Consider the following 72,089-nt stretch of genomic DNA (forward strand, 5'->3'; position numbering starts at 1 on the left):
GTGCTGAGGATTACAATCCCCACCTGCCTAATTGTACCTGGCTAGTCACAAAAATGGGGCGAAGCCTACGTCATTTGTTTTCTAATTATTTCATGAAATTCATGAAATAATAAAAAAAGGGCTTCCCTTTATTTTTGGTTCCCAGCCGGGTACAAATAGGCAACTGGGGGTTGGGGGCAGCCGTACCTGCCTGCTGTACCTGGCTAGCATACAAAAATATGGCGAAGCCCACATAATTTTTTCAGGGGGTAAAAAACTTCTGCATACAGTCCTGGATGGAGTATGCTGAGCCTTGTAGTTCTGCAGCTGCTGTGTGTCTGTATGGAGAAGAGCAGACAGCAGCTGCAGAACTACAAGGCTCAGCATACTCCATCCAAGACTGTATGCAGAAGTTTTTTGCCCACCAAAAAAATGACGTGGGCTTCGCCATATTTTTGTATGCTAGCCAGGTACAGCAGGCAGCCACGGGCTGCCTCCAACCCCCAGTTGCCTATTTGTACCCGGCTGGGAGCCAAAAATATAGGGAAGCCCGTTTTTTTTAATTATTTCACTTATTTCATGAAATAATTAAAAAACAAATGATGTGGGCTTCGCCCCATTTTTGTGTCCAGCCAGGTACAACTAGGCAGCTGGGGATTGGAATCCGCTGCACAGGTTAGCCCGAGGTTTCTGGGCGCCTCTGCTGCGAATTGCAGTCCGCAGCCGCCCCAGAAAATGGCGCTTTCATAGAAGCGTCATCATCTGGCGCTGTATCCAACTCTTCCAACAGCCCTGAAGCCGGGTGGCTTGTTGGGTAATAATAAGTTAATACTAGCTTTGTTTTACTAGCTAGTATTAAGCCAGAGATTCTTAATGTCAGGCACGTTTGACCCGGCCATTAAGAATCTCCAATAAAGGGTTAAAAAAAAGACACCACACAGAGAAAAAATACTTTAATAGAAATAAATACACAGACACATTAGAGACTCTATCTTTATTACCCCCTGTCAGCCCTCCGCGATCCATGGTCTTCTGTCTTTCTCGTTCAACAAATGCAGCTCTGCTCCATCACTGCTGCATGGGGGAAGACGCTGCTTCCCGTGCAGCCTTCACTCCGTGAAAGCTGCACGGGAAGCAGCGTGCAGCCTTCACTCCGTGAATGATCAGTGCTGCTGGCTGTCAGCGGTAACAGCGGTAACGCTGACAGACGTGTTACCATAGCAATGGTGCTCCCGGAGCCACGGTTAGCGGTGACGTCACCGCTAACTGCGTTGCTATGGCAACGGTGATCTCCGTTAATGACCGGCTGTGTCAGCCGGTCCCTAACGGAACTGGGAGTCGACCGTGTGCTAGAGCATGTCGCCGGTACACGGCGATACACAAATGTGCACCGTGTACCGGAGATTGCAATGACAGGTCCTACATGACACCTCATAGTCATGTGACCAGTCTGTAGCCAATGAGATAATAGCCACGTGACTGGTCACATGGCTATTTTGACGTCACGATAGGTCCTGCATCACTGCTGGTCACCGGGAGGATTCAGCGATCATCGGATGGAATAGCGGCAGGAGACAGAGTGCAGGAGGGATCGCGGGGACCGGTAAGTGTTATGGCAATGTTTATTAACTGTATGTGTACATTTATAATGCGTTTTTATGTGTTTGTGATTGCCTCCCATTATATCCTATTGGTTCGAGTTCGATTCGTCGAACGTTCGCCGAACTGAACTCGAACGAGACCTCCGTTCGACGAACCGAACTCGAGCCGAACCACGGCCGGTTCGCTCATCTCTACTGACAACACCATGCCCACATCTACGTCCCTGTCTCTTAACAACTGCATTTTTTTTATCATTTTGGGTTTTCTTACATATTTGCAGATGTTGATAGCCCAAGCCAGGCAAACTGTGATCCAAAAAATATTCTGGAGAACTTACAAGTGAGTACTTTGTACCAAGCAGCACAAAATAGTAGAGTCCTGCTTTGTATTTGCAAAGGCCACTAGCAACATATTAATGTCTCTTATGTGGACGCATGGCACAAGTCAGGATATGAAACCCTAAATATTGTAGAAACATGAATGGTGCTTTCCTGTATCATGCAGCAAAGATTGTTAAAGTACTGGTTTGTAATTATTTGCAAAAGCCACTAACCATATATTAATGTGGGTGATCTAGATGCCACAAAGCAGACTGTGAACCCCTAAATATTGTGTAAACAGGAATGGTGCCTTACTGTATCAGGCATCAGTAAATTCTAGAGTACTGCTTTGTAACTATTTGGAAAAGCCACTAGTAATGTATGAATGTAGTTGATGTGGACGGATAGCACAAGTCACAGGCTGTGAACCCCTAAATACTGTGGAAACAGGAATGGTGCTTTACTGTATCAGGCAGCACTGATTGCTAGAGTACTGCTTTGTAATTTTTTGCAAAAGCCACTAGCCACACAAGGCAGGCTGTGAACCCCTAAAAATTGTGGAAACAGGTCCCAATTCCCAACTTAATCCACAATCTCTCGCTTACTGCTGTGACTTTGTTCAGTGCTATCAGCTCTTAAAAGACTTATTGTATTCTTGTTTCTGGATGGTACTATGGAGGTAGTAACACACACTGCTTAAAACGCTCTCCCCACTGGGAGATATGTCCCTCTGAGCGCTACATTGACCTACATTGCAGGCAGCCCTGAAAAGGGCTTTTTGTGTTATTAAAAGGCTCCAGACACAATGTGTGGAGAATGGCGGCAGAAGGTCTTTTATAGACCCTATGATGCTGAGCGGCCAACCAATCACAGATGGCTGCAGCATTACTGTGATTGGTTAAGAAGCCTAGCATGTTTAGTGGCTACAAATCAGCTGCCAAACATGCTAAGGGGGGACATCCGAATATAGCGAGGCAAATATACCATTACTCGTAATATAATCAACAGCCCAAATACCGTACTGTTCTGCAAATAGCGAATAGCAATGAATACATTCTCTCATCACTAATTATAGCTTTAGCAAATACATGCAGAAAAATAAAAAAGAATCCTTTCCAGTTTAGAATATAGAAGAGAAAGGAGTAATGGGAAAGCAAGAAATTACACTAAGAAATAATGTTTGTCTTAAGAAATGAGCAAATCTGTTTGAAATTCACTGGGCAGTATGTTTCTCCAGGTTAGTACAAACCACCATCAGTATGTTAAAAAGGCACGTGAAGCACAATGAGTAAATATATTCAGCAGTACTGGCGCTCAAGCATTTTTTGAATGACGGATTATTTTTTTTATTTATTTGAAAATGGAGCAGTATCCTATTTAGGCATCATATTCACTTACAAAGTGACAGGAAATCCTAGCTATACAATAACAGTACCATCATCCGTACATGTGTATGTCACCAGAACTACCACAAATTCATGAATACATCACCAAGCTTAGAATAGCAATCAATTGTAATGTCAAGTCAATCCTTATACACTTGCATCTCAGGAACCTGAAACTTCCAGTAGGTCCTTAGCAATAGTAAGGAGATGCTGGCAGTTATGTTATCAGTAAGATCATGGACCATACAGGAACTACTGTACTGATGAGATATAGTCAGTATTAACAGGTAAACATTTTTATCCGGGTACCCTATAGATAGAGGACATCTCTCATTGAATTGTTTACTTCTTTTTGTCTCCATCTTGTCCATATATCATGATAACTTTCACATCCACAGCCTTCTATCCAGATTCCCTCTTCTCCAACCAGTCTTCTGCAGCACATCCCTACAAAGTGCCCTTAAAAATGAGTATTATTAAATTGCCCTCAGCATAACAATATCTGTCAATATTATGCCCTAAATAAGTCTCCTATGGTTTATGGCCTCCACTTTCTCTGCCTTAGTGATCTATATCCACTCTCCTGTCTGTCATTATATGATATTACCATTGCTGTCACCTTCCACTGTTTCCCTTTATACTCTCTATAGCTCTACAATGTCCCTTCACCAGGCTAACCTCTCTTCATAATATGCCTCAATTTTCCCACTGTCCCTTTCCATATCCATCCAGCCCCATTTATTTCACCATAGCCAGCCCATTGAATCTCACCACAACCATCCCAATGAATCTCACCATGGCCTGCCCCACATATGATCCCACAGCCTGCCCCATAGCCAGATTCTTGTATGTCCCACAGTCTGCCCCATATATGTCATTACAGCCAGAATCCTGTATTTCCCCTCAGCTAGCCCCTTTTATGTCCTCACAGCCAGCCCAATGTATGTCACCACACTGAGCATTATTTATTTTACTACAGACAACCTCACATATGTCACCCCAGCGAGGCCCACATATGAGACCACAGGCAGTCCCATGTACAGTGGAACCTTGGATTACGAGCATAATTTGTTCTGGGAGTGCGCTCCTAAACCAAGTTACTCTTATATCAAAGCAAATTTTCCCATAGGAATTAATTGAAACGCAGACAATTCGTTCCACAACCCAAAAATATTTACTGCATTTATACAAACGTATTACAGTAATACAAAATAATGTATTGTATTCATATAAAATTATTATAGTACACTAATACACAGTACTGTCCAGTAAAAAACATATAAGACAAATTAAACTGCGCCCTAGCTTATAATAGAATTGTGGTGTGCGGGAGGTACTATAGAGAGAAAAAATGATGTATAAATATGACAACCTTTATTCTAGTACAATACAGAAAAAACACCCCAAAAATCTATTGTCCCCAAAATATGGGCAATTGTGGGGTAGGAATACAGCACAGGCAATTATACTACAGTACAAGCAATGTGCTGCACTGGTTAGCAGAAAGAAAGTACGATAAGATATGATACGATACGATACACTTTATTGATCCCGTGGGAAATTATAGTATCACAGCAGCACAACTTAAATCATAACATGAATTACATAATTGACAAGAAAGTAGAGTTGACAGAAGAACGTTATACATTAGACTAGAAGGTGGCCCGATTCTACGCATCGGGTATTCTAGAATTTACGTATTGTGTAGTTAATGTATGATTTTTGTTATATATATATATATATATTGTAACGTTGCGCCCTGCAACGTGGGGGTTTCACTCGCTTGCAGCGGTGTGAGGTAGCTTCAGCAACACACGTACACAGTCTCTTCATAGAAATTCTGGCAGTTTATTAAAAACACTCAGCATAAACTGCCCTCAAACATAAACAATAAGTCCATAATGGAAGTTTAGCAACTTCCCCACTCTCTGGCTCCTGCCAGCGTACAACTCTAGCCAAGGTTCCTTCCAGCACCCAGGGCCCTCTGCAGACCCCTGTCTGTCTCTCCTCCTGGAGAGATTCAGCCCTACAGTCCTGGCCTGGCTGCACTCACCTCAGACTCAATATCAGAGCCTTGTGATCAGCCTCCATGCAGGCTGATACACCCAAAGCTCCTGGCTCTGCTCTCGCTTGTTTCCAGTCCACACACTGGACATCTAGAGCCAGTCTCTCTCTAGACTGCCCTAGACACACTTCTCCCAGGTTCAGAGACTGGATTGCTTTAACCCCTCGAGCCACACCCACAGGTGGAGGTCTGTGAATCTCAGCCCTGCAGAGCACCTTGGGATTATTAAAGGGAACCTGACCCTTATGTGTAGCAAGAAGCCTTTGTGGACTACAAGTCCCATAGCAACCTTTACCGTCTAGATATCGCAGATACCTTCTCCACTGTGACATATAGCGACCATTTACCACGTTGGTTGTCGCTACGTCACAATATATATATATAGATGTTGTTGTCTGTAGTTACCAAGTGTTTGTGTAGGGGCTGTACATGTTCTGGGTGTGGCGGAGGGTGAGAGCGGTGTTGTTTGTGTGTTGCGTTGTGTGTCGTTATTTGTGGAGCGCTGTGTGTCTGTATCGTTGTGTATGTGTGTTGCGCAGTTTGTTTGGGGTGTGTGTGTTTTGGGGGGAGGTATGTTTTGTGCAATGTGTGTGTGTTGCACGGTATGTGCGTATATTTGTGTGTGCCGCGGTGTTTGTGTGTTGGGTGTTGTGTGTGTGCGGCGTTGTCTGTGTGTGTGGGTGTCTGTGTAGGGCAGGGTTTGTGGTTCCCAGTGTGTGTGTGGTGTGTTGTGCAGTGTGTGTGTGGCAGTGTGTGTGTGTTTTGGCGGGAGGTGTGCACCCCCCATCGTGCTCCATCCCCCATGCTGCGCATCCCCCATCGTGCTCCATCCCCCATGCTGCGCACCCCCAATCATGCTCCATCCCCACTCCCCATTGTGCTCCATCCCCCATGCTGCGTACTCCCCCTCGTGCTCCATCCCCCATGCTGCGCACTCTCAAACGTGCTCCATCCCCCATGCTGCGCACTCCCCATCGTGCTCCATCCCCCATGCTGCGCACTCCCCATCGTGCTCTATCCCCCAAGCTGCGCACTCCCAAACGTGCTCCATCCCCCATACTGTGCACCCCCCATCGTGCTCCATCCCCCATGCTGCGCACCCCCCATCGTGCTCCATCCCCCATGCTGCGCACTCCCCATTGTGCTCCATCCCCCATGCTGCGCATTCCCCATTGTGCTCCATCCCCCATGCTGCGCACTCCCAAACGTGCTCCATCCCCTATGCTGCGCACTCCCCATCGTGCTCTATTACCCATGCTGCGCACTCCCAAACGTGCTCCCTCCCCCATGCTGCGCACCCCCCATCGTGCTTCATCCCCCAATCCGTGACGCCATGCGGCCAATCTGTGCAGGGGGGCGGGGCCATGGCGAATCCGTGAAGCCGAGCGGCCAATCCGTGCGGGGGGCGGGGCCATGGCGAGCCCAGCGGCCAATCCGCTGTTTGTCACCGTAAGGACATGGCCAATCCGTGTGGGGGGGCGGACCCGAGGCGAGCGGCCAATCCGTGCGGGGGGAGGAGCCGAGGCGAGGCGAGCGGCCAATCCGCTGTTTGTCACCATAATGACAGGTCACGGTAAGGACACAATTTTGGAGCAAGACAGACAGACAGACAGACAGACAGACAGAATAAGGCAATTATATATATAGATTAGGATATACACAGCGGGTGAACTGAAAGTAGAAGAAATAAAGTAGACATTCACCTTGATGATTTAACACTAATGTTATTGTTGTACATTCCCATAGCAGTTGGCACAAATGATTTCCTTTATTTTTCCTTCTTACACCTCAGAAGGATTAGCCGGTTACTGAAGGTGTTCTTCTGTCCCATAAATAGCTCATATAATGGATGTGCATTATTATTCATAATCATCATACAATTTTTCAGAGTTCTTCTCTCCATTACCTCTTAAAAAGAGTCCAGATTGCAACCAATAGCAGAGCTTGCCTTCTTGATAAACTTATTCAGCTGATTAGCATCAGAGACCCGCACACTACTACCCCAGCATATGAGTGCAAAAAAGATGTCACTTGCCACTACAGACTGGTAGAACATTTCTAACATTTTGCTGCACACATTAAAAGACCTCAGTTTCCTTAGGAAATACAATCTGCTCATCCCCTTCTTGTAGACCATCTCTGAGTGGCATCTCCAGTCCAGTTTGCTATCCAGGTGGACCCCCAAATATTTGTAACTCTCCACCTGCTCTACCTCCTGACCAGCAATAGTGATCGGTAAACATTCCATCTTTCTCCTGCTATAGTTGGCCACCAACTCCTTAGTTTTCTTAACATTTAGTTGTAGATAGTTACCATGGCTCCAATCCACAAAATTCAACACCACCCTTCCATATTCCTCATCCCCCTGGTCCCCCCTAATACATCCAACAACCACGGAGTCATCCGAGTATTTTTGAAGGTGACAAAAATCAGATTTATACTGAAAGTCTGATGTATACAGTGTGAATAGAAAGGGCGCTAGCACCATACCCTGAGGGCACCTACACTTCTCAATAATCTGCTAGACACAACTGCTCCCATCTGTACAAACTGTGGCCGATCTGATAGGTAGTAAGTTATCCAATTTCTCATCCCCTCCTCCACCTTCATATCAGTCATCTTTTTGTGTTGTAAAAGTGGCTGCAGGGTGTTAAATGCACTAGAGAAATCTAAGAACATCGCTCGCACAGTGGTTCCGTCATTCTCCAAAAATGAATGTACAGTATGTAACAAAGAAATGTGGCGCCCTGGCCTAGCCAGGTCCTCACAGATAACACACAAACACCCCCACTCCCATTAGACAGGGACAACAGCCAAACAAAAATCCTTGTTGCCTCCATCCAGTGTCTGATGTCCACACCAGGTGGGGTGGAGCCAAGTGGTTGGCCCCACCCACCGAGGAGTTCACAGGCCTGGAGGCGGAAAAAGTGACAGTTGAGTGTAGGAGTTTGAAGTGAGAGGAGCAAGCACTTGGGTGTCTGGGATTGTGGCCCAGGCACTGACAGCAAGGTTGGCAGACGGTGGTGGCCATCTGCAGGAGTGGTGGAGCAACGCGGAACCGTAGGACCAGGGTCGGGCGACGGCCCGCCGGTACCGACCAGGGAGCGAAGTGAAGCCAGCACACACAGGCAGGGCCATCGGACCCCGACCAGGCTTGTAGCCGCCGACAATAGTCAGATCCGAATGTGACTGGAACCCCAGGGGTTTCACAACAGCAAAAGTCCCAATTGAAGGCAACCGCCCACATCGTGAGGGTATACAGCTACTGCCTAAGGCTAGAGACCCAAGGGCCAGCACCTGCAGGCAAACGGGCTCCTCCGGTACCCTTACACCGGGGAGCGAGCTACCGTTGGGAATCCATAGTAGTCAGAAGGAGAACATCAAGGTGCAGGGAAAGACAGCCACCATCACCTGTCCGGGGAGAAACACTGCAGCCGGCTGCGGGACCCGTCCATCCAGCCGTTTGGTTTACCGAGGACTTTGTACCTTTCTTGCTGAGTGAGTACACCCGTGCCATCTGGCACCACGCCGCGCTGTCCCTGCAACCCTGCACCTCGCCAACCCTGCCTCCTCGTCACAACATCACTGGGATCACCCACTACTACCCATGGAGGGGGAAAACAACATCCCAGCTGCTCCTTACCATCGCTCCTGGGATCCCCGTCATCAGCAGCGGTGGTGCCTAGCTTCACCACGACCCGTGGGTGGCATCACGGACTAAATCCCCCAAACCAACCACCCCTTTCACTCATGTGCAAGGAGCGCCATTCAAGTCCTCGGATCCGGCCCACCGCTCGAGCCACCGAGCAGCAGCAGCAGCGCCGGATGCGAGCGTTAGCGAGAGCGCAGCAGCGACGGCGTCCTCCCTGCCGCGGCAACGTGGCGTCAGGGACTAAATCCCCCAAATCAACCACCCCTTTCACTCACGGGCAAGTTGTGTCGCTCGAGTCCCTAGATCCGGCCCACCGCTCGAGCCACCGAGCAGCAGCAGCAGCCGCAGCAGCGCCGGACCCGAGGGTTAGCGAGAGCGCAGCAGCGACAGCATCCTCCCCACCCGCGACAGAAAGAATAGCATCGTCCACCCCTAATCTTTGCCAGTAAGCAAACTGTAGGGGATCAATAAAAGCCCTCACACTCGGACTCAAGTGAGCAAGCACTAATCTTTCGAAGGCCTTCATAGCATGAGATGTTAAGGCTATAGGGCGATAGTTATTTAGGGTTGCAGGAGAAGTAGTCTTGGGTACCGGAACCAGACAGGAAGTTTTCCATAAGACTGGTACCCTCTGTGTTTGTAGACTTCCATTAACCCCTTCACGACCATGGACGGATATATCCGTCATGGAGCGTGTCACGTTAAGCCCCGCCCCCTCCCGCGGACAGGCGGCTGCGGTCGGCACACATATCAGCTGTTTTCAACAGCTGACATTTGTGCCTGCTAGCCGCGGGTGGAATCGCTTCCATTAACCCCTTAAATCTTGCTGCCAAAGTCTGGCAGCAAGATCTAAATGCGCGCGGCCATGTTTTTTACTTACCGCCGCCCCCACCGGAAGTCACGTGCGTGATCACATGACTATCGGTGGTTGCCATCGTAGCACAGGGTCATGTGATGACGCCTGCAGCTATGATGTTTCACGTTCGTTTTCCCTCAGCCAAGAGCAGAGGGAAAAAGAAAGTGACTGTATCTGCTGTTTATAGCTGTGATCAGCAGATAGATTATAGCGATCGGATTGCTGATCGCTATAGCCCCCTAGGGGGACTAGTAAAATAAAAAAAAAAGTGAAAAAAAAGTTTTAAAAAATAAAAAAAAAACAAAAAACCTAAAAGTTAAAATCACCCCCCTTTCCCCCCATTGAAAATTAAAGGGTTAAAAAATAAATAAATATACACATATTTGGTATCGCCGCGTTCAGAAATGCCCGATCTATCAAAATATAAAATCAATTAATCTGATTGGTAAACGGCGTATTGGCAAAAAAATTCCAAATGACAAAATTACATTTTTTGGTCGCCACAAGTTTTGCGCAAAATGCAATAACAGGCAATCAAAACGTACCATCTGCGCAAAAATGGTACCATTAGAAACATCAGCTTGAGACGCAAAAAATAAGCCATCACTGAGCCATAGATCCCAAAAAATAAGAACGCTATGTGTTTCGGAAAATGGCGCAAAACATGCGCCACTTTTATTGGACAAACTTGTGAATTTTTTTTAACCCCTTAGATACAAGTAAACCTATACATGTTTGGTGTTTCCAAACTCACACCGACCTCATACATCACAATAACACATCAGTTTTACCATATAGTGAACACCGTGAATAAAACATCCCAAAAACTATTGTGCCATCACACTTTTTGCAATTTTTCTGCATTTGGAATTTTTTTGCTGTTTTCCAGTACATCATATGGTAAAACTTATGGTTTCATTTAAAAGTAAAACTCTTTCCGCAAAAAACAAGCCCTCATATGGCAAGATTGACAGAAAAATAAAAACGTTACGGCTCTCGGAAGAAGGGGAGCAAAAAACAAAAACGCAAAAACGGAAAGTGCCACGGGGCTGAAGGGGTTAAATAGGTGTGTAAAGACCGTACACAGCTGGTCTGCACACACTTTAAGGACACGTGGACTGAGTCCATCTGGCCCTGTAGCTTTACCAATGTTAAGTGACTTAAACTGCCTCCTCACATCATTTTTGGAGAGTCTGAAATTAGTCTGCTCATCCTCCAATATCAATGTTGCAGAATTTGCACCAGAATCACATCCTCTGTCAGTTGGTGTTACACATGTATTGCTAAATCTATTGAAATACTCATTCATCTCATTAGCCTTGTCCAGTTTTCCTCCCCCATGCTCAGACTTCACCTTAAGCCCAGTCAGTAATTTCATTCCTGACCAAACCTCCCTGGAATTATTGTGGGATAGTTTCTTTTCAAGTTTAATTCTGAAGACTTCCTGGGCCTCCTTTATTTTATACTTCATTTCATGCTGTATCATTTTAATTTCCTCTTTGTCACCTAATTTAAATGCCTTTTTTTTCCTGTTGAGCAAATACTTCAATTCTTTTGTTATCCATGGCTTGTTATTTGCAAAACACCTAATTTTTTTTTAACAGGCACCAACATATCAATGCAGAAGTTAATGTAGTCAGTCACTCTACCAACCACTTCATTAACATTTGTATACTCGTCCATTGTGCCAAGCAACACATCCCAGTCTGTAAAGGCCCAGTCACACTAAACAACATCGCTAGCAACATCACTAGCAACATCGCTGCTAGCGAACAACTTTTGTGACGTAACAGCGATGTTGCTAGTGATGTTGCTGTGTGTGACATCCAGCAACAACCTGGCCTCTGCTGTGAGGTCGTTGGTTGTTGCTGAATGTCCTGGGCCATTTTTTAGTTGTTGCTCTCCCGCTGTGAAGCACAGATCGCTGTGTGTGACAGCGACAGAGCAACAAGTGAATGTGCAGGGAGCAGGAGCCGGCTACTGCGGACTCTGGTAACCACAGTAAACATCGGGTAACCAAGAAGCCCTTACCTTGGTTACCCGATATTTACCTTCGTTACCAGCATCCGCCGCTCTCACGCTGTCAGTGCCGACTCCTGCTCTGTGCACATGTAGCTGCAGTACACATCGGGTAATTAACCCCATGTGTACTGTAGCTAGGAGAGCAGGGAGCCAGCGCTAAGCAGTGTGTGCGGCTCCCTGCTCTCTGCACATGTAGCTGCAGTACACATGGGGGTAATTACCCCCATGTGTACTGTAGCTAGGAGAGCAGGGAGCCAGCGCTAAGCAGTGTGTGCGGCTCCCTGCTCTCTGCACATGTAGCTGCAGTACACATTGGGTAATTAACCCCATGTGTATTGTAGCTAGGAGAGCAGGGAGCCAGCGCTAAGCAGTGTACGCGGCTCCCTGCTCTCTGCACATGTAGCTGCAGTACACATTGGGTAATTAACCCCATGTGTACTGTAGCTAGGAGAGCAGGGAGCCAGCGCTAAGCGGTGTGCGCTGGTAACCAAGGTAAATATCGGGTTGGTTACCCGATATTTACCTTAGTTACCAAGCGCAGCATCGCTTCCACGCGGCGCTGCTGGCTGGGGGCTGGTCATTGGTTGCGGCTGAGCTCACCAGCAACTAGTGTAGCCACGCTCCAGTGATCCCTGCCAGGTCAGGTTGCTGGTGGGATCGCTGGAGCGTCGCAGTGTGACATATCACCAGCAACCTCCTAGCAACTTACCAGCAATCCCTATCAGGTTGGATCGTTGTTGGGATCGCTGGTAAGTTGTTTAGTGTGACTGGGCCTTAAGATGAAAGCAATCCTGTAAAACCTGTTCATTTGTTGGATTCCACATTCTAATTGTTTTAATTGTAGCAGGCTGTTTACTAACAACAGGTTAGTAGACTGGTGACAAAAGTATAAGATTGTGTCGGATTTCCCCAAGGGCGGCAGGGCAGACGATGAATAAGAATTCTTGACATAAGCATAAAGTAAATCCAAAATAATTTTGTCATGTGTTGTACATTTAACAAATTGATAGAATTTAGGTAAAGCAGTTGAAATTTTAGCCCAATTAAAATCCCCAGAGATTACAGAAAGCGAGTTGGGGTGTTTCATCTGGAGCCGAGCAATGACTCCTGACAGCACTTCTCCTGCAGCCTCATGGTTTGCTGATGGTGGTATGTACAACACTATTGCAGTTACAAGTGAGAATTCTCTAGGAATATAGTAAGGTCTGAGGCCAACGTCTAGCAGTTCAATGTTCGGACAACAATGGCGCTCCCTTACTGTCACATGCCCCTGATTGCACCATCCGTTATTTACGTAGAGTATAACTCCTCCACCCATTTTTTTGCCACTCTTCATAATGTCTCTATCAGCCTGGACCATTGGAAATCCTGGTACTGAATCACTTGAGTCAGGGATCTCTCCATGTAACCAAGTTTCAGTAAAACACATCAAACTGCATTCCTTGTACTCCCTCTGGGTCCGAATTAATGCCAGCAGTTCATCAGACTTATTTTCCAGTGATTGAACATTCCCCATGATGATGGACGGGACCACAGGTTTAAACCGTTTTCACCTTGCCTTAAGTTTTTTGCCCGCTCTGCAACCTCTGAAAGGTCTCCTTACCTCACATGGGACACGTGGTCTACCCACTGCAGGAGAAGACATTAGCCTGTGCAGCTCCAGAAGTCGCCCCCTTGAATAAACAACACGTTTAGGAACTGACTTTGAGACATCAATCAAATCAAATAACGTACTGTATTCACAAATGCAACTTGATAGACATGCTATATAGTATGTACTGTACAATGGTATACTGTATACAGTAAATATGTACAGAAAGTTACCTCCAGAGTGAGTCAGAGCGTGGTGAAAGGACAGAAACGGAAGTGTGCACTATGAGTATTTGCTCTTATTGCAAAGCATTGCTCTAAAACCAAGTTCCAAGCTACAAATTTGTAAAAAGCTTTGCTTGTCTTGCAAAATGCTCTCAAACCAAGTTACTCTTAATCCAAGGTTCCACTATATGTCCCCCCCAGCCAGCCCTTCTTATATCCCCACAGCCAGCTCCTAAAATGTCCTCATAGCCAGCTTCTTTTATGTCCCCATACCCTGCCCCATGTACGGTATATTCCAAATGTTCCCACAGCCACTCCCACATATGTACCTATACCCAGTTCCCCATGTGCCCACAGCCAGCCCTCAAAGCCAGCTCATAGTGTCTCCACAGCCAGCAAGGATGTCTCTCTCTCTTTCCTGTAGAGTGTAAACTCTTATGATCTGCAGGGTCCTCTCCCTCTTCTGTAGAGTGTAATATCTTATAATCAGGGGGATACGCTCTTTCTTTCTCGTGTAAATTGTAAGCTCTCATGGTTAGCAAGGTTGTCTCTATCTCTATTCTGTAGAGTGTAAGCTCTTATGATCAGCAGAGTCCTCTCTCTGTTCTGTAGAGAAGAGTGTAAGCTCTTATGCTCAGTGGGATCCTCTCTATCTCTCTTTTGTAGAGTGTAAATGCTTATGATCAGAAGAGGTATTTCTCTCCTGTAGAGTGTAAGCTCTTATGATCTTCAGAGTCCATGCTCTTTTCTGCAGAGTTGAGTGTAAGCACTTATAATGAGCAGGGTCCCCCTCTCTATGCCGTGGAGTGTACACGCTTATGGTCAGCAGGGTCCTTTATTTCGCTCTCCTGTAGAGTATAAGCTCTTATGGTAAGCAGGGTCCTCTCTCTCTATGCCGTGGAGTGTAAACTCTTATGGTCAGCAGGGTAATTTCTTTCTGTCTCCTGTAGAGTATAAGCTCTTAAGCGGGCATTACACACAGCGACATCGCTAGCGATGTTGCTGGTGAAAGCACCCGCCACCGTCGGTTGTGCATCACAGGAAAATCACTGCCCGTGGCGCACAACATTGCTTACACCCGTCACACGGACTTACCTGCTTAGCGTCGTCACTGTGGTCGGCAAATCGCCTCCTTTCTAAGGGGGCGGTTCGTTTGGCATCACAACAGTGTCACTAAGCGGCCGCCCAATAGACGCGGAGGGGCGAAGATGAGCGGGTGGAACATCCCACTCACCTCCTTTCTTCCTCATTGCGGGTGGCCGCAGGTACGGTGATGTTCCTCGTTCCTGCGGTGTCACACGTAGCAATGTGTGCTGCCACAGGAACGACGAACAGCCTGTGTCCTGCAACAGCAACGATAATTGGGATTACAACGACTGGTCAACGATCAACAATTAGGTGAGTAATTTTGATCGTTAACGGTCGTTTGTGCGTTTCACACGCAACGACGTCGCTAATGATGCCGGATGTGCGTCACGAATTTTGTGACCCAACGACATCTCATTAGCGACGTCATTGTGTGTAAAGCCCGCTTTATGGTCAGCAGGGTCATCTCTTTATTCTGTGCAATGTAAGCTCTTATGGTTAACGGGATCCTTGCTTTTTCCCTTTGTAGAGTGAAAGCTTGAATGGTCAGCAAGGTTGTCTCCTGTGGAATGTAAGCTCTTATGGTAAGCAGGGCCATTTCTCTCTTCTTGTAAATGTAAGCTATTATGATCAGCATGGTCATCACTCTCTAACTCTTGCAGAGTGTAAGATCTTATGATCAGCAGAGTCTTCTTGCACTCTCTTCTGTAGAATATAAGTTCTTATTGTCAGCAGGGTCCTTTCTTTCTCTCCCTATATAGTGTGTGAATTCTTATGGTCAGTAGGGTCCTTTCTTTCTTTTCCTATATAGTGTGCAAATTGTTATGGTCAGCAGGGTCTTTTCTCTCTTTCCTGTAAGCAAATTGTCTCTCCAGGAAAGGAGACAAACTCTAGCGCCACCTATTGGAAGTAGCAATCCTAAAAGTCAAAAGGAGTCTTTTAACAAGACTTTTCATATGACCTAGGATATATGCCAGATCAGAATCCCAATTTGCAGACACGGTGTTTCGGGTTGATTGCCCCTCGTCAGTGCAAAGTGTGGGTAACTGATCTGGCTTATGAGAAGCTATGTGGGGACCACGGGGGAAGACTATTCTCCTTTCGGAGACCTGACAAACCAGTCTTGCTGTCAGTGGTGAGGGGACTTATAGCTGCAATGCCCCTCTGGGAATTATTCAAATTGTCTCTCCAGGAAAGGAGACAAACTCTAACACCACCTATTGGAAGTTGCAATCCTAAAAGTCAAAAGTTTTTTTTAACAAGCCTTTTCATATGACCTAGGATATATAAGCCAGATCAGAATCCCAATTTGCAGACATGGTGTTTCGGGGTGATTGCTCCTTGTCAGTGCAAAGTGTGGGTAACTGATCTGGCTTATGAGAAGCTATGTGGGGCCCACAGGGGAAGACTATTCTCCTTACGGAGATCTGACAAACCAGTCTGGCTGTCAATGGTGAGGGGACTTATAGCTGCAATGCCCCTCTGAGAATTATTCAAATTGTCTTTCCAGGAAAGGAGACAAACTCTAGCGCCTGAACTTTTTCTGTTAGCAAGGTCCTCTCTCCTGTAGAGTGGAAGCTCTTATAGTCTTATTGTCTTCTTTTTCTCTTGTTCCTCTACCCCTGTATTTTCAGAGTAATTACAATGCTTTGCAGTGGCAGAGAGTCACGGAAATATTCGGCCAAGTCAGCGAATTGCAGTTTCAACAGATTTATTCACCTCTACTTATTATAAAAACAACATGGAGAATATATCAAGGTTTTGCACCAGTTTTTTATGTCATATAGTATTTTTTTTTTCAAATGTTGCTGTGCATCAAAATTTTTACTTTTTTCAATTTTACACCTCTCTTGCTACTTTTAAAAAATGGGTTGGATAATATGCATAGTTCATTATGTAAATAAAGTCTAAGCAAGAGTTATGAATTACAAATATTTTTAAAAAGGCAAAAAAGTCATAATTCTCATTTAAGTAGGGGGTGGCATAAAAACTGGAAAAACAGGTCTAGATAATTGTTATATGTAAAGGTATTCCAAATTTATTAAATATCATGTGATACTTTAAAATGTATGCAAAATTATTGAAACACATCCACAAACAAAACCAATTAATTTCTTCCAGTTATTGCTAGTCAGTTTTCAGTAAAACATAAATTATATCTTACTGCAGTTAGCGTATATAAGATATGAAAAAGGGATACTTCTAAATGCTTTAGTTGTTTAGAAAAAATCTCAAAATTGGGTGCAACCATGAGCACAAATTGAGACAGGGCAATGGCACGAGAATTTTCTGAAGTGATATATATGCACATTGACTAATTTTGTAAATACTGACAGTGGGGCTCCAAAATTTGTACTATGTGAATGCATGCACCCGAAATATATGCTAATAAATCTTCCCTAGTGTGTTCTGCTGGCATGGACTATATTTTTCTTTTGAGGAGGTCAGGGTCACTGAATGTATTTAGCTAAAGAGGTTGTCTGTAGCTTTAAATTGTTAGCCTATTGATAGGATAGATCATCAATATCTGATCAGTAAGGGTGTGACATCCAACAATCCAGATGATCAAGTGTTCTTCCCACATTTGCTCAGTTGAACCACAAAAAGAGGACTTATCCCTCAAAAATTCAACAAAATTCACAGCAAGAAATTGCAACAGTGTGTACCTGCCCAGGCCACAGAAACAAATGCACTCATAGGATGCAATAAAACCCTTTAATAAAGATGGAGGCAACAGATGCAAAACACTGATTGAGCAACCACTCACACACTGCCAATACATGGCGGGGGTGATTGCTTAGTATTAAAATTGCAAAAAGCCAAGCTTAAAATCAGCATAGCAGAGCTTCACACAAAATTACTAAAGATGGGGAGTGAAAGCACTTTTCTGCTCTGTTGATGTTGAAGATGGTGAGTTGTCTATTGAGAAAGATGTGATTGATGTGGATAAACACAGCTTTGTTTTGAAGCCAGGCACATCACACATTCTGACCAAATGTGCGCAGCTTTGCTTAATTCACTTGTATAGAACGAGGCAGTGCAGCACATGCAGTTGTAATGTGGACGGAGGTATGCATTTTGCATATTTGCAATCACATGACCCCTCGGTGCTGGTGCCAGCACCAGAGAATCCTGACAGTGTGCAATGTGGGCGCTGTGAAGATTCATAAATCTATAGTCACAAACCTGCATGATCCCGTCAAGGCTGTATTGTTCTCTTTTGCTCAGTTGCTCACTCACTAATATTCCCTGCTGTCTCTCACTATATAACTATTTGTATTAAATCCCTTTTCCTCCCTATTTTTATGACTAATTCTGAAATTCTGTAAACAATCCACATTTCCTACAAAATGGCTGATGCATTTCCTGCTCCTGTTTGTGTACAGGCTAAGATGATACATCAGTACCTCTGACTTATAGTCTCTCCAGAATAGCTGTGCTCTTGCCTATGAAGGGAAGGCTGGGTTCACATGAGAATACGCAAAATGTTCATGTTAACTCCATACAAAAACTGACAATTTTGCATATTCATCCATATAATTCTGTTTGTTATATGTCCACAAGCAATGGAAAATAATATGGGAGGCACTCGTGCAGCCTTTGGATTTCAGTGCTCAATAGAGATGAGCGAACCGGTCGCGGTTCGGCTCGAGGTTGGTTCGCCGAACGGACCTCCCGTTCGAGTTCGGTTCGTCGAACGTTCGACGAACCGAACTCGAACTGCATAGGAAACAATGGCAGGCAATCACAAACACAGAAAAACACCTAGAAAACACCCTCAAAGGTGTCCAAAAGGTCACAAACAACTCACAACACATGGGAAAGTGACAAGGACATATACTCATGCGAAAACAAAAGAGCTGGACAAGGAAAAAGAGGAGGACACACAGATATATGAGTATATGCAAGGAAACATCGATTCCATTAATGTGCAACTTGAGCCCTGCTCATTCTTGGCTTCCAATCTTGATAAATTGCCTGAGCTCGCCACGTACGTCTTGGGGATCTTGTCGTGTCCTGCAGCCAGCGTTCTCTCGGAACCTGTCTTCAGTGCTGCTGTGGGTCTGCTGGCAGATAAGCACACGTGTCTGTCCACTGACAATGTGGACATGGCTCTCAGAGGACTTTTCTTCCCCTGGGTCAGCCAGGGGACGGGAAAGGCACGCGTATTTTTGAGAGTGCTTCATGCAAACCATCTTTTTCTTTTTCAAAAGGGAGCTCAACCGATGCCAGTCAAGTGGGGTGTGTGTGGCCCAGTGAGTGGCAACCAGGGAGACTGTGGTTGGAGTCCCCTCGCTGTGTCTCTAAAAGAACCAAGATGAACAAGTCATGGCTCTCAGAGGACTTTTCTTCCCCTGGGTCAGCCAGGGGACGGGAAAGGCACGCGTATTTTTGAGAGTGCTTCATGCAAAGCATCTTTTTCTTTTTCAAAAGGGAGCTCAACCGATGCCAGTCAAGTGGGGTGTGTGTGGCCCAGTGAGTGGAAACGAGGGAGACTGTGGTTGGAGTCCCCTCGCTGTGTCTCTAAAAGAACCAAGATGAACAAGTCATGGCTCTCAGAGGACTTTTCTTCCCCTGGGTCAGCCAGGGGACGGGAAAGGCACGCGTATTTTTGAGAGTGCTTCATGCAAAGCATCTTTTTCTTTTTCAAAAGGGAGCTCAACCGATGCCAGTCAAGTGGGGTGTGTGTGGCCCAGTGAGTGGAAACGAGGGAGACTGTGGTTGGAGTCCCCTCGCTGTGTCTCTAAAAGAACCAAGATGAACAAGTCATGGCTCTCAGAGGACTTTTCTTCCCCTGGGTCAGCCAGGGGACGGGAAAGGCACGCGTATTTTTGAGAGTGCTTCATGCAAAGCATCTTTTTCTTTTTCAAAAGGGAGCTCAACCGATGCCAGTCAAGTGGGGTGTGTGTGGCCCAGTGAGTGTCAACGAGGGAGACTGTGGTTGGAGTCCCCTCGCTGTGTCTCTAAAAGAACCAAGATGAACAAGTCATGGCTCTCAGAGGACTTTTCTTCCCCTGGGTCAGCCAGGGGACGGGAAAGGCACGCGTATTTTTGAGAGTGCTTCATGCAAAGCATCTTTTTCTTTTTCAAAAGGGAGCTCAACCGATGCCAGTCAAGTGGGGTGTGTGTGGCCCAGTGAGTGGAAACGAGGGAGACTGTGGTTGGAGTCCCCTCGCTGTGTCTCTAAAAGAACCAAGATGAACAAGTCATGGCTCTCAGAGGACTTTTCTTCCCCTGGGTCAGCCAGGGGACGGGAAAGGCACGCGTATTTTTGAGAGTGCTTCATGCAAAGCATCTTTTTCTTTTTCAAAAGGGGGCTCAACCGATGCCAGTCAAGTGGGGTGTGTGTGGCCCAGATAGTGGCAACGAAGGAGACTGTGGTTGGAGTCCCCTCGCTGTGTTTCTAAAAGACCCAAAATGAACAAATCATGGCTCTCAGAGGACTTTTCTTCCCCTGGGTCAGCCAGGGGACGGGAAAGGCACGCGTATTTTTGAGAGTGCTTCATGCAAAGCATCTTTTTCTTTTTCAAAAGGGAGCTCAACCGATGCCAGTCAAGTGGGGTGTGTGTGGCCCAGTGAGTGGCAACCAGGGAGACTGTGGTTGGAGTCCCCTCGCTGTGTCTCTAAAAGAACCAAGATGAACAAGTCATGGCTCTCAGAGGACTTTTCTTCCCCTGGGTCAGCCAGGGGACGGGAAAGGCACGCGTATTTTTGAGAGTGCTTCATGCAAAGCATCTTTTTCTTTTTCAAAAGGGAGCTCAACCGATGCCAGTCAAGTGGGGTGTGTGTGGCCCAGTGAGTGGAAACGAGGGAGACTGTGGTTGGAGTCCCCTCGCTGTGTCTCTAAAAGAACCAAGATGAACAAGTCATGGCTCTCAGAGGACTTTTCTTCCCCTGGGTCAGCCAGGGGACGGGAAAGGCACGCGTATTTTTGAGAGTGCTTCATGCAAAGCATCTTTTTCTTTTTCAAAAGGGAGCTCAACCGATGCCAGTCAAGTGGGGTGTGTGTGGCCCAGTGAGTGGAAACGAGGGAGACTGTGGTTGGAGTCCCCTCGCTGTGTCTCTAAAAGAACCAAGATGAACAAGTCATGGCTCTCAGAGGACTTTTCTTCCCCTGGGTCAGCCAGGGGACGGGAAAGGCACGCGTATTTTTGAGAGTGCTTCATGCAAAGCATCTTTTTCTTTTTCAAAAGGGAGCTCAACCGATGCCAGTCAAGTGGGGTGTGTGTGGCCCAGTGAGTGGCAACGAGGGAGACTGTGGTTGGAGTCCCCTCGCTGTGTCTCTAAAAGAACCAAGATGAACAAGTCATGGCTCTCAGAGGACTTTTCTTCCCCTGGGTCAGCCAGGGGACGGGAAAGGCACGCGTATTTTTGAGAGTGCTTCATGCAAAGCATCTTTTTCTTTTTCAAAAGGGAGCTCAACCGATGCCAGTCAAGTGGGGTGTGTGTGGCCCAGTGAGTGGAAACGAGGGAGACTGTGGTTGGAGTCCCCTCGCTGTGTCTCTAAAAGAACCAAGATGAACAAGTCATGGCTCTCAGAGGACTTTTCTTCCCCTGGGTCAGCCAGGGGACGGGAAAGGCACGCGTATTTTTGAGAGTGCTTCATGCAAAGCATCTTTTTCTTTTTCAAAAGGGGGCTCAACCGATGCCAGTCAAGTGGGGTGTGTGTGGCCCAGTTAGTGGCAACGAAGGAGACTGTGGTTGGAGTCCCCTCGCTGTGTTTCTAAAAGACCCAAAATGAACAAATCATGGCTCTCAGAGGACTTTTCTTCCCCTGGGTCAGCCAGGGGACGGGAAAGGCACGCGTATTTTTGAGAGTGCTTCATGCAAAGCATCTTTTTCTTTTTCAAAAGGGAGCTCAACCGATGCCAGTCAAGTGGGGTGTGTGTGGCCCAGTGAGTGGCAACCAGGGAGACTGTGGTTGGAGTCCCCTCGCTGTGTCTCTAAAAGAACCAAGATGAACAAGTCATGGCTCTCAGAGGACTTTTCTTCCCCTGGGTCAGCCAGGGGACGGGAAAGGCACGCGTATTTTTGAGAGTGCTTCATGCAAAGCATCTTTTTCTTTTTCAAAAGGGAGCTCAACCGATGCCAGTCAAGTGGGGTGTGTGTGGCCCAGTGAGTGGAAACGAGGGAGACTGTGGTTGGAGTCCCCTCGCTGTGTCTCTAAAAGAACCAAGATGAACAAGTCATGGCTCTCAGAGGACTTTTCTTCCCCTGGGTCAGCCAGGGGACGGGAAAGGCACGCGTATTTTTGAGAGTGCTTCATGCAAAGCATCTTTTTCTTTTTCAAAAGGGAGCTCAACCGATGCCAGTCAAGTGGGGTGTGTGTGGCCCAGTGAGTGGAAACGAGGGAGACTGTGGTTGGAGTCCCCTCGCTGTGTCTCTAAAAGAACCAAGATGAACAAGTCATGGCTCTCAGAGGACTTTTCTTCCCCTGGGTCAGCCAGGGGACGGGAAAGGCACGCGTATTTTTGAGAGTGCTTCATGCAAAGCATCTTTTTCTTTTTCAAAAGGGAGCTCAACCGATGCCAGTCAAGTGGGGTGTGTGTGGCCCAGTGAGTGGAAACGAGGGAGACTGTGGTTGGAGTCCCCTCGCTGTGTCTCTAAAAGAACCAAGATGAACAAGTCATGGCTCTCAGAGGACTTTTCTTCCCCTGGGTCAGCCAGGGGACGGGAAAGGCACGCGTATTTTTGAGAGTGCTTCATGCAAAGCATCTTTTTCTTTTTCAAAAGGGAGCTCAACCGATGCCAGTCAAGTGGGGTGTGTGTGGCCCAGTGAGTGGCAACGAGGGAGACTGTGGTTGGAGTCCCCTCGCTGTGTCTCTAAAAGAACCAAGATGAACAAGTCATGGCTCTCAGAGGACTTTTCTTCCCCTGGGTCAGCCAGGGGACGGGAAAGGCACGCGTATTTTTGAGAGTGCTTCATGCAAAGCATCTTTTTCTTTTTCAAAAGGGAGCTCAACCGATGCCAGTCAAGTGGGGTGTGTGTGGCCCAGTGAGTGGAAACGAGGGAGACTGTGGTTGGAGTCCCCTCGCTGTGTCTCTAAAAGAACCAAGATGAACAAGTCATGGCTCTCAGAGGACTTTTCTTCCCCTGGGTCAGCCAGGGGACGGGAAAGGCACGCGTATTTTTGAGAGTGCTTCATGCAAAGCATCTTTTTCTTTTTCAAAAGGGAGCTCAACCGATGCCAGTCAAGTGGGGTGTGTGTGGCCCAGTGAGTGGCAACGAGGGAGACTGTGGTTGGAGTCCCCTCGCTGTGTCTCTAAAAGAACCAAGATGAACAAGTCATGGCTCTCAGAGGACTTTTCTTCCCCTGGGTCAGCCAGGGGACGGGAAAGGCACGCGTATTTTTGAGAGTGCTTCATGCAAAGCATCTTTTTCTTTTTCAAAAGGGAGCTCAACCGATGCCAGTCAAGTGGGGTGTGTGTGGCCCAGTGAGTGGAAACGAGGGAGACTGTGGTTGGAGTCCCCTCGCTGTGTTATACATGCTTTTAGAAGGGCATGACATGGCTTGGAGGTTGACTTTCATAAAATGCAAACTGTTGGCTACCAAAATGCTGCCTTTCCAACAACTGTGGTTATAGGCAATGAGGAACATACTGATGAAGATGAGACGCAGATACCCGATTGGGATGACAACTTAAATATTCGGTCAGGGCAAGAAGAGGCTCGGTCTGAGGGGGAGGGGAGTGCAAACACAACAATTGATGATGAAGTTCTAGATCCCACCTACTGTCAACCCCCAGTCAGGCACTCGAGGAGGTCAACAGAGGCGGTGGAGGAGGATGCAACCGACGACGAAATTACCTTGCGCCTTCCTGGACAGAGTCGGAGCACTGGTAGCACGTCTACAACTGCATCCTCAGCCACCACTCTGCCTATGAGCATTATTCGGGGTGCATCAACAGGTCGCATGGCCTCTAAGCCTTGCCTAGCCTGTTCCTTTTTTGACATAGAAAAAGATCGCCCAAATCATGTGATATGTAAAATTTGTCATGATTCTCTTAGTAGAGGTCAAAACCTCAGCAGTTTGACAACTTCTTCCATGAATCGTCACATGATTAAATATCATAGGTCCCGGTGGGAAGCTCACTGTGCTGCAATGCGGCCTAGCGGAGCGAACCATCCACCGCCCGCCCCTTCCAGTGCATCCGCGCGCTCTTCATCTTCTAGGACTGTGGGGACAGCTGTCACACCTGTTTTTCCACGCAAAACTTCCACCACTGTAACCGCAACAGGCAGTTTGCTTGGTAGGTCGTCAGTTGGTTTGGAAGGGGAAACAAGTGAGTGTGTACAGCTCTCTCAGACATCGATAGCACCTACGTTGGATGAAGGCAACATCATGTCTCCGCCTGCACTTTCCTCACAAACCTGCATTTTTCCAGGGACACCCTACTCAACACCGTCTACACACAGCAGCCAGATCTCTGTCCCTCAGATGTGGTCAAATAAAAGGCCACTTCCTCCGACCCATGACAAAGCTAAGAGGTTGACTCTATCCCTCTGTAAGCTGTTGGCTACCGAAATGCTGCCTTTCCGCCTAGTGGACACACAGGATTTTAGAGACCTTATGTCTGTCGCTGTGCCCCAGTACCAGATGCCTAGTCGCCACTACTTTTCTAAGAAAGGTGTGCCCGCGCTACACCAGCATGTCACACACAACATCACCGCTTCCTTGAGAAACTCTGTGTGTGAACGGGTGCATTTCACCACCGATACTTGGACCAGTAAGCATGGACAGGGACGTTACATGTCGCTGACTGGGCACTGGGTAACTATGTTGATAGATGGTGAAGGGTCTGCTGCACAAGTCTTGCCGTCCCCACGACTTGTGTGTCAATCCTCTGTCTGTCCAAGTTCCGCCACTGCTTCTGCATCCTCCACCTCATCTGGGTCCTCCACCTCCGCCCCAAGCCTGCCTGGTCAGGCCACCAGCGTTCTCACTGCGCAGAAGGAATCACGCACCCCTCATTACTATGCTGGCAGCAGAGCGCAACGGCATCAGGCGGTCTTTAGCTTGACATGTCTTGGGAATAAGAGTCACACAGCTGAGGAGTTGTGGTCAGCTCTGCGGTCCGAGTTTAATAAATGGTTGTCTCCACTCAACCTGCAGCCTGGTAAGGCCGTGTGCGACAATGCTGCAAACCTGGGTGCGGCCCTTCGCCTGGGCAAGGTGACACACGTGCCTTGTATGGCTCACGTGTTGAACCTTGTTGTCCAGCAATTTTTAACACACTATCCCGGCCTAGATGACCTTCTGACCAGGGCACGTAAACTGTCTGCAGTGCTCACTTCCGCCGTTCAACCGCCGCAGCTGAGCGACTTGCATCGCTCCAGAAGTCTTTCGGCCTGCCGGTTCATCGCCTGAAATGCGATGTGGCGACACGCTGGAATTCAACTCTCCACATGTTATAGCGACTGTGGCAGCACCGGCGAGCCCTGGTGCAATACGTCATGATGTATAGCCTGGGCCAACGAGATGCAGAAGTGGGGCAGATCACCCTGATGGAGTGATCTCAGATCAAGGACCTATGCACCGTTCTGCACAGTTTCGACATGGCGACGAATATGTTTAGCGCTGACAATGCCATTATCAGCATGACGATTACAGTCATTTACATGCTGGAGCACACGCTAAACACTATTCGGAGTCAGGGGGTGGGACAACAGGAAGGGGAGGAACTACAGGAGGATTCATATGCGCAAGACACAACAACATCACCAAGGTCCAGACGTTCATCATCACCAACGCGGCAGGCATGGGACCATGGGGGACAGGGATCAACAAGGGCGCATGGTAGCAGGCGAGATGTTGAGGAAGGTGCAGGAGGACATGAAGATATGGAGGACGAACTGTCCATGGACATGGAAGACTCAGCGGATGAGGGAGACCTTGGTCAAAATTCAGTTGAAAGAGGTTGGGGGGAGATGTCAGAGGAAGAAAGAACGGTTAGCACCTCTATGCCACAAACACAGCGTGGACTTGGTCCGCATGGCTGCGCAAGACACATGAGTGCCTTCTTGTTGCACTACCTCCAACATGACCCTCGGATTGTCAAAATTAGAAGTGATGATGACTACTGGCTTGCCACACTATTAGATCCCCGGGACAAGTCCAAATTTTGTGACATAATTCCACCCATAGAAAGGGACGCACGTATGCTGGAGTATCAGCATAAGCTGTTACTCGATCTTAGCTCGGCTTTTACACCAAACAACCGTGCAGGTGAAGGGAGTGATTCTCCCAGTTGTAACTTGACAAACATGGGACGGCATCGTCATCTTCAACAGTCTACCCGTACCAGTAGGACCGTATCTGGTGCTGGTAACAGCAATTTTATGGAATATTTTCATAATTTTTTTAGACCCTCCTTTGCAAGGCCACCAGAGACAACAAGTCTGACACATAGTCAACGGATGGAGAGGATGATACAGGAGTATCTCCAAATGAACATCGATGCAATGACTTTGCAAATGGAGCCTTGCTCCTTTTGGGCTTCAAATCTAGAAAAATTGACAGAGCTCTCCAGTTACGCCTTGGAGATTTTGTCGTGTGCAGCTGCCAGCGTTGTCTCTGAACGTGTCTTCTTCAGTGCTGCTGGGTATGTGCTGACAGATAAGCGCACGCGTCTGTCCAGTGACAATGTGGACACACTGACGTTCATCAAAATGAACAAGTCATGGATCCAGAAGGAATTTACTACCCCTGTGTCATCCTGGGGAGAGTAAATGCTTGTGGATTTGGAATGTGCTTGATGCAAATCAAAACATCCTGTTTGCAACTAGGGCACAAGTGCTGCCACTGATGGGGTGTCTGTGTGCCCAATGTTGGGAAAAAAGGTAGACTCCGCTTGGAGTAACCCTTGCTTGATGTGTTTTTTAAAAATGATACAAGATGAACAGATCTGAAGGCAAGATGAAGGCAACATCATGTCTCCGCCTGCACTTTTCTCACAAACCTGCATTTTTCCAGGGACACCCTACTCAACACCGTCTACAGACAGCAGCCAGATCTCTTTCCCTCAGATGTGGTCAAATAAAAGGCCACTTACTGCGACCCATGACAAAGCTAAGTGGTTGACTCTATCCCTCTGTAAGCTGTTGGCTACCGAAATGCTGCCTTTACGCGTAGTGGACACACAGGATTTTACAGACCTTATGTCTGTCGCTGTGCCCCAGTACCACATGCCCAATCACCACTGCTTCTCCAAGAAAAGCATGCCCGCGCTACACCAGCATGTCGCACACAACATCACCACTTCCTTGAGAAAATCTGTGTGCGACAGGGTGCATTTCAACACAGATACTTGGACCAGTAAGCATAGACAGGGTCATTACATGTCACTGACTGGGCACTGGCAAACTATGGTGAGAGATGGAGAAGGGTCTGCTGTACAAGTCTTGCCGTCCCCACGAGTTGTTTCAATCCTTGTTCTGTATGTAGAAGTTAATACACTGCTTCTGCCTCTTCAACCTCGTGTGGGTCCTCTACCTTGGCGCAAACCCTGTGTGGTCAGGCCACCCTTCCTTGCAACTGCGCACAAGGACTACCACACACCTCCTTACTATGCTGGCAGCAGAGCTCAATGCCATCAGGCGGTCAAAGCTTTACTTTGAAATGTATGGGAAATGTGAGTCACACCGCTATTACAGAGAATAGTAGTCAGGCAGGGTCAAAACATTAATTGAGGAACAGGAACAGAATGGGACGGCCAGGAAAGAATCAGAAAACAAGCAGAGTTGAAATGCGTATCGGCCAACAAGGTACATAAACAGCAAGCAGGAAAAGTAGTCAGGTAACAAGCACACAAAATCATAAAACTGAACTGGGGGTAAAATTAACCAGAGGTTCATAGCTATGTCTGGCAGTGGTCTGCAGACAGGATGGGCATAAAAAAGGGTGTGGTGTCTTCCCATTGGTTGTAGCTGAATGATGGTATTTCATCTGTGAGATACCCACCAGCTACATTCAGCCAGAGATTCTGCATCTGTCAAGGTAATGCAGCCCAGTGGGTGAGCATAACCTGCGTCCACCTGCGCCGCTGGCATCGACTACTCTCACATCATCAGCACTATTCATGAAAGGAACACGTTGTCACCTGGCAACCGGAGTACAAATTGACGGAGCGGACTACGTTGGTGACTTAACAGCCGTGTGCGGCAATGATGCAAACCTGGCTGCGGGCCATCCTCAGGGCAATGTGACACACGTGCCTTTTAGGGCTCACGTGTTGAACCGAATTCGCCAGCAATTTTTAAAACACCATCACGGCCTACATGGCCTTGTGCAGTGGGCACGCTCGCTATGTGCTCACTTCCATCGTGCGCACACAGCAGCTCAACAACTTTCATCACTCCGGAAGTCTTAGGGTCTGGCAGTTAAACGCCGTAAATGCGATGTTTTGACACGCAGGAATTGGAATCTGCACATGTTGCAGCGTGTGTGGCAGCACCGCAGAGCCCTGCTGAAATACGGTAAGACATATAGCCTGGGATAACTTGATCCAGAGGTGGTGCAGATCACGCTGCTGGAGTGGTGTCAGATCAAGGACCTATGCACCCTGCTACACAGTTTTGAAATGTCGACGAAGATGTTTAGCACTGGCAATGTCATTCTCAGCGTGACAATTCTGGTCATCTATATGATGGAGCACACTGTAATTATTATTCTGAGTCAGGTGTTGGGACAAGAGGAAGGGGAGGAAGTACAGGAGGAGTCATATGCGGAAGGGATAACAAGATCTACGAGGTCCAGATGGTCAGCGGCACCTATGCGGCATTCATGGTGAGGGAGAGGGATTAACAAGGGCGCATAGTATCAGCAAAAAGTGTTGATGAAAGTGCAGAAATGGAGGACGAACTGGCGATGGGCATGGAAGACTCAGCAGATGAGTGAGAGCTTGCTCACATTTCGGTTGTGCGAGGTTGTGGGTAGAGGGCAGAGGAAGGATGCACGATTCTCACCTCTCTGCCACCAACACACCAAGGACTTGGTCCTCCTGGATGCACAAGACACATGAGCGCCTTCTTGCTGCACTACCTACATGACCCTCGGATTGTATGAATTTGAACTAATCCTGAATACTGGGTTGCCACACTGTTAGATCCCCGGTACAAGACAAAATTTGGCGAACTAATTCCTGCCATAGAAATAGACGCACGTATACAGGAGTATCTGCAGAATGTGGTACGCAATCTTAGATCTACTTGTCCACTAAACACCAGTGCTGCACAGAGTGAATCTCAACGCTTTGTCATGGATAGGAGGAAATGGTCTTTTACTTGTCCACATCGGAGGGACCGAGGGATGGCTGCTGTGCTGAGATGGCGTTGAGTACGGTGTCCCTGCACAGTTGCACTTTTGGTCATATCCCAAAATGAGTTGAAAAAGGACAGATGCTGTTGGAAAGGGGAACAGGTGTGTTGGAAAGGGGAAAAAAGTTTTGGTCCGTGGATTTGGTGGTTAAGCAACTGTAACATTTGCTGAAGAAACAACATCTGTTACAGTGGGACTGGCAGATTTGGATAAAGTGGTATATAATCTGTGACCGCTATATAACGAAAATTAATAAGAAAAGAAAGAGAAAGGTATATATCCCCATCAGCAGTCAGTGTCCACCGTGCTCCCAGTTGGAAAAGGAGAGGTTGGCAACTTGAAGGTTTGGTGGAGGATACAGAGCTGTGTGGCTATGAAACTAATAGTAGCCTGAACCGAGTTAGACGCCATTCGGATCTGGAGACTGTGAGCCCTGTTAGCGTCACAGGGTCCACATGCCCACCCAGCCCAGGAACTCCCTGTTAACAACACAGGGGCCATTGAGTACGCTGACCGTGTGCGTAGGGGCCACACCTGTGGACAGCAGGCGCATCAGCAGCAGCAGGCCTGTTAATGCCACTGGGCTGCACAAGCAGGACTGTTAGGACAGGAGCTGGTCTTAACCGTTCTGCGTTACCAACTGTGGTGGTGGCCTGCATCCACCACCCGATCCCTGCCTACCTCTGGCCTAAAGCCGCAATGGGTTCAACACATGGAGGTGTGCTCTTTCGGAGCATAATAGAAGACTGCGCACCTCCTTGTTGGCTCCAGCCCCTTTTATAACCTGGGTCCGCCCCAAACCAGGGTGAACCACAATGCACCTCCTGGAGACAAAAGTAGAGTGACACGTCATGAGTGGCATAACTAGCGTCCTATTTGGAAACACAACTTCAATGATGACCTCATGGCTGCCATGACCCAAACACCTCACCAGTCATCGTCTGAGCATCAATAATGCGGTGACAAGTCATAGGTGTGGGCCTCTGCAAGCCATTTGGGAGGACACCTGATGCCCTGTGGTCTATATGGGACCCCCACATCAGGGCCAGGGCCAAAGAGTTCATTACCGGACCTAGTCTCTGATGCAGGAAGTGCCTGAGCATGCTCAGTAGCATGAAATACAGTCTCTGAAAAAAGACTATCAGCTTTAGCATGGTGTCTATGCCCAAAACAGGACTTAGACCCAGCACGGAATGCAAGCACCTGTGCAAAGAGGCTTTTCACACTTAGTGTGGGAGCATGCGCTGTATCCCGAAATGAAAACTTAGCGTCAGGAATGGCACAGTCAGGCTGAGCATACTCACTAGGCGAAACACTGTAATTATGCTGCAGCTGGGGTACATCGGCACACGCATGCGCACTAGCTGCCTCTCCACACTTAGACGTGGAGGGGAAATTTGTCTTGGAGATGCTGTCTATGAACAGAAGGAAAAGCTAAAGGAAGCCTGACTTTCTATCCCTCCGAATTATGAAATGCAGCAATGAATTCCATGAGTTTGCTATAACATTAGCGTAGCAAAATGTGCATGAGGGTGTGATGTAGAGGTGCTAGATATAGCTTGTCACCAGTGGGGCACTAATGGAATACAACAGCCAGTTCTATGATGCCACAAAATGGCAGTATTTTGTGCTATCATTATAGCTTATTAAAAACAGAGCACGAGGTTGTCATGCAGAGGTGCTGCACATAGATTTGCAGTAGTGTGAATTGACAAAAGTACAATAGCCACGTTTAGGATACAACTAGGTACAGTGAGTGTTTGCTAGTAAAATTGCTTAGTTTAAAAAAGTTGTAGTGTGCAATGCAGGCAGACGTGCTATGCAAATGTCTTTGCACTAGTGGGACTATAGCAAAGTCCAATAGCCACGTATAGGATGCCACTAGGTACACTGAGTGTTTGCTAGTATAATGGCTTCGTTATAATTTGTTGGAGTGTGCAACGCAGGCAGATGCGCTCTGCAAATGTCTTGGCACTAGTGGGACTATAGCAAAGTCCAATAGCCACGTATAGGATGCCACTAGGTACACTGAGTGTTTGCTAGTATAATGGCTTCGTTATAATTAGTTGGAGTGTGCAACGCAGGCAGATGCGCTCTGCAAATGTCTTGGCACTAGTGGGACTATAGCAAAGTCCAATAGCCACGTATAGGATGCCACTAGGTACACTGAGTGTTTGCTAGTATAATGGCTTCGTTATAATTTGTTGGAGTGTGCAACGCAGGCAGATGCGCTCTGCAAATGTCTTGGCACTAGTGGGACTATAGCAAAGTCCAATAGCCACGTATAGGATGCCACTAGGTACACTGAGTGTTTGCTAGTATAATGGCTTCGTTATAATTTGTTGGAGTGTGCAACGCAGGCAGATGCACTCTGCAAATGTCTTGGCCCTAGTGGGACTATAGCAAAGTCCAATAGCCACGTATAGGATGCCACTAGGTACACTGAGTGTTTGCTAGTAAAATTGCTTAGTTTAAAAAACTTGGAGTGTGCAATGCAGGCAGATGTGCTCTGCAAATGTCTTTGCACTAGTGGGACTATAGCAAAGTCCAATAGCCACAGATAGGATGCCACTAGGTACACTGAGTGTTTGCTAGTATAATGGCTTACTTAGAATGAGTTGGAGTGTGCAGAGGACAAGAGGGTACAGTGGCAGGATTGTGGTGCTCTGGGTAGAGGAATGGAAGGCTGCCTTTCTATTCCCTCCTAATGGTGAAATGCAGGGAGGAAATCCCTGACCTGGGCTACACAGACGCTGTTGCTGTTTGCAGGACCTGTCACCTATGGCTCTCTGACCCTGCCGGTACGAGCCCTTAAAAGGACTGCTAGAATGTGCTCTCCCTAAGCTGTCTAACGCTGTGTATGCAGCGCATACAGCTGTATCGGCGATAGGACAAAGGACGGAACTGCGACAGTGATGTCTGACACCAAAGACGCAGAAGGCAGATAATGGCGATCGTGAAGAAAATGTCCGGTTTTATAATGCAGGGACATGTGACATGCAGATCCTATCACACATGCCGTTGCTTCTCTGCCTCAAAGTCCACTTAGGTGTGTGTGTGTCTGTGATTGGCTGACATGCTGGCCAGCCCCACAAGACGCGCGCGCTTAGGGAAGGAAGACAAGAAAAAAAAAAAAAAAAATGGCGATCGCCATTATAGAAACAGCAGTGATCTGAAGGCGCTGTTCACGCACACTATACACTGAAATGTGATAATAGTTTGATTCACAGAGTGACTTACACTATTACAGCAGAAACCAAGCTAAGATTTAGCTGTTTTTTGGCTGCTAGAACCGTTCTCGAACGTTTCTAGAACTATCGAGCTTTTGCAAAAAGCTCGAGTTCTAGTTCGATCTAGAACATGCCCCAAAATCACTCGAGCCTAGAACTGGAGAACCACGAACCACGAACCGCGCTCAACTCTAGTGCTCAATGTAGAGTAAATTCAATATATATATAAAATACCATGGCCAATACTATTCCAGTTGATGCATTCATTCCATATTCAGAATGCAGAAGTGAGTTTGACGTGGCCAACATATATAAATATATATATATATATATATATATATATATTTATATATATATTATACATAAAGAATAAAAATAATATTGATTTCACATTTAGAATAAATTAAATTCATGCACGTGACAAAAAAAATCTCATAACGTGGTAATTTGAAAAAAGAGGGTATGAATCAAATATCATGATGATAATTGGTAAGCCTATAAATGTCAGAAGACATGATACACAGCCACCCTCCCTTTTGAAAATTGTTTCATGTCTAACTTTGAAGAAGAATATGTATATTGTGACCCTTTATTTGGGCATATCATTATTTGGCTATTTTACATTAATGATGTATTTTGTATTTGGGTTCAACCTGCGCATAGATAGATGTCAGGATAATTTTCATTATGTTTTGGTTAAAAAAGAAATCCAAGCTAGATCCTACAACAAAATGTAGGAGGGGTTAAAAATCTCTTCTCAAAATGTATATACTATACATGAATAAGAAAAACATAACTTTTAACGGATACCTAAAATATATGCAAAGAAGAATAAACCAATGTTTATGATGCTTATGTAGAATGGCATGTATTCTAGGCAAAAGGAGTATGGTAAATAGTTATAAATGGTACCCGGGTTGGGGAGTGTTGTTGCCTCTGACTATTCAGAGAGCTGTTTTAGATATATTGCAATGTAGACAATGGATAATCAGGATTTTGAAAACAAGTACTCATTTCTCCTAATCGTATTAGCTCAGTGGGAATATCACTGATGACATGGTCAACCCTACAGAATTGTGATTGTGCAGTGATAGTTTCACAGCCTTAAGGTACCGTCACACTAAGCGACGCACCAGCGATCCCACCAGCAACCTGACCTAGCAGGGATCGCTGGAGCGTCGCTACACGGGTTGCTGGTGATCTGTCACACAGGTAGATCTCACCAGCAACCAGTGACCAGCCCCCAGCCAGCAGCGAGACGTGGAAGCGATGCTGCGCTTGGTAACTAAGGTAATTATCGGGTAACCAACCCGATATTTACCTTGGTTACCAGCGCACACCGCTTAGCGCTGGCTCCCTGCACACCTAGCCACAGTACACATCGGATTAATTACCAGATGTGTACTGTGCGACGTGTGCAGGCAGCAGGGAGCTGGCTTCTGCGGACGCTGGTAACCATGGTAAATATTGCATAACCAAGTAGCCCTTACCTTGGTTACCCGATATTTACCTTCGTTACCAGCATCCGCCGCTCTCACGCTGCCAGTGTCGGCTCCCTGTTCCCTGCACTCCTAGCCACAGTACACATCGGGTTAATTACAGAAACACAAACACAAAACCCTTGTTGCTTCCATCCAGGGTCTGATGTCCACAGCAGGCGGGGCGGAGCCAGGCGGTTGGCCCCACCCACCGAGGAGTTCACAGGCCTGGAGGCGGGAAAAGCAGACAGTTAGAGTTAGGAGGTGAAAGTGAGAGGAGTGAACACTTGGGTGTCTGGGTCGGAGCCCAGACACTAACAGCAAGGTTGGCAGATGGTGGTGGCCGTCTGCAGAAGTTAGTGGAACTCCACTGAGCCGTAAGGACCGGGATCAGGTGACGGCCCGCCGGTACCGGACCGTGGAATGGAGTGAAGCTAAGCACACAGGCAGGGCCATCGGACCCCGACCAGGCTTGGAGCCGCCGTCAATAGTCAAATTCGAATGTGACAGGAACCCCAGGGGTTTCCCAACTAACAAGTCCCAATTGAAGGCAACCGTCCACCCAGAGAGGATATACAGCCACCGCCACAGGCTAGAGATCCAAGGGACAGCGCCTGCAGGCAACACTGGCTCCTACGGCACCTATACTTCGGGGAGCGGACTACTGGTGGGCAACCACAGGAGTCAAGAACTTACTAAAAGGTGCAGGGAAAGACAGCCACCATCAGCCGTCCGGGGAGAGCACAACAACAACACTGCAGCCGGCTGCGGGACCCGTCCATCCAGGCATTTGGTTTATAGAGTTGAGCGCGGTTCTAGGTTCGAGGTTCTCCAGTTCTAGGCTTGAGTGATTTTGGGGCCTGTTCTAGATCGAACTAGAACTCGAGCTTTTTGCAAAAGCTCGATAGTTCTAGAAACGTTCGATAATGGTTCTAGCAGCAAAAAAACAGCTAATTCCTAGCTGGCTTTCCGCTGTAATAGTGCAAGTCACTCTGTGACTCACACTATTATGAAATTTCAGCGTATAGTGTGCGTGAACAGCGCCTTCAGATCACTGCTGTTTGTATAATGGCGATCGCCATTTTTTTTTTTTTTCCTTGTCTTCCTTCCCTAAGCGCGCGCGTCTTGTGGGGCGGGCCAGCATGTCAGCCAATCCCAGACACACACACAGCTAAGTGAACTTTTAGCCAGAGAAGCAACGGCATGTGTGAAAGGATGTCCATGTCACAAGTCCCTGCATTATAAAACCGGATATTTTCCTCCAGCACGCCATTATCTGCCTTCTGCGTCCTTGGTGTCAGACATCACTGGCGCAGCTCCGTCCTGAGTCCTATCGCCGATACTGCTGTATACGCTCCATACACAGTGCTAGACAGCTTAGGGAAAGCACTTTCTATCAGTCCTTTTAAGGGCTCGTACCGGCAGGGTCAGAGCCATAGGTGACAGGTCCTGAAAAAAGAGACAGCGTCTGTGTAGCTAAAGTCAGGGATTTCGTCGCTGCATTTCCCCATTAGGAGGGAATAGAAAGGCAGGCTTCCATTCCTCTACCCAGAGCCCCACAATCCTGGCACTGTACCCTCCTGTCCTCTGCACACTCCAACTCATTATAACTAAGCCATTATACTAGCAAACACTCAGTGTACCTAGTGGCATCCTAAACGTGGCTATTGGACTTTTATCTAGTCCCACTAGTGCAAAGATATTTGCAGCACGTCTGCCTGCATTGCACACTGAAACTCTTTTTAACTAAGCCATTATACTAGCAAACACTCAGTGTACCTAGTGGCATCCTAAACGTGGCTATTGGACTTTTGTCTAGTCCCAATAGTGCAAAGATATTTGCAGCACGTCTGCCTGCATTGCACACTCAAACTCTTTTTAACTAAGCCATTATACTAGCAAACACTCAGTGTACCTAGTGGCATCCTAAACGTGGCTATTGGACTTCTGTATCGTCCCACTAGTGCAAAGATATTTGCAGCACGTCTGCCTGCATTGCACACTCAAACTCATTGTTACTTACTAAGACGTTATAATACCAAAAATTGAGTAAACTTAGTGGCATCATAGAACTGGCTGTTGTATTCCATTAGTGCCCCACTGGTGGCAAGCTATGTGCAGCACCTCTGCATGACACCCTCCTGCTCTGTTTTTAATAAGCTATAATGATAGCAAAAAATACTGCCATTTAGTGGCATCATAGAACTGGCTGTTGTATTCCATTAGTGCCTCACTGGTGCCAAGCTATGTGCAGCACCTGTGCAGGACACCCTCCTGCTCTGTTTTTAATAAGCTATAATGATAGCAAAAAATACTGCCATTTAGTGGCATACAAAAAATGGCTGTAGGACTCCTTTATTGTGCCACTTGTGCCAATCTCAAGCACCTCTGCATTCTACCCTCATGCACATTTTGCTATGCTAATTTTATAGCAAACTCAGGGAATTACTTGCTGCATTTGATCATTAGGAGGGATAGAAAGTGAGGTTTCTTTTACTGTCCTGGTACCCACAGAACACGGCCACTGTACCCATCTGTCCACTTTTGCCACGCTATTTAATTTGCCCAAAGAGCTGCCATCCTAAAATTGTCTGGAATACTAAGTTAGTGTTCCTTTGCTGCCAAGCAAGGTACAACACATGTGCATTCTACACTCCTTTCCATTTCTGGAATGCAATTATTAACTGCAGGTAGTCCAGCCAATCTGTGACGAAGGTGCAGGCGTGGATATAATGTAGCCTGCATCCAATGATGGTTCTCTCGATGTCTGACAGCTCAACAATACCTTATGTTTCCACTTCCAAAACAAGTGATGACCTGCCAATCACACTCCCTGTTGCGGGTAAAGGAGTGGAAGTTCAGTGTGAAAAACCATGTGTGACTGCTGTCCCCACAGTCACAGAGGATGAAGAGTACGCAGATGCACTTGATGGGGCAGACGGTGGTTGCACAGGCACGCTAGGCCGCATTGTAGCACAGTTAAATTCACATTGTGACTTATGCTTCATTTTAAGTCGTGTACAGGGTGGGCTCCCCAGTATGCAGCAAAACCAGGCAACAGGAAAAGGACTCTAGGCACTTGGGTTGATAAATGATTGTTTAACTTTACCAAAACAAACAATAAGAACCATGCATACAATTTAAATAATTGAACAATCTATTCTGTTGCCTACTACCTGCTAATCCCTCTGCGTAGCAGTAATTGTGTGTTTGTGCGTGTGTGTGTGTGATTGTGTGCGCGAACACGACTTACCAGTGGCGCATCACAAGAGCTTCCAAGTTATCTACCTAAACATAGACAAAACACATTACCCCCCCTGAATACCCTTGTTAGCTGAAGCCTCACAGATAATGCAGATGATAACAGTGTGAATGCAAACCACACAGCTCTGCAACACAGTCTAGGAAATCTTGAAAAGCAACAGTCAATGCAAACATGTGTTGCTGTCCCTCTATGATTTAAACTGTATGTGACAATTTGACAGTGCAGAGGCAGCAAGTCTTATTGTCTATAAATAGTCGGCCTACCCAGAACAGATATGTGTTTTGCTAATAAAACAAAGTGTTGCGTGCCCGCATTATTGTCTGGGCACAGCCTACCGTACCCGGGTACTCTGATGTCCAGTTGCCAGAAATACAGACTTTACGCTCCTATCACGGTAAACAGTATAGACAGCACTGTAAGAATGTTGGTCTGTGGCACAGGATGCTGCTCACTGGCATTACGGGGCTCATCATCAAAGTACAACATGACTCCCCTCACAATTGAACGAAGTGTTTCCGCGGTGGCTCCTTGCTGTAACACACACCTTTAGCTTTTCCTTCTGTTCATAGACAGCATCTCCAAGTCCACACCCGAAGAGCAATTTGATATTGCTATAGTGACCAAACCAAGGCAGATCCAAAAAAACAGCAGCCCCTTGTGTGTAGTCTGCAACAATGCATGCAATGGCAAATAAGCATGTTGCATTGACAGTGGCTAAAGCTGAGCAATACACCTTCACGCTATCAATTCATATCCATGTGACACTTCAAGGAGGAACAACTCAAAGGTGTGAGTTTTTGCCTTCTACTTACAGATTGTTGACAAATCTTACAGATTCCATGACTTGGGTGATCCTTTGCGATGTCCATAAATTCACAGGCTAGGCAAGGCTTACAGCCCATGCGACCTGCATAGCCAACACGACTTCTGCTCAGAGTCAAAGTTGTGGTCCAGGATTCAGTTGTTGACTTGCTTCCAGTACTTTGTCTCTGGCCAGGAAGACGCAACGTAACCTCGTCGTCAGTAGCATCCTCCTCCACCTCCTCTGCTGACCTCATCGACTGGCTGACTTCGGTTTGACAGTAAGTGTGGTCTCCAACCTCATCAATAACCCTGTGTGTTTTCATTCCCCTCGTCCTGAGTCCTCCGAGAAAACCTCTTCCTGCCCTGACCGAATAGTAAAGTTGTCATTCCAATCAGGTATCTGTGCTCCTCATCATGTTCCCCATTGTCTCCACCAGGAGGATTGACTTTTTGGAAATGAGGGTGTAGATTAGGCTCAGCACCTTCTTCATCGGGGCCTGGATCCCACTCACAAAGCTTCTGGCCATCTGCGCAGATCATTTCCCCTGTCTCATGGAACTCGCTACCTCAACACATCAGATTATCTGCTACACCCACAAGCTTCAAACTGAATCTGAAAACTCATCTGTTCAGAAATGACTATAACCTTCAATGAAACCACCACCATACGTACTTGATGCTCAACCTACACCACTCCTACTGTCTCCTCCCAAAAATCCTTTAGAATGTAATCCCGCAAGCGCAGGTCCCTCTTCCCTCTGTACCAGTCTGTCTATAGTTACTTGTATATGTATTCTGCATGTAACCCCCTTCTCATGTACAGCACCATGGAATCAATGGTGCTCTATAAATCAATCTATAATAATAATTATACTATAAATCAATAATAATAAAAATAATAATAACTTCCTTATCTGTACTCATTGCAGCTTTGGAGCTGACCTCTGATTCGCAGGCTATAGTGCGACTGAACAGCTATGCAAACTCAACCATCTCTGTTACCCCATACTCAGCAGGGCTGATGGAAACTTGAGAGCTGTTAGGAAGCAAGTGCGATTGGATTGACACCACAGAGGAATGGAGTATTTGGGATCTTGAAATTGGGGTGGAGGAGTGGCCACTTTATGGAGCACTTCAGATCCATTGAAGCAGCTGCTGTTTTGGCCTCATCTACATTTGTTAGCGATGGTTGTGTCCATCAAAAAAAAGGATCATATCAGATTATCCATGGGAAAAAGTACACCTGTTCTTTTGGATGGTATTTGTTGTTACAAAACCTGTAACCTGAAGCCTGCTGCGGTTTCATTTGCGCCCAGGCGTCAGTTAACATTTAGGGCTGTGCCTTGGGTTGTCCAGCTGGCTGCTTTCTCCTCCACGTCTAAGTGTGGAGAGGCAGCTAGTGCGCATGCGTGTGCCGATTTACCCCAGCCGCAGCCTAACTACAGTGTTTCGCCTAGTGAGTATGCTCAGCCTGACTGTGCCATTGCTGAGGCTGTCTTCATTTCGGGATACAGCGCATGCTCCCACACTTAGTGCGAAAAGCCTCTTTGCACAGGTACTTGCACTCCGTGCCGGGTCTAGGTCCTGTGTTGTGCCTAGACACCATAAAGCTGATAGTCTTTTTACAGACACTGTATTTCATGCTACTGTGCATGCTCAGGCACTTACTGCATCAGAGACTATGTCCGGTAATGAACTCTTTGGCCCTGCCCCTGATGTGGGGGTCCCATATAGACCACAGGGCATCAGGTGTCCTGACGATGTGGCCAGGCCACTCCCAAATGGCTTGCAGAGGCCCGCCCCTATGACTTGTCACCGCATTATTGATGGTCAGACGATGACTGGTGAGGTGTTTGGGTCATGGCAGCCATGAGGTCATCATTGAAGTTGCGGTTCCAAATAGGACGCTAGTTATGCCATTCATGACATATCACTCTGCTTTTGTCTCCAGGAGGTGCATTGTGGTCCACCCTGGTTTGGGGCAGACCCAGGTTATAAAACGGGCTGGAGCCAACAAGGAGGTGCGCAGTCTTCTATTATGCTCCGAAAGAGCACACCTCCATGTGTTGAACCCATTTCGGCTTTAGGCCAGAGGTAGGCAGGGATAGGGTGTCGATGCAGGCCACCACCACAGTTGGTAACGCAGAAAGGTTAAGACCCAGTGGCATTAACAGGCCTGCTGCTGCTGATGCACCTGCTGACCACAGGTGTGGCCCCTACGCACATGGTCAGCGTACTCAATGGCCCCTGTGTTGTTAACAGGGAGTTCCTGGGCTGGGTGGGCATGTGGACCCTGTGACGCTAACAGGGCTCCCAGTCTCCAGATCCGAATGGCGTCTAACTCGGTTCAGGTTACTTTTAGTTTCATAGCCACACAGCTCTGTATCCTCCACCAAACCTTCCAGTTGCCAACCTCTCCTTTTCCATCTGGGAGCACGGTGGACACTGACTGCTGATGGGGATATATACCTTTCTCTTTCTTTTCTTATTAATTTTCGTTATATAGCGGTAACGTAGTATATACCACCTTATCCAAATCTGCCAGTCCCACTGTAACAGATGGTGTTTCTTCAGCAAATGTTAATGTTGCTTAACCACCAAATCCACGGACAAAAACTTTTTTCCCCTTTCCAACACACCTCTTCCCCTTTCCACCAGCATCTGTCCTTTTTCAACTCATTTTGTATATGACCAAAAGTGCAACTCTGCAGGGACACCATACTCAACGCCATCTCAGCACAGCAGCCAGCCCTCGGTCCCTCAGATGTGGACAAGTAAAAGACCATTTCCTCCTATCCATGACAAAGCGTTGAGATTCACTCTGTGCAGCACTGGTGTTTAGTGGAAAAGCAGATCTAAGATTGCGTACCACCTTCTGCAGATACTCCTGTATACGTGCGTCCATTTCTATGGCAGGAAATATTTTGCCAAATTTTGTCTTGTACCGTGGATCTAACAGTGTGGCAACCCAGTAGTCAGGATTACTTCGAATTCGTACAATCCGAGGGTCATGTTGTAGGTAGTGCAGAAAGAAGGCGCTCATGTGTCTTGTGCATCCAGGAGGACCAAGTCCTTGGTGTGTTGGTGGCAGAGAGGTGAGAATCGTGCCTCCTTCCTCTGCCCTCTCCCCACAACCTCGCACAACCGAAATGTGAGCAATCTCTCACTCATCTGCTGAGTCTTCCATGCCCATCGCCAGTTCGTCCTCCATTTCTTCATGGGCTCCTGCACCTTCCTCAACACTTTTTGCTGATACTATGCGCCCTTGTTAATCCCTCTCCCTCGCCATGACTGCCGTCTAGGTGCCGCTAACCATCTGGACCTCGTAGATCTTGTTATCACTTCCGCATATGACTCCTCCTGTACTTCCTCCCCTTCCTCTTGTCCCAACACCTGACTCCGAATAATAATTACAGTGTGCTCCATCATGTAGATGACCAGAATTGTCACGCTGAGAATGTCATCGCCAGTGCTAAACATCTTTGTCGACATTTGTAAACTGTGTAGAAGGGTGCATAGGTCCTTGATCTGACACCACTCCAGCAGCGTGATCTGCACCACCTCTGGATCAAGTTATCCCAGGCTATATGTCATAACGTATTGTAGCAGGGTTCGGCGGTGCTGCCACAAACGCTGCAACATGTGCAGATTCAAATTCCTGCGTGTCGGCACATCGCATTTCAGGTGTTTAACCACCAGACCTAAAGACTTCTGTAGCGACGAAAGTTGTTGAGCTGCTGTGTGCGCACGATGGAAGTGAGCACATAGCGAGCGTGCCCGCTGCACAAGGCCATGTAGGCCGGGATGGTGTTTTAAAAATTGCTGGAGAATTAGGTTCAACACGTGAGCCATACAAGGCACGTGTCTCACATTGCCCTGACGATGGCCCGCAGCCAGGTTTGCATCATTGCCGCACACGGCTGTTAAGTCACCAACGGAGTCCGCTCCGTCAATTTGTACTCCGGTCGCCAGGTGACAACGTGTTCCTTTCATGCATAGTGCTGATGATGGGAGAGGAGTCGATGCCAGCGGCGCAGGTGGACGCAGGTTATGCTCACCCACTGGGCTGCATTACCTTGACAGATGCAGAATCTCTGGCTGAATGTAGCTGGTGGGTATCTCACAGATGAAGTACCATCATTCAGCGACAACCAATGGGAAGACAACACACCGTTTTTTATGCCCATCCTGTCTGCAGACCACTGCCAGACATAGCTATGAACCTCTGGTTACTTTTACCCCCAGTTCAGTTTTATGATTTTGTGTGCTTGTTACCTGACTACTTTTCCTGCTTGCTGTTTATGTACCTTGTTGGCCGATCCACATTTCACCTCTGCTTGTTTTCTGATTAAGTCCTGGCCATCCCATTCTGTTCCTGTTACTCAATTAATGTTTTGACCCTGCCTGACTACTATTCTCTGGAACTGCAGCCTTCCACAGGTATTGATCACCTTGGGCCCTTTGTAATTCCTAATCCCTGCATAGGGGTTAAAGGGTTTCAGGGTTCTAGGGGTCCTGCTTGGTGAGTGGCTTCCCTCTAGCCTATCATTTACAGCCCATGTGAGTGTGTGGATCAAGGAAGGCGTTACACTGTGCTCTCTGCAGAAGGCCATGTGGGCCAGGATAGTGCTTTAAAAATTGCTGGACAACCAGGTTCAACACGTGAGCCACACAAGGCACGTGTGTCACATTGTCACAGCGAAGGGCCGCACCCATGTTTGCATCATTGTCGCACCTGGCCTTCCCTGGAAAAACTCGATACTTGAAACTCGGTCTCCAGAGCTAACCATCCACAACTTCTCAGCGGTGTGACTCACATTTCCCATACATTTCAAAGTAAACCTTTGACCGCCTGATGGCTTTGAGCTCTGCTGCCAGCATAGTAAGGAGGTGTGTGGTATTCCTTGTGCGCAGTTATAAGGAAGGGTGGCCTGACCACACAGGGTTTGGGCCAAGGTGGAGGACCCACACGAGGTTGAAGAGGCAGAAGCAGTGTATTAACTTCTACATACAGAAGGATTGACACAACTCGTGGGGACGGCAAGACTTGTACAGCAGACCCTTCTCCATCTCTCCCCACAGTAACCCATTGCCCAGACAGCGACATGTAACGCCCCTGTCCATGCTTACTGGGCCAATTATCTGTGGTGAAATGCTCCCTGTCACACAGAGTTTCTCAAGGATCAGTGATGTTTAGTGTAACATGCTGGTGTAGCGCGTGCACGTCTTTGTTGGAGAAGGAGTGGCGCCTGGGCATCGGCTCTTGGGGCACTGCGATGGGTATAAGGTCTCGAAAATCCTCGGTTAAAAAGGTTGGAAAGACAGCATTTTGGTAGCCAACAGTTTGCAGATGCTGAAAGTCAACCTCCAAGCCATGTCATGCCCTTCTAAAAGCATGTAAAACACAGTGAGGGGACTCCACTAACGGGGCCACACACCCCACTTGACTGGCATCGGTTGACCCAATTTTCAAGATGAAAAAGATGCTTTGCATGAAGCCCTCTCAAAAATATGCGTGCCTTTCCCGTCCCCTGGCTGACCCAGGGGAAGAAAAGTCCTCTGAGAGCCATGACTTGTTCATCTTGGTTCTTTTAGAAACACAGTGAGGGGACTCCAACCACAGTCTCCCTCGTTTCCACTAACGGGGCCACACACACCCCACTTGACTGGCATCGGTTGACCCAATTTTCAAGATGAAAAAGATGCTTTGCATGAAGCCCTCTCAAAAATATGCGTGCCTTTCCCGTCCCCTGGCTGACCCAGGGGAAGAAAAGTCCTCTGAGAGCCATGACTTGTTCATCTTGGTTCTTTTAGAAACACAGTGAGGGGACTCCAACCACAGTCTCCCTCGTTTCCACTAACTGGGCCACACACACCCCACTTGACTGGTATCAATTGACCCCCCTTTTGGGAAAGAAAAAGATGCTTTGCATGAAGCACTCTCAAAAATACGCGTGCCTTTCCCGTCCCCTGGCTGACCCAGGGGAAGAAAAGTCCTCTGAGAGCCATGACTTGTTCATCTTGGTTCTTTTAGAAACACAGCGAGGGGACTCCAACCACAGTCTCCCTCGTTTCCACTAACTGGGCCACACACACCCCACTTGACTGGCATCAGTTGACCCCCCTTTTGAAAAAGAAAAAGATGCTTTGCATGAAGCACTCTCAAAAATACGCGTGCCTTTCCCGTCCCCTGGCTGACCCAGGGGAAGAAAAGTCCTCTGAGAGCCATGACTTGTTCATCTTGGTTCTTTTACAAACACAGCGAGGGGACTCCAACCACAGTCTCCCTCGTTTCCACTAACTGGGCCACACACACCCCACTTGACTGGGATCAGTTGACCCCCCTTTTGAAAAAGAAAAAGATGCTTTGCATGAAGCACTCTCAAAAATACGCGTGCCTTTCCCGTCCCCTGGCTGACCCAGGGGAAGAAAAGTCCTCTGAGAGCCATGTCCACATTGTCAGTGGACAGACACGTGTGCTTATCTGCCAGCAGACCCCCAGCAGCACTGAAGACAGGTTCCAAGAGAACGCTGGCTGCAGGACACGACAAGATCCCCAAGGCATACGTGTCGAGCTCAGGCAATTTATCCAGATTGGAAGCCTAAAATGAGCAGGGCTCAAGTTGCACAGTAATGGCATCGATGTTTCCTTGCATATACTCATATATCTGTGTCTCCTCTTTTTCCTTGTCCAGCTCTTTTGTTTTCGTTTGAGTATATGTCCTTGTCACTTTCCCATGTGTTTGTGTTGTGTTGTGAGTTGTTTATCATTTTTTGGACACCTTTGAGGGTGTTTTCTAGGTGTTTTTCTGTGTTTGTGATTGCCTGCCATTGTTTCCTATGCAGTTCGAGTTCGGTTCGTCGAACGTTCGACGAACCGAACTCGAACGGGAGCTCCGTTCGGCGAACCGACCTCGAGCTGAACCGGGACCGGTTCGCTCATCTCTATTGGTTTACCACAGACTCTGTCATTGTCTATCTGAGTGAGTACACCAGAGCCATCCGGCACCGCGCTGCCCCTGTATCTTGCACCCCAGCCATCCGGCCTCCCCGTTACTACCACCGGGCCCCGGGGTCACCAACCCCTACCCACGGAGGGGACAACATCTCAGCTGCACCCTACCATCTCTCCCGGGATCCCCGTTATCAGCAGCGGTGGTGCCATCATCACCACGTCCCGTGGGTGGCGTCACGAACAATCTTCCTAAACAAACTACCCTTTTTCACTCACGAGTGAGGAGCGCTGCTCGAGTCCCCGGGTCCGGTCCACCGCTCGAGCCACCGAGCAGCAGCAGCAGAAGCCCCGGACCCAAGCGTGGCGAGCGAGTCCCCTCCGCCCGCGACAGGAGCCGGCACTGACAGCGTGAGAGCGGCGGATGCTGGTAACGAAGTTAAATATCGGGTAACCAAGGTAAGGGCTTCTTGGTTACCCGATGTTTACCGTGGTTACCAGCGTCCGCAGAAGCCGGCTCCTGCTGCCTGCACATTCAGTTGTTGCTCTCTCGCTGTCACACACAGCGATGTGTGCTTCACAGCGGGAGAGCAACAACTAAAAAATGGTCCAGGACATTCAGCAACAACCAGCGACCTCACAGCAGGGGCCAGGTTGTTGCTGTATGTCACACACAGTGACATCACTAGCAACATCGCTGCTACGTCACAAAAGTCGTGTCTCAGCAGTGATGTTGCTAGCGATGTTGCTTAGTATGACGTGGCCTTTAGGATAATTGCTGCTTAAAATTAGTAGTTATTAGAGATGAGGGAGCAGTAAAATGCTCGGGTGCTCAATGCTTGGGTTGAGCATTTTGAAATGCTCGGGTACTCGACCCGAGCACCAAACCCAATGTTAACCTATGGAATACATTTCATTTTTCCGGCGGCATCCACGACCATCTGGAAAAAGCTCAAAAAAGTCACAAATGTAGAACAACAGTGCTCAAATGACATGGGAGCAGCATGGGGAAAACCCCAGTAATCATTTATGTCTCCCATATCACTGCTGTGAGAAATGTTTTCTTTGTATTAGGGGGAGGAAAAATCCTGTGTTCCTCCTCCTGTGTGACATGCACTTTCGCTTAGCAGCATATGTGCGGCAGCTTCTCTCTGCCTGTACATTCGCTGCTCAGCGAAACCAAAAGTGAACAGTAGAAAAAAAAATATCATATTCACCTGTCTGCAGACACCTGGGACACGACCAATTGCTCCAGGACCTGCCGGTGGTCAGTTGATGCGGTCACCTGACGGCATCACCTGATTGTATAAGTCCAGCAGTTAAAAGCATGCTTTTTACCGCTTTGCCTTCCGATCACATGATATTGGATCCGGATTGGACATCGCGGGACCCATGACCCAGGACTACGGCGAAGGGGTGGTTCTTTAGTTCAATAAAGATGGAGTCACTAATTGTGTTGTTTTATTTCTAATAAAAATATTTTTCTCTGCATTGTGTTTTTTTTAATCTTTACCAGAAATTCATGGTGGCCATGCCTAATATTGGCATGACACCATGAATTTCGGGCTTAGGGCCATCTGATAATACACAGCTGTCCCTAACCCCATTATTACCCAACGAGCCACCCAAAACCAGGACCAGTGGAAGAGTTGGCTACAGCGCCAGAAGATGACGCTTCTATGAACAAGCCATTTTCGGGGTGGCTGCGGACTGCAATTCACAGCTGGGGGGCCAAGAAAGCTTGGGCCAACCTACTCCTCAGATTCCAATCCCCAGCCTCCAAGTTGTATCTGGCTGGACACAAAAATTGGGCGAAGCCCACATCGTTTTTTTTTTAATTATTTCATGAAATTCATGAAATAATTAAAAAAAAAAGGGCTTCCCTATATTTTTGGTTCCCAGCTGGGTACAAATAGGCAGCTGGGGGTTGGGGGCAGCCCATACCTGCCTGCTGTACCTGGCTGGCATACAAAAATATGGCAAAGCCCATGTCAATTTTTTTTTTTTTAAATCATTCAAAAATAAAACAAAAAAACTCAAACACATAACCCTAACCTAAGGGTTATTGGTAAAAAAAAAATACGTGGGCTACCGCTGCATTTTCTATTGCTAGCTAAGGGTAACCAAAGCAGCTACTGGCTGTTAACCCCCACTGCTTGCTGTATCTTCACTGGCAATGGAAAATCCAGGGAAGCCCTTTATGTAAGTTTTTTTTCCAAAAAACTAAACAAAAAAAAGACGTGAGCTTTGCCATATTTTTGTATGCTAGCCAGGTACAGCAGGCAGAAACAAACTGCCCCCAACCCACAGCTGCCTATTTGTACTCAGCTGGGAACCAAAAATATAGGGAAGTCCTTTTTTTAATTATTTCAGGAATTTCATTAAATAATTTTAAAAAAATTACGTGGGCTTTGCCCAATTTTTGTATCCAGCCAGGTACAACTAGGCAGCTGGGGATTGGAATCTGCAACGTAGGTTGGCCCAAGCTTTCTGGGCCACCCCGCTGAGAATTGCAGTCCACAGATGCCCCAGAAAATGGCGCTTTCATAGAAACTCCATCTTCTGGCGCTGTATCCATTTCTTCCAGTGGCCCTTATGCCGGGTGGCACGCTTGGTAATAAGAGGTTAATAGCAGATTTCTTTTACCAGCTGGTATTTAGCCTGAAATTCTTAATGTCAGGCCAAATTTGACCTGGCCATTAAGAATCTCCAATAAAGGGTTAAAAAAAGACACCACACAGAGAAAAAATACTTTTATTTAAATAAATACACAGACACACTTAGGGATTCCATCTTTATTACTCCCTCTCACCCCTCCACAATCCTGGTCTTCTGTTTTCTTCTACCCATGCAGCTCTGCTGTACCACACAGAACAGAGAGGAAGAACACTGCTCCTCTCCATGCTGTGTAATCGAGCAGAGGCTGCGGCGGGTTGGTAGGCGGTGACGTCACCGCTGCCACCATTGCCATAGTAACCTACTAAGCGGTTTACTACAGGAACAGTGATCTTTGATCAGCTGATTCCTGGTGCCACTATTCAGCAGCTCCTGCATAAGCCGCCAAATAGTGTGCGCCGGTAAACAAAGAGTTAACTCCTGCGGCTCTTGCAGCAGCCAGTGCATAGCGGCCCTGGTTATCAGGTGATCGGAGATCACCGATGCTATAGTAACCCGCTCGGTAGGTTACTATGGCAACAGTGACAGTGGTGATGTTACATCTCCTAGTACCTACACTACCTACACATTAAATCTGCCCCTAGCTCAGCAGCACATTCCCCTACACTAGCTAACTGTGGATTACACTGCCGAGCATAGCGCCATCAGCTGTCATATAGAGCTGATGACGCTGTGTGGCCTGCCAATCACTGTAATGCCACAGCCATGTTGGTTGTGGCATTACAGTGTGTGACAGCCAATCCCTGCATGTGGGCTGACTCTGTATATACCGCCCACATGCAGGCAGGGGGAGCCGAGCATCTGCCCGAGCATCTCGACAGTACTCGGAGCTCGTCGAGTATACCGAGCACTGAGATGCTCAGGCGAGCACAGAGTACCGGCGAGCATGCTCGCTCATCCATAGTAGTTATACAATCTGTATTTTACAAAAAATAATATAACATGAAGAAGTAAAACATAACTTTTAATGGATACCTAAAATATATGCAAAGTCACATAATCACAACAACAATAAAGTGCAAGTGCTTAAATAAACAATGCAAAACATCACATATATACAAAAGGTATATCTCACCCAATCTGCAGATGAGACCAATTCACAGTGGATAACTGGACTGGAAGCAAATAAAAGTGTCCTCCGAGGTGTTTCCTCTTCAAGAGCATCGGTTTATCAGGGGAGTGGATGTAGTGGGGATTATTTAGATAACCTGTAGTGTCTAGGTTCATAGATTAGCATGGTGCTGCATAATCTCAAGATGTGGGTGTCAAGCACCACATTACAATGGCCACTTTTTGTACCTGATACAGTAGGACGGCATCCCATATAATTTCTGGTAAGGAACTGTATGATATGTCCGTAATAATGGATAGCATTGGCTTTGCAAGAGCAGAATAGCACTAAATCATAGTACCCTGATGGACACACTTGTGTCAATGTTAGGAGTGCAGGCTAGACAATAAATGACTTATAGTGTTGAACTCACACATGAGCCCTGAGGTCCAAAACCCACAATGCACATTCACTGTAAAGCACATGCACAACCAATGTCCAAATATGTTAGGTATCTCTTGCGCCAGCGCTGTAAAGCGAGCTTTACATGCTGCGATCTCGCTAGCGAGGTCGCAAGCAATCGTACCCGCCTCCGTCGGTTGTGCAACACTGGCAAAATGCTGCCCATGCCGCACAACCTCGCTTACCCACGTCACACGGACTTACCTGCCGTGCGACGTCGCTCTGGACGGCGAACCGTCACAGCGACGTCACGCGGCAGGCGTCCAATAGAAGCGGAGGGGCAGAGATGAGCAGGACGTAACATCCTGGCCACCTCCTTCCTTCCGCATTGCCGGTGAAGGCAGGTAAGGAGATGTTCGTCTCTCCTGCGGTGTCACACACAGCGATGTGTGATGCCGCAGGAACAAGGAACAACATTGCTAATAAGCAGAAAACGATTTTTTGATTCAGGACAACCTCTCCGCGGCAAACGATTTTGACCGCTTTTGCGATCGTTTAAAGTCGCTAATAAGTGTCACACACTGCGATATCGTTAATGACGCTGGATTGGCGTCACAAACACCGTGACCCCGACGATAATTCATTAACGATATTGTAGTGTGTAAAGCCCGCTTTAGTCATGCCATGATGATGCTGGAAGTAACCCGCAATGCAAAATACCCCAATACATTTTTTTATTGCTTAATAGAATAAAATCAGATAAAAAAAAACACTCACTTGTAAAGACTTGGTACCGGGATGTGCACAAAAGTCTCAACATGCCTTAATACACAATATATGGGGAGGTGGATATGAAGATATAAATAAATTCCCCCCTAATTCTTCCCCTAACTATTAGTTTCCTCATTACAAAGGTGACTCACCCTATTACTTCCCTCAAACAAACCTCCCCAACAAATCTTGATCCCAGACATCCACACCTGGTCAAACTAAGGAGGAATAAAGGGGGGAAAGGATAGAATATAAAGGAGGCCTTTTTAGAGGCTAAAACCGGCATGCACACCACCACTCTTAGTAGCCTAAATTATTACAGCAATAATCTTAGATTCGTTTAGCCAATTAATTCATGGCTCACTACCTCAATGGATACCATCTGATAAATAAAAATTAAATTATAGGGATCCATTAAGGTAGTGCTATAGCACATAATGTATGAGTATATAAGTCAGCACATACACCTATACAATGCAAAAAGTTGGACTTAGGAAAAATAAGTTATGAAATTAAGGGGGAAAAAGGAGGGGCAAGGGGGTAGTGGTAAGGGGGAAGGAAAGTAGAGGGAGATCCTATGTATATTAGATAAAACATGCAAAGTTCATTTGGTCATTAAGACCATGTGGTTGACATGTACTGAGACAGAATATCGTCCTGGTTTCTATTTGTAACAATTGACGGTCCAAGTTACCCACCCCCCACTGGATGATGTTACCTTGGAGATGCCCATGAAAAGAATTCAATAACCGGATTAATCTTGCTCACTATCAGATGGTGGGTGCTCAGAGAAAAAATGATAAACTTTAAATATAACCCTGGCACACCAAAGAAACGGAAATATATTAGTGCTCAAAAATTTTTTTTATTCGCAGTGTCTGTGCGGTCTTGGATATGTTGGGGAGACTACCCAACATATCCGAGACTGCATTTCGCAACATAAGTCTACCATACGATGCAAGAGAACTTTGTTGCCTATACCTGATCATTTTATAAAGATGGGTCATTCTATCTCAGAGCTACGTTACCAAATCATTGAGCACATTCCGGCTCTACGAAGGGGTGGTGACATGGTCAAGTTACTCAAAACACAAGAATCCTTTTTGGATCTTTACATTGCAAACTCTAGCATCGAAGGGGCTTAATAGGGAATGTGATATTCTCCCTTAGGGGCCTTTTCTATGTCTTGGTGTATATGTATACTCATGTTTAATTTATTTCTGTTTTACTCATGTTATGTGAGTCATGGGGTAAGCTGAAGATTTGATACACATTTGATTTCTCATTCCCCCCCCTTTTCCTCTTTTTCCCCCTCCCCACTAATTTTCCCCCCTCTTTTTTTCCCCTTCTTATTTTTTCTTTCCCCTCTTTTCTTTTTAATTTTCTTTTTTCGTATTTATTAATTTTATGCTTTTTTATTTGTTTTTCTTTCTTATAAAAAATTCTTTCTATTTTATTTTATTTTACTTCTATTCTTTTGAACTAAATCTGTCTTGTTCTGTGGTATTTCATATAACTAACATCTCTAGTTTTTTCTAATCAGAGATATTTATGTACGTCATGGTAATAATTGGTTTCCCTTGGTTAAACTTTCCATATGGTGGTAGTGCTATCCCCTGGGAAGGTTAATTAGCATTATCTCTTTCACGCAAGCACCATTCTATGGCGTCTTGTGTTTACGTAGTTACGGTCACGTGTTTATTACGTTTACTAAGGAAGCCACATGATTGCACTTCATTATTCTCCTTTTGCTTCACGGCGTCCTCCGCTCACATGGTTACGGTCACGTGGCAACCACGTCACAGTATCCACGTGACCTACCTCTAGGATTTAAAAGCTGGATAATGGTGGCGGGCGGCACATCATCTGTACACATGGGACCGCACTCCTGCGGCGTCTGACTCATGCTTTCTTTAATGTCTGCACAAGGTAATTATTTTTGCAAATTACTTTATACCTCTTTCTCTCACTAAGCGTGTTATATTATACAAGCATTGCTCTTCTAATTATACCCTGACCTTTTGTACAGGTGTTCCCTTTGACTTATACACCTCTCTTGCTGGCCAGTAAGGTATTGTCTTTTTGATATGTTTTTCCATTTTTCCCTCTCATTTTTTTTTTCTTTTTTCTTTTTAATTATTTTTACCTTTATTGTTATTTTTTTCTTGCTTTTATTTTATATAAATTCTTTTATTTTTATTTTTACTTTTTATTTTTTTCAGTTTTATCTTTATTTTTTTATTTTTTTTCTTTTCTGCTTATTAACATATACTTTTATTCTTATTACTTTTATTCTCTTTTCAATGGGCCATGAATCCATATTAATATCATATTCCCCACATTGAAAGCATTTTTAATTTTTTTTTCCCATTTTTCTTTTTTTTTACAGCTTACCCTTACCTGGATAATTTTGAACGTATTTGTGCTCCTACTCCATGACTTAGTACGCTAGGTATGGTGACACTCTTGATCCTCGATGATGCATATTCCATGTTTCTGATAAATTCCTTTATGGATTGTGTGTTTTGTTTATTTGGCTTCTGTATAGTATGATATACATCTGTTATGTTTTTCTAAATTGTAACAAATATGCTCATTAATGTATTTCTGTGTTTTTTGTCTAGATCTAATTTGAGAAAGGCTCAAATAGCCGAAAATGTTTATAATTTTGCATGAAATATTTGCATATGGCAAAATCTGAAATTGGAGGTTTTTTTCAGAATAAAAAAAAAATTTGAGCACTAATATATTTCTGTTTCTTTGGTGTGCCATGAAAAGAATGGCATCAGTGTTTCCTCAGTGTTCTTGATTTTAAGAGACTCCCCTGTGGTTTTAGTAGTAAAGAATTTTCCAATATTAATCTGTGCACAGGGGACACATGGCCCGTATTTAAAACAACAAACTGTTTTTAAGCCAGCCAGCTAGTGGCCCCATTGGTGATAGATAATGACTATGTACTATCCGATCACCAACTGATCAACTCTTTCAATATGTAATAGAGGGGGACAGGTCGATGGATTCACAAATGTCCACATCTAACATAAAGATACTCCAGTTTCATTGCAAAATTACTGTGACCTTTTTTGCCCCATTTGTGAACGTGGTGATAAGAGATGAGCGAACCCGTTCGATAAATTCTTGCCAAACTCAGGTTCGGTACGAGCCTGAGCTTGTTTTGTGGGGCTCTGCAAACACGAGCATTACATTTACAACTCAGCATTCGGTTTGGTGTTCCCACCACGTTTCCAAAAATTCATTTGGAATCCGGTGCAAAGAGGTAGGAGCAAGCACTTTGTACTCACGGATTCAATGGGGCAGCTCTCATACTGCTCCCGTGTGGCTGTCTTCTTCTCTCGCGGCCTCTCCTTCACTTTCTATGCTGCTCATCGCATATGCACACCAACCTGCCTGATGTCTGTGATTGGTTGCAGTCAGATGCGCCCCTAGCCTGTGTGACAGCGTCTGACTGAAACTAATCACAGGCGCTGTCTGCCTCAAATCAGTATCATGGTATAAAAATAAATACATACAAAAAACAATTGTCGCAGGGTTCCTCCATATTATGATACCCAGCACAAATAAAGCCCATGGCTACAAGGTGCAGACCCAAGCCTTGCACTCATCTTGGCTGTGTATCAAAATGAGCAAAACCACATGCGGCTTTTTTTTTTAACTATTTAAATAAATTGTCAAATAATACCGACGTGCGGTCCCCCCCAATTTTGATGCCCAGCCATGATAAAGCCTGACAGCTGGGGCTGATATTTTCAGGCTGGAGAGGCCTATGGTTATTAAACCCTCCAGTCTAAAAATAGTGTACCGCCCCGCGGGCTCGGCTGCGACCGCCGAGCTGCTCGGATCCGTGCTCGTACTGCGGGTGGTGGCTCGAGACTCTCACGGACCTGGGGGTCACGTCGCTCTGCAAGGGAGTTGACGCTACACGCAGGGACTTGGGTGAGGAGATCCACGGCCGGGGCCGCGGTGGTTTGGTTTGGGATGTAAGTTCGTGACGCCACCCATGGGTTGTGGTGATTGTAGACACCACCGCTGCGGTGAAGGTATGGGCTGGCTCCTGGGAGCGGTGTAATGGTGCAGCTAGGTGTTGACCCCTCCGTGGGTAGGGGGGTGTTGGTCCCGGGGCCCGGTTAGCGAGGGCCGAGGTGCAGGGTGCAGTTTTGCGGTGCGGTGCCTGATGGCACTGTTGTACTCACTCTGACACAACACACTGGAGTCTATGGTAAACCAAACGGAGTGATGAACGGGACCCGCAGCCGGCTGCAGTTTCTCCCGGTATAGGTTGGTGGTTTCCGCCTTTCTCCTGCACCTCTGTGTGAAAATGTTTGACTCCTATGCCTAGACACCGGTAGTCCACTCCCCGACTTGTATATGCCATAGGAGCCCATTTGCCCGCAGATGCTGGCCCTTTGGGTCTCTATGCCTTGGCGGTGTCTTTACCCTGCATGGCTGGGCTGTTGTCTTCTAACGGGGCTTGTGTGGGATAGGTCCTTAAGTCCAGTCCACAATCAGTTGATTTGACTCGGCCCTGTTGGTTCAGGGCTTTGTACTGGGTCTGAGTACCCCTCCTGGTGCTCCGGTTTCCAATCGGTTCCCCGGTTCGGTACCGGCGGGCCACTGCCCGACCCCGGTCCCTACGGTTCCACCGGCTGTAATCCCAGCTCCTGCAGGTGGCCACCACCGTCTGCCTCCTTGCCAATGGTGGCTGGGCTCCGACCTAGTCACCTGGTAGTCTCTTGGCAGGCCTGGACACAGGACTGCCCGTAAACTCTACTGCTCTCTCCCTCCTCCAGACTACTCTGCCCTAGTACTTGACTCTTGTGTCTGTGTTTTCCCGCCTCCAGGCCTGTGGACTCCTCGGTGGGCGGAGCCAAATGCCTGGCTCCGCCCCCTGGTGTAGACGTCAAACCTGGAGGTGGTGACAAGGTTTTTAGTTTGACTGATGTTACCTAATCGGGAGGGGGGGGGGGTGTTGTGTGTGACTACCTGGGACGACCTGACTAGTCCAGGGCATGACAATAGCAACCTGTAGCTGCCCGAGTTTAGGTTCCAGAAGCTGGGGGCTTTACCTAGCTTTTCCCAATTGTCCCTGATTCAGTGGCAATCGGAGTAATAAGGGAATAATAACAGCCCACAGCTGCTACTAAGTTCTAGATTAGTAATGGCAGGCATCTATGACACCCCATCACTAAACTGTAAGTGAAAGAAAATAAACACAAACACTGAAAAAATCCTTTATTTAGAATGAAATACAAAACCACCAACCACTTTATTAACCCCAAAACATCCAGGTCTGACATAATCCACATGAGGTCCCCCGACAGTCCTAGCATAACTACATCCCAGCCTAGAGAGACCAAAAACATGTCTGATCTCTCCAGGCCCCAGGAAACACTGCCAAGATTAATACCTGGCCTTGATATTTCCCTTGTCATATCTTTAAACTTGTCAAAGAGTTGGATATTGACTAAAAGGGCCACTTAATATGGTGGTTATGATGGCTTACTAAAAAGAGCCACTCCTTTGCTAGGTCCTTCCCGGAGGGATATCTGGCTAGTTTCTGTGTCGAAACTCCTAACAGAGGCTTTTTGATTTGCATATTTCCCAGGGGGCAATGCACCTAGGATTTCACTGTGTTGAGCACCCTTGTTGGCTGCTGGCAGTGTTTTCTCTGGCTGGTCTCCCCAAGAGTCAGTGATTGTTTTGTCAAGATAGCATTGTGTCAGTGTTGAAGGGCTAGCAAGCAGTGGAACACGGCCCCACTCTTAACAGTGACAATCTCGGCATGGAGGTGCGAGCTGCCCCCCACTCTCTTGACGGCATTGTCAGTGTTGAAGGGATAGCAGAGAGTGGAACATGGCCCCACACTTTAACAGTGCCAGTGCTGGCATGTAGGTGCATGCTGCCCTACACTCTCTGGACAACATTGTCAGTGTTGAAGAACTGGCGGGGAGCGGAACACATTCCTTTACTTTAACAGTGACAGTGACGGCATGGAGGTGCGGGTTGCCCTGCACTCCCTGGACAGCATTGTCAGTGTTGATGGGCTGGCGAGGAGCGGAACACAGCCCTGCACTTTAATGTTGACAGTGCCGGCATGGAGGTGCGGGTTGCCCTTCACACCCTGTATGACATTGTCAGTGTTGAAGGGCTGGCGGGGAGCGTAACAAAGCTGCATGCTGCACACTTTATCAGTGGCAGTGCTGGCAGGGGGCCAGCCGCAGTCAGTGGTGACTTCACCAGAGGGAAGGAGGACCATGGGAAGCTTTCTGCTGTGGCCGCAACTTACCTGATTGACATCACCGCTGATCATGGCTGGCTCCCTCATGGCTATGCACTTTAATCCAGAGTGCTTCAGTTCAATAGAGGTCATACTGTGGGAACCCAGGTATGACCTCCAGTGAACTGATTGACATCACTGCTGCCAGCCAGGTCCTTCTTGTCAGTGTTTTCCGGAGCCTGAAGAGATCTGACATGTTTTTGGTCTCTCCAGGCTCAGATGTAGCAGAGGCAGGACCGTCGTGGGACCTGTGGATTACGTCGGACCTGGGTGTTTTAGAGTTATTAAAGTGGTGAAAGAGGGTTGTCTTGAATTTTTTTCCAAACAAAGGATTTTTTAGTGTTTGTGTTTTTTTACTTTCACTTACAGATTTGTGATGGGAGTGTCATAGATGCCTGCCATCACTAATCTAGGAGTTAGTAGCATCTGTGGGCTGTTATTAACCCCTTATTACCCCGATTGCCACCGCACCATCTTTTGAATGCACAAGTTAAACTGTTCAATATTTCAGTATTTTTTGCATAATTTATTGTGTTCTAACAGGGAGCCTAATGGCAAAATTCACTACAAGTGTTTGATCCATGAATTGCCCTAACATTTTTGGGGTTCAATTAGAATTGGTATTAAAACAGTCCTCCTCATCATGCTGTTAACATTTTGCTATCACGAGACCAAGACAACACCTCACAATTGATCATCAGTATCTCACCATTATGAGGCTTTAAGCAGGAAGTTTAAAGACGGAAGAGGACACCGAGCTTAGAATGTCCAGAGTATCAGGAGCAGGTTGCAAAGAGTTACAGAAAGACTGGAATTATCACAGAAAGGCCTAGATGCCAACATCTTTTAGCCATATCCCACACTGATGACCACTTCATTGTGAACAATGCCCTTAGGAACCAGATGCTACAGAGCTCCATGCACATTTAAGGGAGGTGAGAGTCACCCAATTGTCAAATCAGACCATTCACAACCATTTACATCAGCATGGTTTGCATGCAAGAAGATCTGCAAAGGCACCTGACCACAGAACCAGGCACAGACGTCATCGTGCTGCATGGGCCAGGGAGCATCTATGCTGGACGCATTGCTGTGCACTGATGAAAGTCGATGTTCACATTGCAGAAATTATGGCCACCAACAATGTTGGAGACATCATGGAGAGTTCTATGCATAAGCCATTGTTGTCACCAGACAAACCTCTGGTGGTGGTGGTGTTACAATGTAGGCAGGCGTGCCTACTCAATACAGAACTGCTTATACTTTGTGAATGGTACATGAACAAGCCCCTATTACTTGAATAGCCTCATTAATTTAGCCATTGTGTCTCTGTGTCTCTGCATGAACAACACAAGCCTAATCTCATCTTCATGGATGACAATGCTCCAATACTCAAATAGAGTAGTCTTCACTTTTTCCAGACCTTCATCCAATAGAAAACCTATGGGATCAGATGAGCTGCAGTGTAGAGGCTCATAACTCTGCACCCCAGAACCTTAATGACTTGAGGGCCCCCTTCAAGAAGAGAAGGATGCCATGCTTATGCAGATAATAACTCTACTTGTAAACAGCATGAGATATCATTGTCGAGCTGTAATTGATGCTTAAGGCCGCATGATAAGTTATTGAGGCATTGACATTTTTTTTTGGTGGGTGTATGCCCACCACTGTTGTTGGCTTTTGTTTCAATACATTGCTTGAGATGAATAAATGTCCGTTGCATGCTTCTACGTAAATGCCTCACATTCATGATAAAATGTCACTGCAAATGAACTCTTTACATTTTGCATAAATTTCACCCGAAAGCTAACTATGCCTAACTTTTTGTGAATAGTGTTTATGTCCATAAGCAATACATATGTATATTTTACACATAAATACGTCATCCATTTTTTACATGAAAAATTTAACAAATAGTAAAGGGCAAATACAGTTTCCTATTTTTATAATTGTAATGTATCTATGAATAACAAGACAAACAAATCAAAATATCCAGGCAGCACTCAAAATTCACGGTGCTCAAATCCAGGGAAGGCATCCACAATATGCAGCAAATACAGGATCGGCACTCCAAACTTCATAAATGATTATAAGGAATATATTCTATAACACTGGTCTACAAAAAAAACTAAATTCTGGCATGGACTTTAAGATCAGTTTTAGACTAATTTCAGGGTGCTGAATTCAAACCTGATCATATAATTTCTTTATCACATCACGTTTTTGCGCTATAAGTATATATCCCATTTTCATGAATTCCATGAAAAATATAAGTAGTGTAAAAAAAGTGCCAGTTTATACGGTTCACTAAGGTAAATTTAGTTTTCATTTAGTCTCCCAATAAATGGGAGGATATCTTTGTTTTCTTTGAACATGCATAAATCCCATTTGTTATGATAAGAAAATAAACAAACAGTTTTCAACGTACACAACAGTCGTGTGCAGGTACTGTTTTATTTATTGAAATTTTCAATGAATTTTGATATTTATTGTTTTTATCCTGCTGTTTTTCTGTTTTTTGTTTGTGAATCAATACCTAAGGTGTGTGGGGGGGGGACATAAATTCAATGAACAACTTAGGTAGCTAACAACTTTTATCTTGTATTTCTCTGCAGGATGGTTTGATGATCTAACATGGCCTCTACCTCTTGCAGAAGACAGTGCTCAAATGAGCCAAATATTTTTTTGTTACATCTGTGGAAACTTTACTGTGAAGACTCAGAGGCGCAACATTGCTCACTTTGTTAAGAGGGTGTATTTTGCATACTTCAAGGTAAAACTTGGAGACCAAGGCAAGCATTGGGCTCCTCACAAAGTGTGCAAAACCTGTATTGAGAGTTTGAGATCATGGTCTCAAGGAAAGAATGCTAAACTTCAGTTTGGAGTTCCTATGGTTTGGAGAGAACCAAGCAATCATTTAGAAGACTGCTATTTTTGCCTTGTCAATGTAAAAGGTTTCAATAAGAAAAACAAGCAATATTTCCAATACCTGAGTATCCCTTCAGCTATTCGACCAGTTGCCCATAGTGAAGACATACCTGTTCCAAAATATACTGCGCTTCAAATAAACGTTGACACAGATCTCTCCTCACATTGTTATACTGATGAAAAAAACAGTCCAGATATTTTTCAACCATGCCATGTGATGAAGGTTTTGACAAACCAATTCTGTTTACTCAGTCTGATTTGAATTATCTGGTTAGAGATCTTTATCTACCAAAAGAGTCTTCTGAACTATTGGCTTCAAGACTACAAGAGAATTGAATGTTGAAACCCGGAACAAATGTTTCATTTTATCATAACAGGGAAGCAGAACTGCGTAAGTACTTCCATTCAGATGGCCAGCTTCTCTATTGTACTGATGTTGAAGGGCTACTTCTCTTTATGGGACTTCCAGCATATGATTCAGGGATTTGATGTTGTCTTATTTCTGATGGTCCTGAGGAAGGGGGCAGAGCTCTTGAAACGGGTAGACCTATGCAACAATAAAGCTACATTAATCTGATCCTCATACTTGTGATCATTGGCGCGGCATTAAAAACCCGTCTTCTACCTCTGTCCGTTATCTGCCGCTTTGGGTTGCTGCAGCCATGGTCCATTTCTACATGCAATTATAGTGGTTGTGACTGTCACAACTACAGTTGGTGAGTAATATTGCTCCCCCCTCCCCTGCCCTGTACATATTAGGGTAAGACCCTATTGCGCTTTATTTTCCACAGCTTTTTCTTCAATCAGCATATGATTCAAGGGATTGGAGGCTTTTTATTGATAGTTCCAAAAGAAGTTTAAAATGTGTTATGTTACACAATGGAAATAAGTATGGCTCTGTATCAAAAGGTCATTCTGTAAAACTTAAAGAAGAATATAAAAACATCAAGATTGTTCTAGAGAGGTTACTATAATGTTCAAATAAGAACACTTATGAGAGACCCAAATTTTATCACATCAATGAATGAGACAGAAGAAAGAGCTTGGAATGCATTTTGTAATGTGGTGCAAAATTTTCTAGGGAATAAGAAAGCAGACAACTATGAAGAGACTGTGGAAGAGCTACTAATGAGTCTGCGAAATCTTGGATGTAGAATGAGTATCAAGATTCACTATTTACACAGCCATTTGGACTTTTTTCCAGAGAACCTTGGGGATGTGAGCAAGGAACAAGGGGAGCGTTTTCATCAAGACATTAAAACAATGGAAGAACGGTATCAAGGCCGGTGGGACTCACATATGATGGCTGACTATTGCTGGAGCTTGATGAGAGACAACCCAGAAGCTGTACATCACAGATCAGCCAAGAAAAGAAAGTTCAAATAATTGCCATTTGCCATTCATCTGTGTGCCACATATGCTGTATGTGTTCTTATATTTTGTTGTTTAATTCTTTAAGTATATTTGATTTGCTGTACATAGACTTTGTAATCTTTGTTATTCCTTGATTAAAAATATACAAAACGTAGTACCTAAAATCATGTGTTTTTATCATAAAACATTCGATATGGGTAATTTTCATCAAAAATTGAAAATATCTCAAAATCCTGATGTGATAGCCAAAAACGGAGTTCATATTCGCAATGAGCAGGCAAAATTGACTTAAAATATGTTTTAAAACCTTTTGCCAGAAAAATTGCGTTGACCAGTGTAATTATTCAGGATGCAAGCAAAGAAAAGGCTTATTAGCCAAAAACACTTTCCTTTCGTAATTGTATCCTGAATAATTATGTAATAAATCCCATATAATTGTTTATGAAGTTTGGAGTCCCTTATTTGCTTCATAACATTACACACAGACAGAAACTTGTATATGATTCATTTCCTACGCATCCATTGACTAATTGACGATCTATATCCAGAAAATGTATCAAACTAGTGTATGTTTTGATTTTTTAATTGCAGACTGTCTGTGTGTAAAAATGTTCATGTTAACTGTCATATTAACTCACTGTTATGAAAGGATCAGAGCTTGCCACATTTGTAATCCTGTTGCCTGTTAATATTGAAAGAAACTGGTCTCAAGATGTAAAAGTGCCATTTAAATTTGAAGGCCATCACCTGGATTAATGAAAAAAGTAGAGAAAACTGCACATCTTTATTCTTTGTATAAAACATCCAAATTTTATTCCATCTTGATTGAAGAAACAGCGTATTGTATTCTTGTGGATTCTATAAAGCAGGGTGGGCTACATTCTTTGCAGGACTAAGTGACATTTTTGTAATACCATAAAAAATTTTCTACACACCTTAGGATCACTTTTTTTTAATTTTTCTCTATTATTTTTATTTTTTTTAGATGTCATTCATCGTATGGGTGATACCATGCACTTTTTTTGTTTATTTTAGTTGATATATAAAAAAGCATTTTTAATGGTAAAAAAATGTCCATACTTTATTTAGAATTTTTTTTTACCTTTTTTTACATGTTATCCCTTTTTTGTAAGTAATATGGTTTTACAATTAGCAGCATATAGTAATTTTGGCCAACATCTTGTGGAAATTCAATGGGGTCCTCATCTTGTCCCCATCCTGGTCCCCATTCTGTAGTAATATGCCTAATACTGGTCCCCTTCTTGTAGTTATATGCCCATCCTGGTTCCCATCCTCTAGTAATGTGCCAATCTTTGTCCCCATCCTGTAGTAATATGACCCATCCTGATCTCCTTCTTGTAGTAATGTGCCAATCCTGGTCCCCATCCTGTAGTAATATGCCCCATCCTTGTCCCATTCTTGTAGTAATGTGCACTGTGCTGTAATAATGTGCCCATCCTGGTCTCCATCCTTTAGTAATGTGCCCATCCTTGTCCTCATTCTGTAGTAATGTGCCAATCTTTGTCCCCATCCTGTGGTAATGTGCCCATCCTTGTCCCCTTGTAGTAATGTGCCCCATCTTGGTCTCCTTCTGGTAATGTGTCCATCCTGGCCTCATTGTAGCAACATGCCAATCCTGGTCTCCTTGAAATATTGTGTCCATCCTGGTCCCCATCCTGTAGTAATGCGCCAATTTTTGTCCCCATCTTGTAATAATGTGGACATCCTTGTTCCTTTGTAGTGATGTGCCCATCCTGGTCTCCTTGTAGTAATGTGTCCATCTTTACCCCCATCTTATAGTAATGTCCCATCCAGTAGTAATTTCCCCTTATATGCCGTTTTTCATATACACATACAAAAGATTTTTCTTACCTCTCCTGAGTGTACTTTTCCCTGCTTCTTGCTGCCCGCAGGCCCATGGACCCCATGCCAGCAGCAGTCAGCACTTTATTTCATTTGAATGAACTGCTGGCGCCTCGCAGAGCTCTCTGCGGCCCTAAACCAATGGCAGCCACAGGCCAATTAGAGTCCAGCGTATGATGTCATATCCCTATGTCAGCTGCTGGCCTGTGATTGGCAGGCGGCTGCCTTAGGTATAGTTCTGCAGAGAGCTCTGCCCGGTGCCAGCAGTTCATTCAAATGAAATAAAGCGCAGACTACTGTGGGCACCGGCCGCGATCGTCACAGGGTCCATGGACCTGCGGGCCGCAAGAAGAAACTAGAAATAATTTAAAATTAGCAAGTTTTTGATAAGTGATTGATAAGGGGACATGTCCATTTTTTACACTCAGCATGGATGATAAAGGCCAATAAAAGTCTATGAGTCTGTGGAGAACACAAATGGCACACGGATAAAATTTGTGTTACATCCGTGTGCCGTCTGTGTGACACAGATCAGAATTAAATGCATTCAAAGAATTACTTTTAAGTGTTAAAAATGTGCAAAAAAATGTGCAAAGATAGATAGCTAGATAGATAGATAGATAGAAAGGTAGATTTTACAAATACTAACCAAATAAATAAATAATTTAGAGAAATAACTATATACTGTATCAACCATTAGCCCAATTACCACCTCACCAGGTCAATCGGGAATTGTTACAGCTAATGTGCCACTTCTGGAGCAGCTGTGTGCTGGTATTTTTAAAAATAAGAAAATAGTGTGCACACACTTAGAATTTGAAGTATGGGGGAGGTGCCAGTGTAAGAGGATCAAAAATCCCTGATAAATCATATATAAATATAACACTGCACTCTCAATGGGCAAGAATGAATAAAGATATAACTCTTTCTCAATGCTAATAGATTTTTAATACAGAAGGCAAGATAGCAACAATTGAAAAACATGTGGCACTTGCGATAATTTTGCGGCAATAACGTTTCGGTCCTCCAGGACTTTGATCACATTAGTCGCTAAATTACTGTGAAGAAAAGTGTTTTTTGGGGGTTCCTTTAATGATTAACAGACAGTAGGAGACTACTGTCTGTTAATCATTAAAGGAACCCCCAAAAAACACTTTTCTTCACAGTAATTTAGCGACTAATGTGATCAAGGTCCTGGAGGACCGAAACGTTATTGTCGCAAAATTATCGCAAGTGTCACATGTTTTTCAATTGTTGCTATCTTGCCTTCTGTATTAAAAATCTATTAGCATTGAGAAAGAGTTATATCTTTATTCATTCTTGCCCATTGAGAGTGCGGTGTTATATTTATATATGCTGGTATTTTTAGGCTGGGAAGTGCCCAATAACCATGGACCTTTACAGTATGATAATATCAGCTCAAAGCTGTCTGCTTTACGTTTGCTGGCTATTAAAAATATTAGAGACACCAAGTCATTTTTTTCAATTAATTATGTATTTAATTGGTTTATAGCTGTAAAATTGACCTACCAGTATTGCTTATCAATCTATACATAAAGTAGCATTTTTAGTGGTAAAATATTTTTTCACGCTTTTTGTTGAATTTTTTAACATTTTTACAATTTTTTGTTCCTTTCTCCCCTAATTGGCCTCACACAGTAATTTTATCTTACAATTAGCACCATATAGTAATTCTAGCCAACAGCTTTTAGTAATGTCCCTGTCCTGGCGCCTATCCTGTAATAATACTCCACACCCTCAACTTGTGGTATTTCCCCCATCCTAATCCCCACCGTGTATTATTGTCCCCATCCTAGTCCCCATATTGTAGTAATATACTTCATCCTGGCCTTCATCATGTATTAATGCCCCCACCCTGGTCTACATCCACTATTTCCCCTATTGTGCTCTGCTCTTCATATATATATATATATATATATATGATTTTTTCACCTGTTCTCCATTCCATCGGTGAACAGCGTCCTCCTCTTCTCTACAGCCGGGGCTTCCAGATGACATTATATGCCAAGCACACTGGCACGCTGGTGGCTATCATTGATAATGTGGTACAGTGAGCTGGCCTCTAGGTCACAATACATTTCAATTTAATTTGTGACCAAGGACGCATATTTCAAATGCCCAAGGGGCAAATAGAGGCACCCTAACTAAAGATCTTTCAAATTTTACTTTTATTAATGTTCAAATTAAATGACCAATTCTAAAACTGGCAAATAGGGTGAAAGAAAAATAATTTCTAAGGAAGTGAGGTGAACAACTGTGGACTGAAGCTCACTATGAGATAAATCAAAATCCTATTATTATATTTAGAGAGTATATCAATTTCACCCTACAGTGCCTATTAAAACCACTCAGCTAATAGCCTCCCCCATATGTTTCACCATGACTGGCTTTATCAGGGGGCTGAGACTAATTGTGTTTGATTTAAATTCCCCCCACACTGATCGGGGTAATAGATTGAGGTTTTATGGGTTCAATGACGCACATTTAGCTGAAAAGAAGCACTTGCGTTGGCATCCACCTGGATCGGGCCATAACCGTGAAGGGAGTTCCAGTGCCTGCAGGCTGCATGATGGAGCTTCAGTGGCTACATGTGACCTGAAAGATCTGTGTTTGAAACCCATGCATTAGACACTTTGACTCACTACTACTAATTTAACTGACTTATTACACTTTATTTTATTGACTATATAACATATTTTTATGATCTATTTTCTATTAACAAAATTTGCAAAGAAGAAAGCCTACAATATTTAATATCATGATATAGACTATCGTTTTGCATAATAGAACAATATGAATGGTTCTCCTTTAAACCATTCAATATATCCTTCGGCCTAATTTTTGCCAGCAGAAAGGCAAACTGGGATTTTGCTACCTTTTGAGCTGACGTTTGTCTGCTCCTTTAGGTAACTGTGTTAAAATATCCTATTCCAGCTGTAACACTTGTTTTACAAGAGCACTGTTTTTGTCTGACACAATATGGAACAACATTTGTCATTCGTTATCAGGGGTGATATATTTGTTAGCCTGCAGAGAAACATCTGCTGTGCTTTAATCTCCAGTGTGCAGGCCAATATTCATAGGATACAGCTGCATAAAATCAGAGTATTAGATGGGGCTGTCCACTTTGACATGAAGACTAGTTGGCAGGCTGATAGAAACAGCTTTTTATTATCTACCTTTTTACATATCTATCAATGGTGAATATGTATGTAAAGGTACACCATATGCTTGTCTGTCATGACTACTCAGCAAAACAAGATCAATGACAATAACAATCAGCATTGTAGATCTACATATCTAAAAAGGTTAAACAAATGTATCTAAATATACAAGCAACATCTTAATAATGTAAGCAGTTAAAATATCATGGAATTTGTATGTTGTTAAAATAGGAAACAATTCATAGACCTGAAATGTGAGAAAATTGTGGTTTGCAATCCCAGATTGACAACAGGACATGAGTGGTTCAAAAATTGCACATGCGCTGTGGAATAAAAAAAGCACTTGAGCCTATCCATGTATGTGATGTCACTTTTAATGATAAATACATTGGATAAAGAACCAAACCACGAAAAATTATGCATATAATAAGTGGCACTTAACTGGCACATATTAAGAGGTTGGTCCATGGTTAATAAATTATAGTACAAAAAAAAAATTGTGATAAAAAACCTCAATATCTTGGACAAGCCACTTTAAATATAATGTGTAGAGGAGGTTTAATGTTGAAAAAGAAGAAATCTGTATGTTTTAGCAGATCAATTCTGATTCAGAGTTAGAGTACAGGATCACCAGTGAGTAGGGATGAGCGAACCCAAACTGTAAAGTTTGGGGTTCATATCGAACATGAGACACGGGTCTCAGGCACAAGGAGGGACTATTAGAAAATGTCTGAGTCGAAGTGCACAGTTCAGGTAGTGTTCATATGTTATTAAAGCTTGTTGAAAGGCTGAAGTGTAGAAAATCACCAAGCTTTACTGCATACCGAAGTTGCTCGTATGCTGCTGTGAACAATAAAGGAAAAAAAATGAGGTGGGCTCCTGCCTATACTTGATAACCAGTGTAGATAAGGCCTCTTTCACATATCAGTGATTCTGGTATGTATGTGCTAGTTTTTATACGTACCAGAATCACTGACATACACAGACCCATTATAATCAATAAAACAATGGGTATGCTCCCATATCAGTTATTTTTCACTGACCGTGTCTCTGTGCAGCATACACGCATGTCCGTGATTGCCGTACGGAGACATGTCCATTTTTTCTGGCACCACTGATGTCTCACGGACCACACTATGATGTGGTCCGTGAAACACATACCAGAAAAAAACGTACATTGAAAATAAAAAACATTTTTAACTCACCTTTTCCAGCGATGCTCTGTTCTGCCTCTGCTCTCTGCAGCTTCCTGCCCGGCTCATTATTGTTGTGCATATTCATTATCCACGACACAGCAAACCCAGAAGTAGCTGCAGAGGTGAGACACAGTGGCGGCCAGATGCAGCACTGCGCGACTCTTCAGCACCACGGACAGCAGGAGTGGGGACAGGTGAGTTTATGTCCATCTGCAATCACGGAACACGGATAACGTCTCACGGATTGCACATGGACAACCAACGTGTGCCGTGAATCACGGCACACAGAGGTACATATGTGTGTTTAACACATAAGTGAAAAATGTCTGTTTTTTACTGACGTGTGAAACAGGCCTAAAACTGACAACTAGAGATGAGCGAACTGGTCCCGGTTCGGCTCGAGGCCGGTTCGCCGAACGGGGGTCCCGTTCGAGTTCGGTTCGTCGAACGTTCGACGAACCGAACTCGAACCTATAGGCTATAATGGGAGGCAATCACAAACACATAAAAATGCATGATAAATGTACACAAACAGTTAATAAACATTGCCATAACACTTACCGGTCCTCGCGATCCCTTCTGCACTCTGTCTCCTGCCGCTATTCCATCCGATGATCGCTGAATCCTCCCGGTGACCTGCACTGCCAGCAGAGAAGCAGGACCTATCGTGACGTCAAAAAAGCCATGTGACCAGTCACGTGGCTATTATCTCATTGGCTACAGACTGGTCACATGACTATGACACGTCATGTAGGACCTGCGAGTGCATCTCTCCGGTACACGGTGCACATATGTGTATCGCCGTGTACCGGCGACATGCTCTAGCACACGGTCGACTCCCCGTTCCGTTAGGGACCGGCTGACACAGCCGGTCATTAACGGAGATCACCGTTGCCATAGCAACGCAGTTAGCGGTGACGTCACCGCTAACCGCGGCTCCGGGAGCACCGTTGCTATGGTAACGCGTCTGTCAGCGTTACCGCTAGCAGCCAGCAGTGATCACTCACGGAGTGAAGGCTGCACGCTGCTTCCCGATTGTAGTGAGCATTGTAGTTAGGATGGAGGTTCCCCAGCCCCAAGTGATGCCCCTCACTACAATCGTCACTACTACTACACTAGAAAGAAAGAAGACAGAAGAGCAGGATCGTGGAGGGCTGACAGGGGTAATAAAGATGGAGTCTCTAATGTGTCTGTGTATTTATTTCTATTAAAGTATTTTTTCTCTGTGTGGTGTCTTTTTTTAACCCTTTATTGGAGATTCTTAATGGCCGGGTCAAACGTGCCTGACATTAAGAATCTCTGGCTTAATACTGGCTGGTAAAACAAAGCCAGTATTAACTCATGATTACCCAACAAGCCACCCGGCTCCAGGGCTGTTGGAAGAGTTGGATACAGCGCCAGATGATGGCGCTTCTATGAGAGCGCCATTTTCTGGGACGGCTGCGGACTGAAATCCGCAGCAGAGGCGCCCACAAACCTCGGGCTAACCTGTGCTGCGGATTCCAATCCCCAGCTGCCTAGTTGTACCCGGCTGGACACAAAAATGGGGCGAAGCCCACGTCATTTCTTTTTTAATTATTTCATGAAATAAGTGAAATAATTAAAAAAAACGGGCTTCCCTATATTTTTGGTTCCCAGCCGGGTACAAATAGGCAACTGGGGGTTGGAGGCAGCCCGTGGCTGCCAGCTGTACCTGGCTAGCATACAAAAATATGGCGAAGCCCACGTCATTTTTTTGGTGGGCAAAAAACTTCTGCATACAGTCCTGGATGGAGTATGCTGAGCCTTGTAGTTCTGCAGCTGCTGTCTGCTCTTCTCCATACAGACAGACAGCAGCTGCAGAACTACAAGGCTCAGCATACTCCATCCAGGACTGTATGCAGAAGTTTTTTGCCCCCTGAAAAAATTATGTGGCTTCGCCATATTTTTGTATGCTAGCCAGGTACAGCAGGCAGGTACGGCTGCCCCCAACCCCCAGTTGCCTATTTGTACCCGGCTGGGAACCAAAAATAAAGGGAAGCCCTTTTTTTATTATTTCATGAATTTCATGAAATAATTAGAAAACAAATGACGTAGGCTTTGCCCCATTTTTGTGTCCAGCCAGGTACAACTAGGCAGCTGGGATTGGAATCCGCACCACCGGTTGGCCTGAGCTTTCTGGGCCCCACTGCTGCGAATTGCAGTCTGCAGCCACCTCAGAAAATGGCATTTTCATAGAAGCGCCATCTTCTGGCGCTGTATCCAACTCTTCCAGCACCTGCCTGCTATACCTGGCTAGCATACAAAAATATGGCGAAGCTCACGTCCTTTTTTTGTAGCTTTTTGGCAAAAAAAAAAAAAAAATGCTTCCCTGGATTTTCCATTGCCAGTGAAGGTAACACCAAGCAGTGGGGGTTAGCAGCCAGTAGCTGCTTGGATTACCCTTAGCTAGCAATACAAAAAATGCAGTGGGAGCTAACATATATTTTTTTTAATTATTTATTTAAATAACTAAAAATAAAATGGGCTTCCCTGTATTTTGATTGCTGGACATCACAGTGCTGTAAAAATAAATCTTTAAAAAAATGACGTAGCGCTCCGCGGTATTTTTGATTCTCAGCGCAGATAAAGCAGACAGCTATGGGTTGCCACCCCCATCTGCCTGCCGTTACCTTGGTTGGCAATCAAAATACAGGGAAGCCCATTAATTTTTTCTATTTAAAAAATAGTTAAAAAAAAAAAATTACGTTGGGTCCCCCCATTTTTGATAGCCAGCTAGGGTAAAGCAGACGGCTGTAGCCTGAAAACCACAGCTGGCAGCTTTACCATGGTTGGGGATCCAATGTGGAGGTCCCCTCAGGCTCTTTTTTATAATTATTTTATAAATATTAATAATTACACAATAAAAGTAGGGGACCCCCCAAATTGGATAACCAGCCAAGGTAAAGCGGACAGCTGTGGTCTGGTATTCTCAGGGTGGGAAGGTCCATAGTTATTGGGCCTTCACAGCCTAAAAATAGCAGGCCGCAGGCACCCCAGACGTGGCGCATCCACTAGATGCGCCAATCCTGGCGCTTCACCCCAGCTCATCCCGTGCCCTGGTGCAGTGGCAAACGGGGTAATAAATCGGGTTGATACTAGCTGTAAAGTCACCTGAGATCAAGCCCAGCAGTTTGTGATGTCATGGCGTCTATTAGATACCCAACATCATAAACTGTCAGTACTAACAAAAACAAAAAATCGACAAAAGAAATTTATTTGAAAAAACAGTCCCCAAAACATTTCCTCTTTCACCAATTTATTGTAAGAAAAAAAATAAAGGGGTCCCACGACGACTCTGGACCGTCTAGAAAATGGGGGGGAGACACTCAGGGAACGTATCCCCCATTTTCTAGGAGTGCGGACCCTTCATGTGAGGAGTGTGGGTGCAATGAATCTGCACTCACTCTCCCCGGGTCCACAGCAGCAGAGTCCATGTCGTAATGGTTGCTACCAAAGCTGCAATGCCCTGCTCATGAGGTAAGGGCATGCCTAATCAGGAGAACTACTGTAGAAGAAGCTCTGCTCACTGGTATATAGGTGCTCAGAGGTAATAATAGATAAAATTAGTGAGTAACCTCGGCACTCTATATCTCCCAGACTAAGTCAGTAAGTCACAACGGATAGTAATGCAAAATCACTCTTTATTGGTCCGTATTAAGAAAATTTTTTTTTCATAAGCATATATGTTTTTGTCCAAAACAAGTTACAAATGACGTTTCGGCCTGAGCCTTCGTCAGATTGGACTTATCTGCATGTAATCATGAAAAATGACAATAATCAGTATCACATAAGAGTGAGAGAACAATAACATAAACTCGAACAATGTAGAGGTACAATTGGGATGCAGCAAAAAAATTGCAACACAGCAAGAAATGAAACACATGATACAAATGTCATAATACAGTACAAGGACAATATAGTAATGACAAATATGGGGTCAGAGTAGACTTAGAGAGCTCTGGTACGAAAGAGATGTCAATCATAAAGTAACATGTGCAGTAGGTGTAGAGCTACACTATGCATGGCAGAGCTAATGGGTAGACCGACCATAGAAAAAGTAGAGAAAAAGTGGAGAAAAAGTGGAGAATAAGTGGAACATAAGAGGAGAAAAAGTGGAGAAAAAGTGGAGAAAAAAGTGGAGAAAAAGTGGAGAAAAAGTGGAGAAAAAGTGGAGAAAAAGTGGAGAAAAAGTGGAGATTAAGAGGAGAAAAAGTGGAGAAAAAAGTGGAGAAAAAAGTGGAGAAAAAGTGGAGCATAAGTGGAGAAAAAGTGGAGAAAAAGTGGAGAAAAAGTGGAGCATAAGAGGAGAAAAAGTGGAGAAAAAAGTGGAGAAAAAGTGGAGAAAAAGTGGAGCATAAGAGGAGAAAAAGTGGAGAAAAAGTGGAGAAAAAGTGGAGCATAAGAGGAGAAAAAGTGGAGAAAAAGTGGAGAAAAAGTGGAGCATAAGAGGAGAAAAAGTGGAGATTAAGAGGAGAAAAAGTGGAGAAAAAGTGGAGCATAAGAGGAGAAAAAGTGGAGAAAAAGTGGAGAAAGAGTGGAGAAAAAGTGGAGAAAAAGTGGAGCATAAGAGGAGAAAAAGTGGAGATTAAGAGGAGAAAAAGTGGAGAAAAAGTGGAGAAAAAGTGGAAAAAAAGTGGAGCATAAGAGGAGAAAAAGTGGAGAAAAAAGTGGAGAAAAAGTGGAGAAAAAGTGGAGAAAAAGTGGAGATTAAGAGGAGAAAAAGTGGAGCATAAGAGGAGAAAAAGTGGAGAAAAAAGTGGAGAAAAAGTGGAGAAAGTGGAGAAAAAAATGGAGAAAAAGTGGAGAATAAGAGGAGAAAAAGTGGAGAAAAAGTGGAGAAAAAGTGGAGAATAAGAGGAGAAAAAGTGGAGATTAAGAGGAGAAAAAGTGGAGAAAAAGTGGAGAAAAAGTGGAGCATAAGAGGAGAAAAAGTGGAGAAAAAAGTGGAGAAAACGTGGAGAAAACGTGGAGAAAAAGTGGAGAAAAAGTGGAGAAAAAGTGGAGCATAAGAGGAGAAAAAGTGGAGAAAAAGTGGAGAAAAAAGTGGAGAAAAAGTGGAGAAAAAGTGGAGAAAAAGTGGAGAAAAAGTGGAGATTAAGAGGAGAAAAAGTGGAGAAAAAGTGGAGAAAAAGTGGAGCATAAGAGGAGAAAAAGTGGAGAAAAAAGTGGAGAAAACGTGGAGAAAACGTGGAGAAAAAGTGGAGAAAAAGTGGAGAAAAAGTGGAGATTAAGAGGAGAAAAAGTGGAGAAAAAGTGGAGAAAAAGTGGAGCATAAGAGGAGAAAAAGTGGAGAAAAAAGTGGAGAAAACGTGGAGAAAACGTGGAGAAAAAGTGGAGAAAAAGTGGAGAAAAAGTGGAGCATAAGAGGAGAAAAAGTGGAGAAAAAGTGGAGAAAAAAGTGGAGAAAAAGTGGAGAAAAAGTGGAGAAAAAGTGGAGAAAAAGTGGAGATTAAGAGGAGAAAAAGTGGAGAAAAAGTGGAGAAAAAGTGGAGCATAAG

The sequence above is a fragment of the Anomaloglossus baeobatrachus genome, chromosome 6, assembly GCF_048569485.1.
Source record: "Anomaloglossus baeobatrachus isolate aAnoBae1 chromosome 6, aAnoBae1.hap1, whole genome shotgun sequence".
In the NCBI taxonomy this organism is placed as follows: Eukaryota; Metazoa; Chordata; class Amphibia; order Anura; family Aromobatidae; genus Anomaloglossus; species Anomaloglossus baeobatrachus.